The following is a 72,089-nucleotide window of genomic DNA, read 5'->3' as shown; positions in this document are numbered from 1 at the left end:
TCATATAAAGAGCAAAAGCAAATCCTCCAGTTGTACTGCACATGCACAGACTACAAACACACAAGTCTATCACTTTCTGGAATGCCCGTCCACTGATCTATGGTTGTATGTTCTCTCTTTTTTTGAAGCAGATCGTGCACCGTCCTATTCCCCGTGACTATGGCATGCTTTTATTGGGTGATCAGCGAGTGTTGGAGTGTTTCTCGGGTCCTCAGCAGAAATTTCTTTATTTAGCCATCCTCATGGTGAAAAAACTCCTTTTGCAATATTGGGTGTCTGATCAGGCGGCATCCTTTACTCATTGGTTTCATCGGGTTGCTCAAGTAGCCCGCTTTGAAATCCACCGAACTCCCAAGGGGGGGGAGGATTGATCATCGCTGCTATGTGGGGCTCTGGAAAGCGGCTTTGTCCCTATGCCCTGGGGACTCGATGGCACAGCTGGACAATCCCTCTTGATTATACTTTCTCTATTTTTTCTCTTAATTCCTAACATTTTATTTGCTTTCTTAGCCACCACAGCATACTGAGCTGTGGGTTTCAACATATCATCAATGATGACACCTTAATCCTAATCCTGGCTGGTAATTCCTACTGTGGACCTTGCATCATATAGCTATATGAAGGAGTACTGAAAAGTTCTCAGTCTAACCACCAGCTTCCTAAAGTCTGAGTGTTATTTTGCCACTGCAGCTTATTTCATTAAGTGTCAATTTGCAGAAACAAAATTCTGTATTTTGACATTGTTTCAGATCATTGATTGAACCATATCCACGTCATTCTTTTCTTGGTTGGGCTGAGAACTTTTCAGAACCCCCTTGTAGTTTGGGTTCCTCTTTCCCACACGTATCACTTTGCACTTGCTCACATTAAACATCATCTGCCATTTTGATGCCCAGTTTCCCAGTCTCACAAAGTCCTTTTTGTAATTTTTTACAGTCTTCATACTGGCACCCCTTACGTCCCAATGGCTTGTTTTATGTATTTTTCATTTGGACATTATGTTTGCTTCTAGTGCCTCTATCTTTTTTGACCATTTTCGATAAACAAATCTATAAAGGTTATTTTTTTTTTAAAAAAAGTTTTGCAGTTTCAAAAATGATCATTTTCTCTATCCGATATTTGGATGTTTACTTTGCCCTCCAAATTCATGGGTTTAGGACTCGTGACTTTGCAATCTTGACACACCCGACCGATCTCCCGCCTCCCGGACCTCTTCACACCTTACTTTTAAAGCCTAGTAGTCTAGTGGTGACGCAGGGCAGGAGCAATCTTCCTACGCTCCTGCCCCGTGCACAGCCGTGAACAAAAATGGCTGCTGTGAGTTCCTGTGGTCTCAAGAGACTACAGCAGGAACTCACGGCAGCCATTTTTGCTCAAGGCTCTGCATGAGGCAGGAGCGTAGAAAAATTGTTCCTGCCCCGCTTCACTGCTAGACCACCAGGTAAGGTATGGAGAGATCTGGGAGGTGGGAAATGGGGATGGGTCAGAATCAGCCCTAAAGATATTTGCAATTTTTCCATACTCATGGGCTGGCTCTACCCCTAACCCCCTGCAAATTTGGAGGGGGAAGTGTACTTCCAAAAACATCTAAACTCAGACTTAGACGTCATATCGAAAATACTCCTCCATGTATTTTATTATATTTGTTTAGCTGTAACAGCCGTGATCATTGGATACAGTGGGCTATAAATTTTAATAAAGACACACAAAAAATTTTTGCACCAGGTATGTGCCGACTCCTTCATTTTGCTTGTTCATGCACATAGTCAGTGGCAAACCAAGGGCGGGACGTGGGGTGGACCGCCCCTGGTGCACGCCCTAGGGGAGTGCACAGCCGGCCGGGTCCGGAACCTCCTGGGACCTGCACTTCAGCACGGCTGCCGGTCTACCCCCGCCACCAAGAAAAAGGCTAAGAAGCCGGCAGGAGCAGCGAAAACGTCCTTTAAGGAACGCCCTCCCGATCTGGCTCTATCCTGCCCCCTTCGTGACGCCACCGGACAGTGTTCTCAGCCATTGGTCGACCCAGGCAAGGGTATTTTGACAATTAAGATTCCCTTTTACAAAGCAGCGTTAGGCCTTTTTATCGCCGACTCAGCAGTATTAGCTCCGACGCTCAGAGAATTCCTATGAGCATCAGAGCTAATACCATTGCAGCCAGGTGGTAAAAAAAAGCCTAACGTGGCTTCATAAAATGAGAGGGGGGTAAGTTAGGCGCCCTTTATAAAGTAAGTCCCTTACTGCATCAGTGAATAAAACTTTGGCATTGTATTTGCCTTAAAAGTTGTGGATTCAGCCATCAGTGCCCAGCTGTAACTCAAACCCTTCTGCATCCGCCCCTTAGATTGCAAGCCCTCTGGAGACAGGGAAAAACCTACTGTACCTTGACTAGAACTTGCCTTGAGCTAGAACTGAAAAAAACTAAACACAACCCCTTCTCCTCCCCCCTCCATTCAGACAGCACTTATTCCTGCAAGCACTGCCAGTGAAAATGTATCTGGGACTGTGTCCAAATGCAAAAAGAATGTTTAATTTTTGAGTTCCCCTGGATATCTCATTGCATGTGTTAACAGGTATTATTACCATTAGACAGTGAGCACAGCACGATAAATGGCAAGAAACACCACACACATTTGAGAAGAAATGTGCTTTCACTGCAGTGTGCACTGAAAAGGCTCAAATAGCCTACAGCAAAGAAAAGTGTTGTTTCCAATGACAGACAGGTGGGAGAAAGGACCTTGTGCTTCAGAACCAGCAGAGCAAAAAGCGTGCACCATTCACCACTCATGTGCTACTCTTCTACAAGAAAAACAATAGCCTGGAGGGCCCCATACAGAAGAAGATTGGAGACAAGCTCCAGCAGATGATTGTCCATCAGGTGGCAGAACTTCCTGAGTTAAATAATATTTTTTTATACTGTGTTGTCGGAATTGTGCATCCTGCCCACACGGAGACAATTTTGTCCCCATCACTGCAGGGACTCAGTTTCCACCGTCCCCACAAGTTTTGTCGCTGTCCCTGCCCTATTCCTGTAAGTTCTGCCTTAACCACACAAGCCTCGAACACATGATTTTAAAGTGTTTGAGACTTGTGCAGGTGAAGACAGCGCTTTCAGGGATGGGGCAGGGACAGTGAAAGAACTTGCCAGGACAGGATAGGAAAATGAGTTCCCTCAGGTTACAGGAAAAAATATATCCCCATGTCATTCTCTAACATATATTCCATTCTGTGCCATCATGGGGACATGTTTACTAAAGTGTGGCATGAATTTGAGCTTTCCACACCTTAAGCACAAAACTTTAAGGCATGGTAAGTGCAAAGCAGTACTATCTCCTCTGCGTTTACCACACGGTACACACTTGCTGCAAGGTTCATCAGCAGATAGTGGGGGTGCATCTATGCTACCTATCGATACACTTAGGGCCTAATGCACAAAACTCTCCAATCGTATACTAATGGTCACTAAACCAGTTTGTCTGGTTTAGCGACCAACAGAATATGCTGACCCAATTTTCAAAACAGCTCACCATATGGTTTTCCATACAGTCGTACATTCTCTGATTCTAGCATGCAAATAATCTCATTACTATTAAAATGAGGTCATTAATATTAAAACGAGCCATCCAATTGATGGCCTTACATTGCATGCCATAATTGGTTCACTAATGCCAACCCCAAAAAACCTATGTTACTGACAGGTCTGATATGTTTTTTCTTTTTTTTTTTTCTATGGGCACAGATGTTGTGTGTGTATAGCTTTGGTCTTCCTTCTCCTTCCCTCCCTCTCCCCAATCGGATGCAGATTTTCTCTCCCCCTCCCCTCCCTCCCTTTGTCATCCTGCAGTCAGCAGCTCAGTGTTCACAATTCTCTGCTCTCGCCAGCGTCGGGCCTTCCTCTCTGCCAGGTCCTGCCTGTTTCTGTGAAAGCAGAACCCGGCTGAGAGAAAGACCCGATGCCGACAAGAGCAGCGAATTGTGAACGCTGCTGTTGCTGCCAAGAAGAAGTTCTTGGTGCTGGCCCTCAGAGGACTTGTCGGAGCACCCCTTTATAGGCTGCACCCAAGGCAGACTGCCCCCCCAATCCCCTCTTTGGTACGCCACCGGAGAGAAGGCTCAGAAGTCCCTAGGAGAGAAGGGAAGATAAATATGAAGGAACCGTGAAGCAATTTTTGGCAACATGTCGGTACTGAGTATTGGCACATACCAATGGAAAAATAGTCCTGCATGCAAAATAGGCAGGTATAAATGTTTATAATTTTTTCCTGAGCAAAAATGAAAGCAAATCTACCAAAATAGCTTTGCTGTGATTATAGGTATAAACCCCCTAGGAAAAAAGTATTCACAGTATTTTCCCCAAGATGCCCAATTTAGATAGACAGATATAGACTGCTCTTAATGATTGTGGAGAAATGTAATTTTGTCCAAATTCATTTCAAGACAGAAAATGTTATGTTATGTTAATCAGATTTTCTATTCTGCATTTACCTATTCAGTTCAAGGTAGGATTACATTGCAAGAGATTGAGTCAGTTACCCAAGAAGTTACAATGGACAGTTTGACACGGACATTCGATAGAATTGCTAATACACTAATATAGGTAGATCAGTTATTAATACAGTTAGGTCAGAGTTACAAATATATAGAGGGGCATTTTCAATAGGACATCTGAGTCTGAGTTTAGATGTTTTGGGAAAGATGTTCATTTTCAAAACTGCAAGATGTCTATCTTTTTTGTTTGAAAATAAATTAGCTAGACGTTTGGGCCCTTACTATGTCTTTCTTTTTTGGCCATTCTTGAATATTTATAGTCCACATGAAAAACACACAAAATCAAGTTTTCTGGCATCCAAGCAGCCAGCATTCTTAGCAAACTGTCGTAGACAGCTGAGCATTCCTGAGCACAGCAAAGGAGCACTCTAAGGATTATTGCAGTGAATGTCTAAACTAAACTAAACTAAACCTTAGGTTTGTATACCGCACCATCTCCGCATGCGCAGAGCTCGGCACAGTTTACAGATGTTGAGAGGAAAGGAACTACAAAGAAGAGATATAGGAGAGGGACTGAGAAGATAGAGAGGGACAGGGTACTAGAGAACGGGAGGTGATTAGATTTTTGAGAAGAGCCAAGTTTTCAAGTGTTTACGGAAGGATTGGTAGGAGCTAGAATTTCTGAGCGGGGATGAGAGGTTGTTCCAGAGTTCTGTGGTTCTAAAGGGGAGGGATGTTCCAAGTTTTCCTGCGCGGGATATACCTCTTATAGATGGGAAAGATAGTTTCAGTTTTTGGGAGGGTCTAGAAGAGAGCGGGTTTGAGGAGTTCCAGAAGAGTGGGATAACGGGAGGAAGGACGTCATGTAGAATCTTGAAGGCTATGCAGGCACATATTAAAAGTCCCAGGTACAGATGTCATTATAACTTGCTTATATTGTATGGTGAGCCGTCCAAAACCCACCCAAAACTTACTGTATAACAATAGCCCTTATGCCTGTAGGTGTCATCTTTATGTAGGTACAATAGGTTTTAGAGGGCTCACCACACAGTAAAAGCAAGTTATAATGACATCTGTACCTGGGACTTTTAATATGACATTCACTGCAGTAATCCTTAGAGTGTCCCTCTACTTTGCCGATGTATGTGAGCCATGTGAATCTGTCATGTAGGCTGGACAGTACCACTGGGGGTGTAAGGGGGGGTCATGCCTTAATCCCTCCAGTGGTCATCTGGTCAGTTTGGACACCTTTTAGCATTTAGATGATTTTAAAACAGGTCTAGCTCCAAATGTCTGAAAAAAAAAATCCCTGGAAGTTTTTTAAAAAGGTTTGATAATCCCCATAGAGCGTTCATGTCCTAAGCCCACCCAAAGCATGCCTCTAATATGCCCCCTTAAGCTTTAGATGCACTGGAGACAAAACAACCAGAAAGACATCTAGAAAGTCTGTTTTAGATTGGCCACTTGGATGTTTTGACTAGTTTACTGGTTTATGCTGCCTTTGTACGTCTATCTTTTTTGAAAATGAGCCCCATAGTTACAGGTTTAAGTAGGCCATCTTTGGCTCATCGTTATGTCCCAGGAATTGCATTGGACAGTTTAGAAATGAGCTTTTACAATTGCCATTTCATATACTTCAGAGTTGGCTCTCTATCTTGGTACAGAAATGCTTGTTGAAGTTTGCTGAACCTGAGATATTGGTCACAAGATTGTCGTGTAAGTGGTAGTTGGTTCCAGCATTTTGCTAATTTATTACAACATATTCTTCAAATCATAAGCAGCAGAACACTTTAGTGTTTCGGGGGAGACCCAAAAGCTCCACTCTAGGCCCCGCCCAAGCTCCGCCTCATACCATGCCCCCATAATGACAGTATTAGCGTAGATACTCAAATATAAGCCAACTCAAATATAAACTGAGGTAACCTTTCCCCCCCCCCAAAAAAAAAAAAAAGAGGAGAAACGGTTGACTTAAATATAAACCAGGGGGTTAATATTCAAGTACCCTGCACTGTTCAGTGTTGCACTCAGCCCCACTCCCTCACTCCCTCCCCTGCCAGGCTCTACACCCAACCCCCCTCCCTCCCTGGCTCTTCACCCTGTCCCTCCTACCTTCCTGCCCTGCCTTGACCTGCCAGGCTCTGCATTCTGACTCCCTCCTTCCCTCCCTACCCTGTGCCCTTTCCCTCCCTTCTTCCTCATGTCTTGCAGGCCTCTGCCGGGTCTGCTGTAAGACCTGGTCGGCCAGTGGTGAACCGGGACAGGAGAAATCCCAGCCAACTTGAAAAACTTTTATCCAGCCTCCCACCTCCTTCATAGAAACATAGAAAGATGATGGCAGAAAAGGGCCAAGGCCCATCAAGTCTGCCCACTATAGACCCTCCCCTTAAGATTAGCTAGTGTTTTGCCCTGACCCTCTTAGGGATCCCACATGGGCGTCCCATTTATTCTTAAAATCTGGCACGCTGCTGGCCTCGATCACCTGCACTGGAAGCCCGTTCCACCGATCAATCACTCGCTCCGTGAAGAAATACTTCCTGGTGTCGCCGTGAAATTTTCCGCCCCTGAGTTTGAGCGGGTGCCCTCTTGTGGTTGAGGGGCCTCTAAGAAGGAAGATGTCATCTTCCACTTCTATACGTCCGGTGGTCCAGAAGTGGTCCGGGACAGGAGGGATCCCTCCACCTCCTGTCCCGGTCGACTGTGCCTTCCTTTACCTCCCTCCCACTTCTTCCGCATACCTTTTATAATTCCCAGTAGTCCAGTGGTGAACCGGAGCAGGAGCAGCATTCCTGCACTCCTGCCCTGTAGAGAGCTACTAATGATTGGCTGCTGCAAGTTCTCGATTTTGGATCAGTCAATATACATCACTTGGACAGACATGATAAGTATTGTTTCATGTAGCTATGTTTCCATGCATTACATTAAAAAAAAAAAAATCAAGTGAATGAAAAGACTCTTCTTCTTGTTTATGTCTCAGCATCTGTCAAAAGAAATTCACATATTAAACTGAAGAAATACTGAAAAGTTTTTGTTTTTTTTTTCTTTTTTTAAAAAGCTGTGCATATAAGGTGGCATTGTCAAGTGTCTGTGGTCAGCTAAAAAAAAAAAAAGGACATTACAGTGTCAGAAAGTGACCTGCCAGCTGCTGAGATGATTAATGGCTGCAGTAAAGTTTAGCTTTTCGCCTACAATTCACTAGGCTTTTTTTTCAAAATGGATTTTACATTCTGTGCCTAGGAAGAGAATCTTCTTAAATAAAAGCCACTGCTAGAACAGAGGAGATTGAGAGGGGACATGATCGAAACATTCAAGGTACTGAAGGGGATAGACTTAGTAGATAAAGACAGGTTGTTCACCCTCTCCAAGGTAGGGAGAACAAGTGGGCACTCTCTAAAGTTAAAAGGGGATAGATTCCATACAAACGTAAGGAAGTTCTTCTTCACCCAGAGAGTGGTAGAAAATTGGAACGCTCTTCCAGAGTCTGTCATAGGGGAAAACTCCCTCCAAGGATTCAAGACAAAGTTAGACAAGTTCCTGCTGAACAAGAATGTGTGCTGGTAGGGCTAGTCTTAGTTAGGGCGCTGGTCTTTGACCAAAGGGCTGCCGCATGAGTGGACTGCTGGGCATGATGGACCACTGGTCTGACCCAGCAGTGGCAATTCTTATGTTCTTATGTTGATAGTTAAGTTCCACTGGTGAAAGCACTAGTAACAAGATGAAACAGCACACAAAAATCCAGCACTCCGTTTAACAAGCATATTTCAATTTGTTACTTATAAGCAGTCTCTTTTCTCTCTTCATTAGAAAGTAAAATAGTAAATGATATAATCAGTCAAAAGTAAAAGGAGAAGAAGAAGGAAAAAGGCAGAGAAAGGGAAATGACACTCTCTAGAAACCTTGCACCTCAGATTCTGCAAACAGATGTACCATATTCTGTGATTGGTAACCCAGGAGCTGTCAACTGCTTGAGAGGAACTACTACAGATTTCTTAAGTGGCTTGCAGAGTTACTTTGGGAAAGCAAGATTCATTTTGTATAACCCCCACATTGAGGGGAAAGTCCCTTCCAAAAAATACTTCAGTATTTGGTTGTACTATTGGGGAGCAAGGGCTTGCTGGATCAACACGAATGGGTTGCCTAGCAACATATAAATCCACAGGGGTTAGAAAATTCTTGACTCTCACATCACTAGGGGGCAGGAACTTTCCTGAAAGGGGTGGAGTAACTGAACTGGTTAAAATCCGGGGTCAGTGGCATAGCGAGAGTAGGAGGCACCCTCTTGCTCCTTCCACGCCAACCCCCCGCGCCCTCTCCGCACCCCCTTCCCACCCCAGTACCTCTTTAAGAACATAAGAATAGCCTTACTAGGTTAGACCAATGGTCCATCAAGCCCAGTAGCCCGTTCTCACAGTGGCCAATCCCGGTCACTAGTACCTGGCCAAAACCCATGGAGTAGCAATATTCCATGCTACTGATACAGTGGCTTACCCCATGTCTTTCTCAATAACAGACTATGAACTTTTCCTTCAGGAAGTTGTCCAAACCTTTCTTAAAACCAGCTACACTATCTGCTCTTACCACATAAGAACATAAGAAGTTGCCTCCGCTGAGTCAGACCAGAGGTCCATCGCGCCCAGCAGTCCGCTTCCTCGGCGGCCCATCAGGTCCATGACCTGTAAGGTGATCCTTTGTCTAAAACCCTTTCATAATCCTATCTCTACCTCTACCTATATCCCTCAATCCCCGCATCCTTCAGGAATTTATCCAATCCTTCTTTGAATCCCCGTAATGTACTTTGTCCTATCACAACCTCCGGAAGCGCATTCCAGGTGCCCACCACCCTCTGAGTGAAAAAGAATTTCCTAGCATTGGTTCTAAACCTGTCCCCTTTCAATTTCTCTGAGTGTCTCCTTGTTCTTGTGGTTCCCAATAGGCTGAAGAATCTGTCCCTCTCTACATTCTCTATGCACTTCATGATCTTGTAAGTCTCTATCATTTCTCCTCTGAGTCTCTGCTTCTCCAGGGAAAAGAGCCCCAGCCTTTCTAACCTGTCTGCATATGAAAGGTTTTCCATACCTTTTATTATTTTTGTCGCTCTTCTCTGAACCCTCTCAAGTATCGCCATGTCCTTCTTAAGGTACAGTGACCAATATTGGACACTGTACTCCAGATGCGGGCGCACCATCGCATGATACAACGGCATGATGACTTCCTTTGTTCTGGTTGTAATACCCTTCTTAATAATACCCAACATTCTGTTTGCTTTCGTTGAGGCCTCTGCGCATTGTGCCGTTGACGGAGTGAAAAATCAATCCACTTGTACCTCCTTCTACTCCACTCAGGATTTTGTAGACATCAATCATATCTCCCCTCAGCTGTCTCTTTTCCAAGCTGAAGAGCCCTAACCGTTGTAGTCTTTCCTCATACAAGAGGAGTTCAATCCCCTTTACAATCTTGGTAGCTCTTCTTTGAACCTTTTCTAGCGCCACTATATGTTTCTTGAGATACGGAGACCAGAAATGAGCACAATACTCCAGATGAGATCGCACCATGAAGCAATACAGGGGCATTATAATATTCTTAGTCTTGTTAACCATCCCTTTAAAAAAAAAAAAATGTATTTATTTATAATTTTCAAATACAATTCACAAGAACATCTTGCTACATGAAACACAGAGAAGGAAAATATTCCAAAAGGAAAAAAAATAAAAAATTCTTATAATATAACCAAATCTTAATCCCCTTTCTTAGACCACAATTTCAATAAAGGTAGTCAAAGCATATTAAGGGAGAAATTAGTTACATATCATTTGCTGAAAAGTTTAGTGTGAATCAACAACTAAAGTATTCAAAAAAAATCCCCTTTTTCACTCATTCCTTAATGATTTTCTTAATATCTAGAAACTGCTTCAAATGTTCTGGAGAATAAAATGTATATTTGACACCCAAGTACCTAACCAGGCACTTACAGGGATAGGCAAGAAGGAATGTAGCACCTAACTTAATTGTCTCTTGACGCTGAGAGAGGAAATCCTAACCATCCCTTTTTTTATAATTCCCAGCACCCTGTTTGCTTTTTTGGCCGCCGTCGCACATTGAGTAGAAGATTTCATCGTATTGTCTACAATGATACCCAGATCCTTTTCTTGGGCACTTACCCCCAAGATGGACCCTAGCATCCGGTAACTGTGATTCAGGTTATTCTTCCCAATGTGCATCACTTTGCATTTGTCCACATTAAATTTCATCTGCCATTTAGATGCCCAGTCTTCCAATTTCCTAAGGTCCGCCTGCAATTTTTCACAATTCACATGCGTTTTAACAACTTTGAACAGTTTAGTGTCATCTGCAAATTTAATCACCTCACTCGTCATTCCAATTTCCAGATCATTTATAAATAAGTTAAATAGCACCAGTCCTAGTACAGACCCCTGCGGCACTCCACTGTTTACTCTCCTCCATTGAGAAAAATGACCATTTAACCCTACCCTCTGTTTTCTATCTGATAACCAATTCCTAATCCACAACTGAACTTTAATTTTCTCAGGAGCCTCTCATGAGGAACTTTATCAAAAGCTTTCTGAAAATCTAGATACACTGCATCAACCGGCTCACCTTTATCCACATGTTTATTCACACCGTCAAAGAAGTCAAGCAAATTTGTGAGGCAAGATCTCCCTCAGCTGAACCTATGCTGACTCCGTTTCATTAAATCATGTTTGTCTATGTATTCCACAATTTTATAATTGTTTGTACCATTTTGCCCGGCACTGAAGTGAGGCTTACTGTTCTGTAATTTCCCAGATCGTCCCTGGAGCCCTTTTAAAAAATCGTCATAACATTGGTCACCCTCCAATCTTCAGGTACTACAGACGATTTTAGTGACAGGTTACAGATCACTAACGGCAGGTCAGCAATTTCATGTTTGAGTTCTTTTAGTACCCTGGGATGTATACCATCTGTTCCTGGCAATTTATCACTTTTTAACTTATCGATTTGGCTTAGTACATCTTCCAGATTCACCGAAATTTCTTTCAGTTCCTCCGCATCATCACCCTTAAAAACCATATCTGGTTCAGGTAGATCTTTTACATCTTCTTCTGTAAACACAGAAGCAAAGAATTCATTCAGTCTTTCTGCTATAGCCTTATCCTCCTTGAGCGCCCCTTTTGCTCCTTGATGAGCCAACGGTCTCACAGATTCCCTCACATGTTTTCTGCTTCTGATGTACCTAAAAAAATTGCTGAGTTTTTGCCTCTTTTGCAAGTTTCTCTTCATATTATTTCTTAGCTGTCTTTATCAATGCTTTGCATCTAACTTGCCAGTGCTTGTGTTTCTTCTTATTCTCCTCATTCGGATCCTTTTTCCATTCTTTAAAGGATTTTTTTTGGCTCTAATAGCCTCTTTCACTTCACCTTTTAACCACGCCAACTCTCATTTCCTCTTCTTTCCACCTTTGCTGATACGTGGACTGGTTAAATGTTACATTAACTGGTTAAATGAGCAGCTTCTCCGGCCTGCTATTTGTACTGGCATTGGCTTTCCCTCTGATGTCACTTCCTGGCCCTGTGACCCAGAAGTGATTTCAGAGGGAGCCAGGCCAGTGTGAGCAGCAGGCTAGAGTAATTGCTCGTGCTGGCAAAGATTTTAAAGAGGTATGAAGAGGCAGGGAAGGGGGGGGGGGCACATGCATGACTTTGGGGGTGGAGAGGTGCCATCACCCCTACCAAGATGGTGCCCGGGGTGTTTGGTTCCCCCCCCCCTCTTACTACACCACTGTCCAGGGCCACACACTGGGAGTTTGAGGCAGAGGTTGAGGCAGGGAACAAAGGAAGCTTCAGTCCCTCTTTCCTGGTTCTGAGAGGGAAATAGTAGGCAGAACCCTTTGGGATTTTTATGGGAAACCAGGTCAGTTCAGGCATTATACCCCAGCAAGAATAGCGGAGTGTAAATGCTGAACTGAAACCTGTGTTGGAGGCAGAATGCAACACAGCTGTTGCTCATATTAATGAAATTACAGGGCAAGGGAACAGTCTTGCCATCAAGTTGCCTGAAGGATACGGGGATTGAAGGATATAGATAGAGGTAGAGATAGGTTCATAAAGGGTATAGATGGAAGAATAATGAGAATTGAAGAATAATGAGGATTGAAATGTTTTAGTCAAAGGATCACTTACAGGTCATGGACCTGATGGGCCGCTGCGGGAGTGGACTGCTTGGCGTGATGGACCCCTGGTCTGACCCACAGAGGCAATTTCTTATGTTCTTATGTGCCTGCTAGTTTGGAAATGGGTAAAAAGAACCCAGCAGTTTTGGAGTTTTGCAATTTTGTAAGAAAAGAGGGACTTGGATGGGGTAACTTGAAAGATAACATTTGTGATACAATTTGAGAAAGAAGTTTGCTTCAGTGTTTTTATTTGCTTTAAAGCAGTCTCTCTCAAACTTTTTTAGCTCTGGCTCACTAAACGGAGCAAATGTTTTTCGTGACACATTATAATTGAAATGATAAAACTGCAAAACCAATAAAAAGTTAAATTTGAGAGTTATTTATTTAAAGTTCTTTAAGCTATGTATCGGTAATTATAACAATGGTGAAACTAAAGTAGATAAAATAGAATTGCTAATCAATGGGTGGATGAGCTTGGTTTTGAGTGCAAATTAACTCAAAACGCAGTTTGATAGTTGACAAGCAAACATGCATTTCATCACCCACCATCTGCAGTTGTTCTCTTTTTTTCAATTTAATTTCTGTCAGAGTTGAAAATCCAAGTTTGCAAAGATAAGGTGATCCAAACGGTAACAAAGCCTTGATTGCTTTGTTGCTCTTGTTAGGATAGCCACTGCATAAAAAACACAAATAAAATTACTTGCTGTTAGTTTTAAAGGACCAATCACGTCAAAGAATGGTGCTTGTCTGGGCAGTTCTATTCTTATGCACATAGACGCTCATAGCATTAACAGCCTCTTGTGTATGTGACATACATGCCATCTATTCTAGTGTATACTTATGAAGGGAATTTTAAAAAATAAAGTAAAAATTCTAGAATCTCTTGTGGCACACACAGAATCTCTTTGGAGCACAATACTGTGCCATGTCACACAGTTTGAGAGACACTGCTTTAAAGAATGAAAATCTTTTTATTGTACACCTAAGTTTTGTGATACTCAACTATGAGTCAGGCACCCAGAGGAGGGAATGTTTGTAATCTCATATAGCCTAAATATAAGAGATAAGAGAAAGGAAGGAGTGTTGCAGTTTTTCTTCCTCAGATCAATTTGTTTCTTGGCTTGGTTGGGGCTTTTTTTTTTTGAAGTGGCTGTATGAGGAACCTGGCCCTTCTCCTAGTTTTTAGAGGGAGAGGGAAAGAGAAGTAAAGCCCTCCAAGGGGGGGGCACTATTTATACTTGTAGGACAGGCTAGTACATCCCAACATAGGCCAGTACATGACAATCCACAGAATCTTTTTCTAGTGTAGGTGCCAATGTGGGTGCTTGAGTACCCTAATGAGAAAATTCCTTGACTGCATCCAGGACGGGTGATTTCTATATTATTTAACATCCCCACTCATAAAAGTTGGCTCCTATGCACCCTAGCATTGGGTACTGAGCAGAATTATTTTAATTTATTCCTGTAGACTTGATTCCACACGTCACCCATTTGGCCTCGAGCGAGTTGAAATGTTCAACACAAAACATATAAATTGAGAAGAAACATTTTCCTCCGTACTGCTCAGCATACAGCCAGCACCACTGATCTGGGAGAGTCTGAACTTGTTCGATCTCTGAAGCTAAGTAGCAGGATCAAGTCTGGCCAGTACTTGTAGGAACCTCTTTCACCCCCGTCAGGGTGTGACAGAGAGCTGGCAGGAAGGGGAAATCAGTGTATGAAGAACACAGCACAATCTGAAGAAGTATTAGGCATCCAGGGGTCTTAAAATGGTGAGAAAATATGGCACTTCCAGACTCTCCTACTCCCCAGAAGCCAAGAAGATTTCAGGTTTAGTAAGCTTGATAAACCACTTTTCATTCAACACATCAAAGCAGTATACAAAATAAAATTTTAACGGATGAACACACAACACACACACACAAAAGAAACCAACACCAAAGAAAAGCTACAAGCAATAACTAATAATTACAAATGAAGATTTTAGAAGCATTATTCGGGTTTTAGACAGGCATAAACTGGCATTTAAACATTTACCCCCCCCCCCTTTTACAAAACCGCGCAAGAGGATTTTAGCGCCGGCTGGCATGCTGAATGCTCTGCGCTGCTCCAACAGTCAAAGAGTTCCTATGAGGTCAGCACAAGCAGCAGGTTAGAGATGCTGTCCGCTGCTGGCAATCATTTAAACAGGTAGGTGGGTGGGCAGAGAGGTGGAAAGGTGCCAGGACCCATGCCTAGATGGTGCTCGGGGCAGCCCGCACCTCCACCCACCTCTTGCTATGCTGCTGTGTGGGTCCTTGTTGATATTCAGCTGGGACCCACCTAAGACAATTTGGTAAGCCCTGCCTAAATATTGGCCAGGACCTGCATAACAAGAGTTGCCTCAGCCTGTACGTTTCTCCCTCCTTCTGCCCCTGTCCTGGTCCCCATTCCCCTCTCACCCCCAGAAGAAAATCAAGACTGGGCTCGAATGCCTCCCCCAACCCCACACTCATAGGTCCCCCTGGCCTACCTAGCAATTCCCTGGTAGTCTAGTGGGCGAAACAGGCAGGAGCACTGTCTATTCACTCCTACCTGGCATGACTTACTCTTCAAAATGTCTGTTGCAAACTCTAGCGGCAGCCTCATGGTACTACCAAGTTAAATCACTTTGAATATCAGGCAGTAAATGTTTTGGCCAGCCAAGACAAAACCAGCTAAGCCAGTGGTTCTTAAACCTGTCCTAGGGGACCCCCAGTCAGTCGGGTTTTCAAGATACCCTTAATGAATATGCGTGAATGAGATTTGGCTATAAAGTAGGTAGGCATGCAAATTTCACTCATGCATATTCATTAGGGATATCTTGAAAACCCAACTGACTGGGATCCCCCAGGACAGATTTATGAACCACTGGGCTAATCCAATATTCATCAACTGGCCGGCTAAGTCCTAGCAGCCAAAGATAGACCTAACTTAACTAACCAACCGCTGAGTATATGTTGCACAACAAAGTCACTTATGAGCCAATCTGCCAAACAGGATATTCTGTGGGAGATAGCTGGCCATCTTCCGCTTAATATCGGCAGATATCCAGAATGCTAAATAGCACCAAATATCAGCCCCATAAGCTTTAGCAGCCAATCTAAAACTGGATATTCAATTCTGGTGCCCAGAACATGGCCTGGCATTGAATATAAGGGAACATAGCTGGCTGTTGACATAAAAACACTGACCACTGCCAGCTGAATATCAGCTGGCTACTTTAAAAAATCTTCTGGATTTGAGTTTGACTGAGTCTGAGGCCAAGATTTTCAAAAACCCATGTTAAAGAGTGACGGTCTGCTATCGAATCTAAAAACCCGAGACATTCTTAAAAAATTGTGCATGCAAATAAGATCAGCGGACAGCAGCAAAGATTTCCTACATTTGCATGTGCCCATCGCTGATGGGCGCAGAAAAATGCCGTAAAAAAACAAAAACACACTCTCCTGCTGCACTATTGAACGAATGGAAGGGAGAGGAGGGGAGAAGCAATGTCGACTTTTTTCAATCGCACATAAAACATGCCTTTCTCTCCAAAAAAAAACTACTATAATTTGGGTAAATCTTGTAATTTGTTTTTAATGTAAAATTTAATCAAGACCCACAGCCAGAAACACACAAAACAAGTGTATCATACACATGCTCAAGAAGAAACATTGACTTTTAAATAGTGCGAATGAAACATGTCTCTCTCTCCCAAAAACTCAAAAGAAGCGTGATTTTACTACCCTCCACTAAAAATATATAGATACACCTTTTTTTTTCATTAGCCACAGTCAAAACACAAGTGCTGGCACTGTAATGGCACCCCTGGACCAATCACTGCTTTTTGTCACCAAAAGCCAGTGCCACTCTTCGAAAGTGCCTCGGCGATTTTTAAGAATCCACTGGAGGGCTCATTTCAGTGTTAATGAACACATTTGCATTCCATTGTCGGAGACTGCTAGAAACCTCGCGAAAGACAGAGATAACCCTTTTTGATAATCTGCCGCTAACATGCGTGCAGACTAAACTACCAGAAAACAGTTTAGCGATGGCATTAAAGTTTTGAGAATGTTGCCCTGAGCCTGAGCTCACGCATACTTATCAGAAGAGGGAATATCCCTCAACAACTTTAGCTGGCTTCTGAGATAGGTGTGAAAAGTCTTTGCAAAGCATATGCATAACATCGTGCTGCAGAAAAATTATTATGACGGATTCAATCAGCAAGGAAATAGAGAGGAGATCAGCAATGTCTTTCTCTCTCTCTCTTTAGCACACCCATGTGTCCAGGCTTACTAATAGGCCAGAGTGGTTTCTCTCATTATGTGGGTAGGAGTGTTGGCCATAGGCCAAAGAAAAAGAGGATATTTTCCTAAAAATTTAAAAACCTGGAGGATATATCTGAATAAGTCCATAAGGACATACGCTTTTAAAAGTGAATATCTGGTACCCCTAGACTGGGTGATGCTAGAGAGAAGAGGAGGGATGCTGGGGAAGATTAGGAGGAAGAGAGGACATATTGTACAGCAAGTAGGGGAGTGGAGAAATGCTAGAGGGAAGATGGAGTACAGAAAATGGAAATGCTAGGGAAAGAGGATTTGTGGGATAGAGAACAGAGATGCTAGAAAAGAGGAAGATAGAGAGGAGGCATGCTGGATGGGAAGAAGGAAAAGAGAAGGGAGATGCTGGACTGGAGGAGGGAAGAAAGAGAGGGGGAGTATTTGGTGAAAGACTAAGGAATGAGGATGCAGAAGCAGAGAGAAACAAGGAATGAGGAGTTGGGGCTAGGATAAGAAAGTAAGGAATAGGCTGGAAAGCAGGTAAGAGAAAGAAATGGATAGCTATTAGGTAGATGTGGTTAAAAAAAAAAAAAAGAAATCCTCAAAGGAGTTTAAAAACTATTATAGTAAAGATGATATATCAAGTCTCCATAAATCATAAAGAGGGAGGGAGAAAAGGGGTGGAGAATGTGGAATAAAACTGGCTATTCACTATATACTAATTGTCTGGTGGTAGAAATTCTCCTGGGACACAAAGATAACACTAAGAGCCTGAAAGGGAGACAGAAGATAAGCCCCAGAAATTATATATAATGTGTGAGAAATCTGTGCCAATAGAGTGCCTAGCGCAAAAGCTTCCAGGCCTAGAATACACTAATCCACATGACAAAGTGAAACCGTCTGGAGCTCTGTTTTCAAAGGATGCAAGGAAAAGTCTCTCACAGTTTGCCAGATTGTGTAGTGTTTGTGGCAAAATACATGAGCTCTTCTGTTAAGGACACAATCCCTCAAAGCAATTGTACAATGTTCCATGTATGAGACAAAGGAAAAGGGAGAAGCCAGTGGTATTGCCAGATAAAGAGGACAGCTGAACATGTTTTAGCTAATGGTGAACTATTTGGCTCAAAAAAATTCCAAAAACGTGCGCCCTTATGGAAAATACCTTAATATGCATTTTCCATGTTCATGCACAAACCAGAAAAGGATTTTCAGACTAGAAGAAACATATGCCCTGAATAAACTGAAGAGACAGAAATCATATCTCTGTGAGAGGGATCCACTAAGGTTTTCTAATTTGTTAAATTTAGAATACTACAAAAGAAAAAGAGCATATTTATTCAATTTTCTATACTGTTCTCCCAGGAGAGCCCAGAACAGTTTTACATGAATTTATGCAGTTACTCAAGTATTTTTCCTTGTCTGTCCTGGTGGGCTCACAATCTATCTAATATACCTGGAGCAATGGGGGGATTAGGTGACTTGCCCAGGGTCACAAAAAGTAGCATGGGTTTGAACCCACAACCTCAGGGTGCTGAGGCTATAACTTTAACTACTGCACCACACTCTCCAGTGTATCCAGCTCTGAAATCCTTTCCTCTCCGTGTCAAAAACCATCAGTCAAGGACCATATTCTCACCAGATTGCCACCCTTCTCCATGCTTCAAAATGCCCTAAGGTTTTTAAGTGCCAATTGCATCCTGAGAGATATCAGGAAATGAAAAGCAATGTCTTATTTGGGAGCTGTGACTGTAAACTCCATGGAGCAGGGAGTCAGGGACCATTTCTTATGTGGCTCTGTGTAGAACCATGGGAATAACTGATAGCAGGAATAGTAGTTTATTTCAGAGCTTGATTACATCTTCCTCAGGTACTGGACAAAGATAATGCCATTGCCCATAATTAATGTTGCACAGACCTGGCTGCACCTTTATTGCTGAATAACTAACCTCCCCTCCCCCCTTTTTACTGAACTGCGATAGCAGTTTTTAGTGCAGGGAGCCACGCTGAATGCTGTGCGCTGCTCCCGATGCTCATAGAGTTCCTCTTTCATGCAAAAACGTTCTTCGCCTCCTAAACTGTACCACTCCCTCAGGTTTTTGCAGCCCAAATGTGTGATTTAGCATTTCTTAGCATTAAGTCTTAGCTGCCAAATTTCAGGCCATTCTTTAAGCTTCACTAGGTCCTTCCTCATGTTGTTCACACTGTCAATTCTAATGCAGATTTTGGTATCATCCGCAAAGAAGCAAATCTTACCTGACAGCCCTTCAGTAAATTGCTTACAAAAATGTTAAAAAAAAAACAGGCCCAAGAACCAAACCTTGAGGCACACCACAGGTAACATCCCTTTCCTCCAAGCGATCTCCATTGACCACTACCCTCTGTTGTCTTCCATTCAACCAGCTCCTGACCCAGTCCATCACTTTGGGGCCCATAGTGAACGCACTCTGTTTATTTATTAGATGCCTGTGTTTTTCTAAAATCTAAATACACCACATCTAGTACACTCTCTCTATCCAATTCTCTGGTCACCATCTGACGAGACCTGCCTCTAGTGAATCCATGTTGCCTCAGGTCCTCTAATCCACAGGATTCCAGAAACATCACTATTCTCTATTTAAAAAGTGTTTTAATTCATTTACTTACCACAGAAGTTAGACTTACCAGCCTGTAATTCACTACTTCTTCCTTACTTCCACTTTTATGGAGCGGGACCACATCTGCCTTTCTCCAGACCTTTGGTACCATTCCCAATTCTAAAGAAGCATTGAAAAGGTCAGCCACCAGCCGCTAGAACTTCCCTATGATCCCTTCAGTACCCTCGGATGTACACCATCCGGCCCCATTGCTTTGTCTACCTTTAGTTTAGCTAGCTCCTCACAAATACAATCCTCTGAAAATTGATCAGGATCTACCTCAGCTCCATCCCTACTTGCATTTGTCTTCTGCAGTCCTGCTCCAGGTGCTTCAGCTGTGAACACAGAACAGAACTATTTGTTAAGCAATTCAGCCTTATCTTTATCAGCTTCTACATATTTCTCCCCTTCACCTTTGAGTCTCCCAATGTCACTTTTGCACTTCTTCCTATTACTAATATACCTAAAAAATATATTTCCCCCCCCCCATTTTTCCATTTTTTTTCTTCCATTTGCATCTTTGCTTTCCTGACTACTTGACCAGCCTCTCTTAATTTTTCCAGATATTTTTGCCTGTCTTCCTCTTTCTGCAATCTTTTCTGCTTTATGAAGGCTAACCTCTTTTTCAGCTACTACTTTTGAGAACCAAAGAGGCCTTCTTTTCCTCTTCTTACTGTTACTGTACTTACTTTCCTTACAAAATGGTTTGTTGCCCTTACAATAGTGCCTTTCAGTTTTGCCCATCTGAACAAAGTTAGTTTCTTTAATGTCTAGAACCTTTACTTTTGAATGAGCCCTTTCTACACCTGTCTTAATATTAAACCACACCATGCAGTGATCTCTGGATGCCAGATGATCATCCATTGTAATATCAGAAACACTTTCCCCATTTGTAAGCACTAAGTCCAGATGGCCCTGTCCTGCATGGGTTCCATTACCAACAGCTGGAGCAGTTCTCCTTGTAGAGAATACAGAATCTCCCACAATAAGGATACCCCAATCAACATCTGGCATGTTAAAATCACCTATTGGCAATACTTCTTTTTTTTTTTTTTCTCTCGCAATTGCGACATACTTCTGGACCGTAGTCATATCGGCACTTGTTTCTCCTGTTTACTGCTGTTAGTCTCAATACCTTATTTACCACGGACCCCTGAGGAAGGTGTGTTGTCCAAAACATGGACAGTGTCAGGTCCTCTGGTTGGTAATAAGGTTATATACCATTGATGTTGCAATAAACAGTGCCTGCATCTTGTACATTGCCTGCAGTTTTTGTATTGTTTTTTGCTTGCTGCTTGTCCTACTGCAGTTTTTGTTGGATTCTCTTTTTGAATGCTTCCCCTTTTACAGCTATATTCTGAATGTCTACTATTAAATCTCTGTCCACTTCTGTCTTTGAAGGAGACCTGTATATTACACCAATGTAAATACATTTTCCATTCCCTCTTTCCAAACTGACCCACAGTGCCTCTTCCTTACTCTGCAGATCCTGCAATTGTGTGGCATCAATATGATCTTTAACATATAACACCATTCCCCCTCCTGTCTTTCCTGAACAGATTATATAGCCCAGTATTACTATATCCCAGTCATGATTCTCTGTGAATCATTTCGCTGTAATCACCACTAATTTCAGATCAGTCTCTAGATCCAGAACTTTGTTTCCCATACTTCGAGCATTAGTACTGCCTTTCAGACATTGTCCCCTTTGCCCATTTGTGTAGAGGTATTTAGTATCATAGAAAAAATAACATTAAAAAACTGGAAACTCGCTGGACTAAGTATATAGCCCTCGATGTTGTTTAACTTGGTGGGTTTTGTTGTTTTTGTTTTTTACCAAACTTTTCAAACCACCCTCGTATAGACATAAAGATGAGGTGGTGCTGATACCAGAGGATGAGAAGGAAGGGGGAATGATGTCAGAGGTTAAAGTGTGGGAGGGAAGCAAATGGAAGGGAAGGTGATGATGCCAGGAGGAGGGAATAGGGAAGGCGATGGTGTATCATGACATAAAATTGCATAAGTTACAGAAACTGCTACCGTGCACTGCTTTCATTATTGGTTATCTGGCCTGCACAGACAGAAGAAGCACTGTAAGTGCATCAGTTTCATTTGCTGCAGAAAGCAAGTGAGACCCTGTATGCTTTTTCCCAGTTCCCCTTATTCTTTCCTCTATCCTCTCGCCCAGATCAATTCTTCCCTTCTACACTGTATTCCTTCTCTCAGCTCCTTCTCACTCTCCCCTCCCTGCTTCTACGACTAATCATTTCTATGGCACTATTAGATGTATGCAGCAATGAACACATTATAGGCAGGTACTTTTCTATCCCTAGTGGGTTCACCATGTAAGTTTTCTACCTGGGGCAATGGAGGGTTAAATGACTTGCCCAAGGAGCAGCAGTCCACTTCAGCAGTGAGAAGTGAACCCAATTTGCTAGGATCAAAGCCCATAGCACTACTAACCATTAGGCTAGTCCTCCATACGTGCATACTATACCTCATCACACGGATAGAGATCTATCTCCTCATCCCCTGAATTTCCATCTACCCCTCTGCCTTCTATCTCTTCCCTCTGTGCTGCATCTTCTCTGTCATTCCCAGGTCCGCTTGCCCTTCTCATTTTTCCCATGCCTTATGTCCCATCACTTAGCTCCTCCCTCTCACCTGTATCTTGTACTAGGACGGTTATACCCCAGATTCCTTCTGTTCCTCTTAATCTCCCCTTTAGGTTGTGTTGTGTTTCAGTTCCTTTCTGCAATTTATGTCTACTTTTACTTTTACTCTTTGTGTTTCCCAGTTCTCTGGCTCAATTTTTGTCATAATATCAACTGATATTAAGGATAACTGCATTGTCTACATTCTGTTCTTCTTCAGGAGCCTTTATAAAACTGATAATGATAAATATGCTGTTGTTTTATCCACCCTGTCAGGAACATCATCTGCGAACAGCACCTGACAGGATGGATGAAACATTACAATGTCATCTGCTTCTCCTTGAACAATGTCCAGTGATTCTGTTCTGGACATCCTCTCCTCCTGCCTTGTCATTGCTGTAGCATCAGAAAGTAAACTGGGTAGAGTGGAATGGTTAACAAGCTGAATTTGAAACGACTAAAGAACACATATATGAGGAGAAAGAAGAAAAACAAAGTGTTAAAGTATTTGATGTAGAAGGAAAACAAATGGAAAAGGCAGAACTGGAAAAGAAAAGTAACGAGGAAAGAAGACATATGCGAGACAGAACACTTTATCGAATGCAGTTATATACCCTAGCTATCTCATCCCCCCCTGCTTGGGCAGGGGTACTCGATTGATATTTGTTAGACTTAGGGGGCACTGGGCTTGAATAAGTTGAGAAACTCTGCTGTATAGGATGCCCACTCTCAGCAGCCGCCTAAGCGACTTTTCAGAATCACACATGGGCGTCCTATATAGAATTGCATCTGTCCCAGCAGACTAACACCTAACCCCTCCTAACCACCCCGATTCTCTAACTGGCATCCATGTCACAGACGCCATTTAGAGAATCGCGTTGCCGCTGAGCTGATCGCAGCAAGGGAATTTCCCTGCCATGATCAACTGAGTGGCAGTGGCAGGGAACTCCCGAACCCCACTGCAAGTCAGTTGGCAGGAGGGATGCCCACTCTTTTCCACTTCCACCCCCAAACCCCCCCACACTGTCCATGTCAGGAGGGATGCCCACTCCCTCCTGTTGACACTCCCCGAACCCCCACTCCCCCAAAACCCACCTGGAACCTCCAGGACCTTTAACAGGAAGGCCAGCCAGAGGGATGCCTACTCCCTCCCTCCAGCCAGCAGGCCTGCCTCTTCAGAATGGCAGGCCTTCCCCTTCCCTGAGGGGCTTTAGGTGCCTGGGATGCAATGGGAGAGGCCTAACACTCAGGCCAGATTCCTAAAGCCACTCCCATGTTCTTTCCAAAGGAGCCAAGGGTGCAAATATTTTTCTATTTTTTCCCCCATGGAGCAGTGAATGGCCTTGTCCCCGCAGTTAAGGATCTGCCACGAGTTGCATCTCTTCTCACCCCTCCCAGTCAACAGCCCCCTCCCTCTCTTTCTCCCTATCAAGTGTCCAACAGCCCCACCCTTTCACCCTCCCTCTCGATCATGGCCGAAAGTTACATTAGGAGGGACTTGGCGGCAAAAAGCTTCTGGAGCAGCCCTGCATGCAGGAAGCTTCTAAGAGGCTGGTAGGTCAACCTCAGGAGGCATGAAGGAGCCAACCTAGGAGTGTCACAGGTTTGTTGTTGGTGGGGGGTGGGGTTGCTGCTTGCAATCAAAAGGGAGGGTGTGAGGGGGCTGTTGCACCCAGGATAGGGAGGGAGGGAGAGGGGCTGCTGGATTTGTGAGGGGGAAGCTGCTGCTGCACCCGCAAAGGGAGGAGGGAGTTGCTTGGGCTGCTGGACTGGCTGGAGCTGAAGGGAGAGAGTTGCTGGATCTGGTCTGGGGATTGGGGGGAAGGGAAACAGGAAGAACCCTAATTTAGTTATATAGCTATACTTGAAATGGTATTTATGTAATGTATAGAGAGAGGGAGACACAATACCTAACAGATACACAACTATACTTGCATATAGAAAGCATACAGCATATTTTATGTTTTATCTAAGGTTAATTTCAATGGTTTTTCAACACTTACTTGGATCTTCTTAGCACCTAACATTCCAAGAGATAAACTTGAAATCTGTTGTTCAGTATCTTGGTGCTTTGATTAATCTTTGTTAATATAGTGGTAAATACCCAATTCTAAATAAAGCACCAAGACTTACTGTAGTGCAATGGTTATCATGCATATCACTGACTCTAATGATTTGGCTTTAAATGTATTAATTCCATGATTTTAGCCCCTGGTGAGTTCTCTATTGAGGCGACAATAAGCCAAACAGATCAGGAGAGCATTTGTCTATTGAAGTGTAGAAATGAAAACACATTAACAAAATTGGGCTATAATTAAAGTGCAAAAATGCTCTGCGTAGTTTTAAATAAATAAATCTGGCTCCTCGTTGCAGGTCCTGAGATAAACTGTAAGTTGACTGCTCTTCCACCAGCATTCCAGTGTTTTAGTTAATTCTCATTAGCATAGAGGTAAGTATCACTCTTTAAATTAAGTACTCAGTGTTTCCATAGTGTAACTGTTATCACATTCTACAATGAGTCTAATGATATGAGTTTATACCAAGCATTTACCTGGCTCCTGCTGCAAAAAATGAACTGGAAGTTTTCTGCTCTTCCACCAGTATTCTGATGTTATGGTTCATAGGCGTCGGAACAGGAGAGGCCACAGGGGCCATGGCCTCTCCCCAAACCCTTGCCCTCCCATGTCCCTGCATTCTACCTTAAATCTTCGGGCAGCTGTCGCACAGCGCCAATGAGCAGGCCTGCCACGGAACTCTTCATTCTACTGTTGGGGGCAGGCCTGCTCCTTGAAGCTGCACAGTGTCTGGCCAAAGATTTAAAACTACAGCGCTGGGAGGAGGTGGATGGGCGAATCAGGAGAGATGCCGCTGGATTTTGCTGGGGTCAGGGTGAAACTCCTGCCCCCCACCCCTACAGGACAGTGTTCCGCTGCCCATGTTATGGTTTATCCTTCTTAGCAGAGTGGTATATATTCCATAGTGCCAAGTTCCATAGTGTAATGGTTAGCACTCTCGACAATGAACCCGATGGTATAAGCTCACATAATTTAACACTTACCTGGCTCCTTGTAACAGCTCTTCCACAGGTATGCCGGTATTATGCTAATTCTCATTAGTATAGTGGTAAGTATCCTACTCTAAAATAAATCCCTGGTAGTCTAGTGGCTAGGATTCAACCCAGAATCAATTCTCGGCCAGTGAAACCTGGCTTGAAAGGAAATCTAAATTTGCAGTAGGTTCACACACTATGCCTATTTCTGTGGTTAGAATTTTGCACAGATTTGAAAATGTTATCTGTGTATATTTTTCATTCTCCAATCTAAACATGTCTCTCCAGGACTGGCTTCTCTAAATATGACTAAAATTATGCACATTGTGGGAAGAAAAATCATTAACACTTTTAGAGGGTAAAATGTTCAGACAAGCAATTAACTCAGCGTAAATGTTTGAAAAATGTGCTTAAAATAAAATTTGTGGCACAAGTGCAGATGCATAAAACGGAAAAAAGCACCTCATACACAAGCATTTGGATTTAAAAACGGTCCCCTCCATATTCCCAGAGCTGTTGCATTATGTAAGGACTGGAAACTCATACTATTAGCTGCCACTGGCAACAGTCATTTCTTGACACAAGGATTCAGTGCCTACTAGTGGCAAGCACCAGGGTGTCTGCTCAGAATTGATACAGCAGACAATGAATATGGTACCCATTGGCTCTGTTTAATTAGGATAGGATGGTCCAGTGTTGGACTAGCATTTCTGCTTTCTTTGAGGGATCAGTGAAGTAGAGATAGGACTGGATCAACCTGTTTTAAAATATGAAGTCAGTTGGTGACACACATCCTCCACAGTACCACCTTCCCCCAGGTTGTCCAACTCAGAATTAAGGCTGACACTGTGTGTAATTTCTGGTTTCCAAGCAACAACCTCTATTACAAAGGACAGTATAGGTCAGGAACACCTCCTTTCCCACTGTGACATCATCACATCTAGTCACCATAGCAACACTGGAAAAAATAATACATATGTGCATAGAAGCCAATTTTGTGGGTGCTTGAGCACCCCCAGTATTAAGCAAACTCTTTGATTGTCCAGGGAGGGGTAATTTCTATGGGCTTTAGTACCTCCAATCTCTTGGAAAAGTTGGCTCCTATGCCTATGTGCTTATATTAGATGCATGCTAAAGACACAAAAAGAAGCCAAATTAGCAGAAGTTAAAAATTTCTGAGCAATGGTGTCATTTTGTAAGTGTTTTAGCCATACCCAGTCTCCATTTGTATATCTTTCATAATTTAATAGGTTTAAAGAGCAGAGAAAGATTATTGGAGAAGAGAAAGATTATTGGAGAAGAACATCATTTATGGGAAGATCGAAGGAACCAGGCGAAGAGGGCGACCTGCAACCACACTGAAAACAACCATGCGGATGATGCTGGAGGACCTTACCAGACTAGCACAAAACCAATTTCTCTTTAGATCTGTAATTCATCAAGTTGCTAGGCTCGAGCATGAGTCGATGGCACCTAATGAACTACAAAAATATAAAGTGGACTATATCTTACATTCACCTAGCTCAGGGGTGGGCATTGAAAGCCGTGCATGCAAATAGATCTCATGCATATTCATTGGGGAAATCCTGAAAACTTAACTGGATTTCGGCCCTCGAGGACCGGAGTTGCCCACCCCTGACCTAGCTCATGCTAGATTTGAAATGGCTAGGAACATACCCCCCCCCCCCTGCAGTAACTGCCCTAAAGCCCCTCTAAGGGTATGCGTACCACATGTTGAGAAGCTATGCTATACAGAATCAGGCCCTTAATCTTCTCTAGAAAGTAGTTTGCTAGTTCTTGGACACTGGGTTGGGCGTTAATGATGGCTAGACCAGTTGTTGCATGCATTAATTGAAATAGTTTCTTGATGTCAAATGTATGGTTGTCTATTTCTGATGCATAGTACATTTTCTTGGCTTCAGCGATATGGTGTTTTTAGGATTTGATAGCTGATTTCCATGTATATTTGTGATCATTGGAGCAGGTTTTCAGCCATGGCCTCTTGATATGGTGGCAAGTTTGCTTTTCTGCTTTTAGATCATTGTTGTACCATGGGGAATATTTGGAGATTCTTACATTACGAGTACGTAAAGGTGTGATAGTGTCTAGTGTTTGCAGGATTGCATTGTCCCATTTGCTCAGTTGTTCTGTATCTTCTGCGGTAGACCAATTTAGCTGGTCGGATACTTTGGATCAAAATTGATCGTGATCAGCTTTGTCTCTGTTTAATGCCTTCTGTTTGGCCAGTGTGGGGGTAGTGCTGCCCTTGTAGAGGGGAAGTGTGAAGGATAATAGAGAGTGATCTGACCAGGAGACTGCGGACCAGATATTACTTCTTAACCTGATCAGTAATATTTTCTGGTATAAATCTTAGTCCACTTGAGCTTTGTCAGTGTTTTGATTTTTTACTTTTTTATATCATGCATGCATGTATAAGTTTGCAGTTGTCCAAACCCAGATCTAATCTTTATTAAAATGAAGGTGGAGTTCTCCAGTTCTGTCATCACTAGAGAAAATAACCCATTTCATCATATAATTGCTGTGTCCTAAGACACTCAGTATTAATGCTAGATAAATAGAATTAATATCAGCCCACAGGATTATGTTTCTGTGTTTTCAGTTTTAATTCAGATGGTACTGAGAAGTGGGAGTGCCCTGTAGTTGATAGCATATGACCTGAGGTGTTTTCTGCCTCACCTAAAGATATTGTCTTGCTTTTTAAACTTCCATAGAGAAAAATCAATTCTGAAAATGTATGAGTTAGAACTCTTAGAATCTGAGCCTGAAAAGAGAAATTGGTTGGCTATATGCTTTAGCTGAATTAGACAACAGTAGCCATAATGTTTACCATCTTTACAGTTCTACGGAGTCACAGAGACAATAAGAACAGAGCAGGCCAATAGTTCCCAAACCTCTCCTGGGGTTTCAGAAGACCTACAATGAATATGCATGAGATTAATTTGCGTACAATGGAAGCCCAATCGATGCAAATTTTGTCATATGTATATTCATTGTGAATATCCTGAAAATCCAGTGGCTATGGAGGCACCAGGAGAGGACTTACAGCTGTAGGCCTCTTTGAAACTGAATGTGACATGTTTTATTTAAGCCCTTAAATCTTTTATAGTAACATAGTAGATGACGGCAGATAAAGACCCGAATGGTCCATCTATCATAGCTTTCATTCCCCCCTCCCCCTTCCCCAAGCCATTTGAGATTTCCTTAGTGTACTATAAGGCAGAAAGAGCAAGCAAAGGATAGTGTTGCTCCAGAATCAATTCCTAGCTGGTTGAATAAAAAGACCACATGTGACATCTAATCTCAAATGTCCTGTGGAGCAGCATAGCTCTTAAATGCTGGTCTTATAGCAGCAAATTTCAGCTTTGTACATTTGAGGGGGGTGGGCACTGAGGGAGGTACAGGATGATTCTAGGAATATGATATATTCTATAGCAAGCTATAAATTCCACAGCTGTACAAATGTAAAACATAATTTATTCTCTTTAGTCTAGAGTAAGATGATTCCTTTTGTTTTATATTAATGCAACTAGCACATTTCACATTCATGGGAAAGAGTTTAAGAAGATTTGATGAGATAATTGTGTCTGTCAAAGATTACAATCCTTCTTTTTTTAATTGGATCCCAGCCAAATACATCCTCTCGTATAACATCCTAGTAAAAGTTGGAGGTTGAGAAAACCCTGTAAACACTCTTGTTGGAGATTACTGCGCAGCGATTCCATATTGATAGTATCAACCTTGTGCTGAAGCTGAGGTATATTCATTGTATGGACTGCAGTGAAGGAGAATACTGTTTGGTATACTAAGGGGTCCTTTTACTACGTTGCGATAGCATTTATAGCACGCGCAAAATTGTAGCGCGCACTACGCGGCTAGAACTAATGCCAGCTCAATGCTGGCTTTAGCGTCTAGCGCATGCGGCAATTCTGCACACACTAAGTGCACGCTAAAACCACTATCGCAGCTTAGTAAAATGAGCCCTAAATCTAGAACAGCAATGATGTCCGTGGCGGGAGTAAAATTGTGGAATTATCTCCCTGGCATCCTGAGGACCTGTTCTGACCGGTTACAGTTTAGGGAAATGTTAAAGATCCAACTGTATGTGGAGGCTTTTGTCTAAAATGTTGCTGTAGAGATATATAAAGAAACTTGAATTGTGATTATTGTACTATATTTAGTGAAGATCGACAACATATAATTTCCTCCAGTTTTTGACGCTACCTATAGGGCTCCTTTCACAAAGGTGCGATAGCGTTTTTAGTGCATGCACCGGATTAGCGTGCGCTATAGCACACGCTAGCCAAAAATCTACCACCTGCTCAAAAGGAGGCGGTAGCGGCTAGCACGTGTGGCAATGTAGCGTGCGCTATTCTGCACGTTAAGGCCCTAGCGTGCCTTTGTAAAAGGAGCCCTAATTGGGTTAAGTTATTATGTGATTGTATCGTAACTGAAAGTATTTTCCATTTATGCTGTCTTTGAGCTATTGTGAATGTCTCATTTGTTAACCGCTTAGTTATAGGCGGTCTAGAATTTTTAGAAAGAAATAAATTTCACTGAACAATTTTTAGTTAGAATATTTCGTACCTGCACATCCTGCAATTCTGAGCAGGTTGCAGAACACGTGCAAAATGCAGCCGTAGACAATTACAATCAATAACATCTCAGCAGACGTACAACCATTATGATATAACAACTAATCCTAAAATCAGTTTCATACATTAAAACCAGCATTACCTCAAGTTCATCATTCCCATTTACACGAGTAGTGCAATGACTTCTCTAACACGGCTGACTGCTACACTGACACCAATGGGGATCAAAAACGTTTATTCTGACTAAAATCCAGCCGGTGAAGCTGATATTTATAGTAATTAAAAAAAAAAAATAAATCACCCAACAAGCTAAATATAAATGTCTTACAAAAAAACTGAAGAATCTTTAACCTGAATAAACTAACCCAAGTGGTGTATATAGTCAAATATTATACTCAGAAAAGTATTACTCCCACTATTCTCGAGAAGCGCATTAACTCTATGACTTTTTTCTGTACGGGAATTAGTTGACGGAATAACACAGTGCAGAATTTTGGAATGCCCAGAACTCGGCCCTGAAGCAGCCGGTTTCAGTCATTTCCGCGAAACGCCGGCCGCATTAGCATTTGTGCAGAGGCATTCATGAGACCGAACACTGTGTTGAAGCTAAGTAACAAATGAGTCACTCTTTACAGTGTAAATAGAGTTGTGCATGAAAGAAATGATAAACTATGAAATTAGAAAAATGAAGTAGTATGTGATAAAAAGTAAAAAGTACCCAAAAAAATATAAAAAATATATTCTTGAGTAATATAAGGTTACAAGTTTTTATAAAATTTAAACATTCTAAGTTAATTAAAGATTTAAAAGACAACGGGTTTTTATGGCCGATGACTGGAGCAAGGAGTGTGGTAACTACGCCGATCAATCCAGTCTATGACTGTGCGTAGGCTCCATATCTGAGGCCTTTTCCCGTATAGAAAAAAGTCATAGAGTTAATGCGCTTCTCGAGAATAGTGAGAATAATACTTTTCTGAGTATAATATTTTACAAAAAAACTGATCTGCAATGTGCAAGCAGGGACCAAAAGCTGCTGTCCACCATTTAAAACTGTCTCAGCAATACTGTTAATATCTTGTAATATAGTCCTTTAACATGCCAAGCTGCCAGTTCTTTTTTTCAAAAGGATTGATGAATTCTACTAGAAATTGCAGTAATGTCTTTCCCCTGTAAGAGTCATTGAGTGGCCACAGGATGGAAGCATTAAGATGGCCTCTTGGAGTCATGTGACCGTCTTGAGATATAAGATTCACTATTCACTCGAGACTACATGCACTAGATGTTATCTATACTGTAATTATAGTATAAAGTTTCCAGTAAATGTTTTCAGAGGATCCTGACATCAGTTGCAGAATTGTTCAATTAAAGGCATGCGCCAATGGTCACAGGTCTTTGCATAGAAAATCTGTGCATTCACTTGATTAACTTCCATTCTATGAAGACTGAATGTACTAAAAACAGCAGCTGGTGGCAGAAGTGATTGTTAGTTTCTTAGGAGCCAGATAAATTAGTGTGGCAATTTTATTTTAGTCCACTTAAAGGTTAATACATAAAAAGAAAACGACAAATGGAAAATAAATCAAAAAGTATTGTTAGTCCAACAGAAAGGTATCATCTTATTTTCCATTTCATTTTTATTTATTAACCTTTGGAGGCAATCTTTGGTATTCCAGTAACATGTCATTCATGTAGATACGAGTCTAAACCTGACCTATCATTATAGAGGTAAATCTTTTTGAACTATGTACTGTATTTTTCCTTCTCTCAAATGGTAAAGGTTATGGCTAGGGGGAGGGGCAATAATTTTAGGTTTAGGTCATACCTCTATTGGAGTAGCTGAAGGGGAGTTACATTCAGGTACAGTAGACATTTTCCTGTCCCTGGAGGGCTTATAATCTAGGTGTCCATCTGAGGCAATGGAGGATTAAATCACTTGTCCAAAAAGCAACAGTGATATTGAACCCTGGCTTCCCTGGTTCAGAGCCAATTGCTTTAACCCAGAGGTCTCAAACTCAAACCCTTTGCAGGGCCACATTTTGGATTTGTAGGTACTTGGAGGGCCTCTGAGAAAATAGTTAATGTCTTATTAAAGACATGACAATTTTGCATGAGGTAAAAACTCTTTATAATTTATAAATCTTTCCTTTTAGCCAAGTCTTAATAATAATATTGTAATTTATAGCTAAAGAGACATATGATCAAGAAACTGTTTTATTTTACTTTTGTGATTATGATAAACATACCGAGGGCCTCAAAATAGTACCTGGCGGGCCACATGTGCAGTACAACCTGGCCTTCAAATAACTTAAAAATAATATAACTTAAAAACAATTCACAAAAGGGTGTATATAGTCACAAGACACATTGGAGTCTTGTGAGCTGTACTGTTTGCTTGTAGCCTCTTAACTACTTGGATTTTTTGTGATTTTTATGTTTTTATATTTAAGACAGCCAAGATAGATTGTGAGCCCACAGGGACAGATAAGGAAAATGCTTTAGTACCTGATTGTACAACTGCTTAGATAACCTTGATAGGCAGTATATAAAAACCTAATAAACTTGGAACTTGACCCTATAAGACCCATGAGGAAGGCATTTTTATTTTGCCGAAACATGGCCCGTGTTGGGTCATTTTTATTTTATATATTATTTGATTTCTATTCTGTGGGTCACTTGTGACTGTATATGGTATATGATTTTTAAGTTATTTGGACGCTTATTAAATGACAAACTGGTATATCAAATCTTTTGTTCCACAATCTTTTTGTTGTTTTGCTGCTTCATTTCCTTTGTGGAACCTTTTAGTGCTATTTGGAATTTGTTGTTTTAGTGTAATAACGTAACATTCATCTACAAAAAAACTGAGCAATTGAACAATCCAAGAGAGTCCTATGTAGGCCTTGGGAGCAATTTTATAAAATAGCCACTAATGCTTACATGTGTTTAAGCACTATTCTGTGAATATGTACATTTCTTGGATGGCACATATTTGCAAGAGGGAGCATATAAAAGGTGCAAAGCATGGATGGGGCCAGTGGCGAAGCGAGGGTGTGAGGTGCCCGGGGTGATGGTGTCCCCCTTGTCTCTGCCCTCCCCCCCACTTCTTCCCTGACCCCTCTGCCACATGTGTGCACCCCCTTCCCTTCTTCCATACCTCTAATTCACCGCTGCGACCAACAACTTCAACATGCTCCTCCCAACCGTATCCTCTCCCTCTGATGTCACTTCCTATGCGCAGCACCCGAAGTGACATCAGTGGTAACCGACGTGATCACGAGGAGCACATTGAAGTTGTTCCTCGTGGCAGTGAACAACTAGGGGAAAGGGAAAGGGGTGCACTTGTGGGAGGAGGAGGAGTGGGAGGAGGATGGGGCGGAGAGGAGGAGGGGTACCAGCACCCCCGTAGTACGCCACTGGGCGGGGCTCCGACTTACATGTGTAACTTATAGAATAATATAAATTATGAGCAAATCTGTGGCATATAAGTGCAAGCATTTACACCAGCTCTATAGTTGGTGAAAGTGGTCACTTCTAAATGCCACTCTTGTACATACGAGGGGCCGCTGAAAAGTTCTCAGTCCAATCAAAATAAAAATTATTTGGAGCCATGAAGCTTACAAGTTATTCCACACTTTTCATTTCAGTGATATGAAATGAAATGAAAAGTGTAAGAAAAGTGTGGAATAACTTGTAAGTTTCCTGGATCCACATCATTCTCTTCTTGGTTGGGCTGGGATCTTTTCAGCGGCCCCTCATATCCATTTCATCCAGTATTCTAGAAAGGAAAGAAGGTGCCTACTTTCCTTCACAGAATAGGCTGCCTTCTGAGCTCCTTACTCTAGATGCCTTGTTATAAAATTGCCTGTAGCTAAGTGTAACTGTGACCTACCCTTATTTGTTCCCTTCTTTTCTGCTAATGCATGTTCTGTGCAGGGGGCTCAAGTTGAAGGGTGACCTTGGTTCACTGACTAAATGGGAAGATGATGATCACAGGAATTTCATGCTTTAAGTTGCTGGTATAACGTGTTAGATTAACAAAGGCTAGCTTTCTAACTTGAAAGAGCCTATGTTTGCGGTTGCTGTGTTAGTTATTTGATAGTGTTGAAAGAAGGGTCAATAAACAAGTCATAGCCGATACCTATTTTATTGGACCAACTTAAAGAATCTGTCCATTAGAAATGTATCTTCTACAACAAGATCCCACAGCCAGTTGAGTTTTCAGTATACAAAGAATATGCATAACATAAATTTGCAGACACTGGAGACTGAGTATATACAAATTCATCTCATGAATATTCATCATGAATTTTCTGAAAATGTAACTGGCTAAGGACCTAGATATGGAAAGTCCTGATTTGCAACTTTGTTCTTGAACCTTTATTTATTTGCATTTCAAAATCTTACTTGTTCAAGTAATACAGAACCTAAAGAAAACTTTTAATGTTCTTCCTTAGACTATAATAAAGGGGGAGGAGATAATAAATGACAAGGAGGTAGGATTACCAGAAATCTGTATGTTAATCTAGGAAAAGATTTTTTAAAACACTCATGCATCTATAAGTAAATCTATAGCATGTTGAAAAATACATCTTCCAGACTCCAGGTCAGCTTATAAAAATGTATTACATCTTGCATAAAATCACTCGATTATAATCAGAAACAAAAATAGCCGAGAAAAAAGGCCCCCAAAGAAAGAAAATTAATATTATTTGTCACTAGCTAGATTACAGCCATTAATTAAAAACAAACACCTTGAATCTGTAGGGAAACAGGAACATATGGCATATGGAGCCACAGAGTCACTTGTGAAAGATTGCTCTGTATGTCACTTGTTTTGATGCATCATTTCTACTAGGGCCACGTCTACTTATGAGCTAATAAGTACCCCTTGCCCCCCCCCCCCCAAAAAAAAAAAAAACAAAGCCTGCTATTGGACACCTGTAGATCAGGTTCTTCTGTATCCTAAGATATTTAATAGGAGAAAGCAAAACCTTTACAAATTATTATGCCTTGGGAGGTGGATCAGCATTTACTGGTAAGGGAGGACTGTTGTTTGCAGCGAAATGTGTTTGTCAACTACAGTGCACACTCTTTTTAAAGAATGTACACTATGGGGCAAATTCTGTAAAGGTCGTTTAAAAATTAGGAATTGTTTATATGTCCCGTAGTAGAATGCTGAGCGTGATTCTATAATGCATAGACGCACTAAAGAGAATCGCGCTCCGCATTGCTGAGCGAATCTAAGTGCATCTATATTGTTAGACGTCCTTTGCAGAATCGCCTTTTAGGTGTTACATAGACGTCCTAATAATGTCTATAACATTATCATGTGTTAGCATTATGATGTCATTAGAATGGCGATTTTATGTTGTTTTTTTTTACATTAAAATTGTATGCAGTAAAATGCTGGCACCCCTATTATATTATAGTTATTTATCTTTTAATTATTTATATACCCCGTATATCCTTTGTGGTATTTAAATTTGGCTCCTTTATCATATTTCTCTTCTGTTCCGGTCGCCCAGGGTCACAAGGAGCAGTGGGGGATTTGAACCAACAACGTCAGGGTGTTAAGGCTGTAGCTCTAACCATTGCACCCAAACAGGAGATGCTACCTCGTCACAGTAGAACAAAAAGAAACAGAGAAGGTGACCTGTGGTGCTCGACGTCTTTATTTTCAATCAACACCCAAAACGTATGTGTTTCGGCCGTGTAATTTATATCATACTAAAACCTCTATTTTTTGCTGTAAAGAGAACTTCTTGCAAAAGCAGGATTATTTTTGAGTGTGGGCTGTGTGCTAGATAGGCTTAAGTTAGGTTTTTACCATGTGAGATGGTATCTTGCAATTTAAGAGGAAAAAAAGGAAGGAGGAAAGTCTTCCCCCTCATCCCCTCCATTGTAGAGACAATGGCACCAAATTACCCTTGCCTTTCTGTAAACTGCAATACTGTAAATAAGACTTCTCAATATATATGGAACTGAAAGTATTATACTTTCAGTTCCATATATATTGAGAAGTCTTATTTACAGTATTGCTAGTCCACAATTTTGACCTCTCTATCCTTCAACTATTTTGTAAGTCCTCTCCACCCAGCACATTTGACTTTTTCTGTAAACTGCAGCCAAAGGATTTCTAGTCCCATCAGCTTCATCTTTTTAAAGGTGTAGAGTGGAAGAGGCAGCAATTCTTCAGTGCTCTGAATGCTGCTGGCCCACTTTCTGTCTGTAAGGGGGTTGAACTTTGCCCTATTTTGTGCATGATTACTGGTATATCTCTTTCTTTTGCTTGTCTATAATTTTTATGGTGTTCTTTTCTAACCCTATCATTGATTTTATTGTTGTGTACTGCATAGCTATGTATACATAGTACTGTATATCAAATTGTTAATAAACTTGGAAACTTGGTATGCTTCTCCTCAGGCTGAGAGACATCTAGAAGAAATTGTCACCTGGACACAAGAGGAGGTTTCTACTGAGAAATCTAGGCTTGAAAAGAGGCCTTTTGTTTTCTGGATATGGCATGAGTAGTTGAGAACTACAGGTTCTGTGTAGAACCAAGTAAAGTTAGGGATTGCCAAGGTTTTACTGAGCTCACTGAACTTGCAGGGGAATCTTTAAGCAACCTTGGAAGGTTTGCTCATTTTCTTTCCTTTCTAATCTCTTTAAGAATATGTTGAATACAAAATTTGCCTTTTGAGCAGTGGTTAGACATGTGAACCTGCATATTGGCCATACGCAATGCAGCATCAGTAAGAAGCCAACTCTCTTTTGTGGTTTGAAAATTAGGAGGTGAAGACTTTATTTTTATTGCCTCCATGCTGGAATTCTCCCCTTTCACTTTTGAACTGAACACTAATCCATCATGTCTGTGGCTCAGTCTTCCCTTCCCAGACCTTCTCCTCTTCCTGTCTTCTCTATTTCTTCAGGTAACATTATCATCCGCTAAGTCCCTTCAGCCCTTTCTCTCTTTTTCTACACTATCAAATACATTGTTTTTTTCTCTCAAATGTCACTTGAACACTCTATCAAAACCTTTATCCACTCCGTCATTACCTGTCATTTAGACTACTGCAACCTGCTCCAATTAACCAATTTACTACCGTATAATCTCTTCAAGATTCAGCTACACCCATATAATCTTTCAAGCCACACACTAGCTCCCTATCTACTCTCACATACAGTCTGAACTTCTCTTATATACCTACTCTACAAGTACATCTCCTTTAATCTGTCTATAGCGCTCCTCCTGAGCGCTAATCAGTAAGCAAGTCACTTACATGCACCTTCTCTTCCACTGTGTGCAACAGTGTTATAGGTGTATTCCTCTAGATATCATTCATTGTAGTTAGGAATACTATTGTGAACTGCTTTGATTTAGTCTATGCCTAGAATGGTGGTATATCAAGTACTGCTGGTGTGACATTTTTCCTTTTTAGTAAAATTATCTTTCTCATCAAGTTTATAGCTTTCTTTTCCTGGCTTTGATAATTTATTCAAAAATGCAATAGGGCAGCCAAAAAAAAAAAAAGGAGCAGCAGATCAGATGGAAAAGTCCTTTCATAAGATGCTATATTTATTAAGAAACCACTGTCTATTTTAAGTGTAGTTTCTTAATAAATATATGTTGAAATAATTTTTCCATCTGATCTACTGCTTCTTTTTTTATTTTTTTTAACCACATTTTATAATTTACTGGTCAATATTTAAAATGAATTAACCAACCAGAAATGGCCACTGACCAGTTAAATTGCTTGTTCAGGCCAGGGATATCTGCTAATTTTCAGCAGCATTTATCTAGGTATTGCTGCTGAAAATTAGAGATTAGTGCCTAAGTGAAATCAGGCTATTTTGGGGGTGTTCCGGGGTGGATTCGACACTTGGCCAGTTAAGTCAGCATTTAAATGGCCAGGGTAACCACATAAGAGTCCTATCTTTCTGCAGCAACCTATGGTGTTTAAGTTCTGAATATCAACTTAAGTGACCATGGGGCTCATTTTCAAAAAGAAAAACATCCAAAATGTGGCATAAAAGGGCAAATAGATGTTTTTCTCACCAAACCCTTCTAGTTCGCTATTTTCAAAACTCATTTTGTAGATGAATTTCTGTGGTGGTTGCCCACAGTGCGTCTAAATCTCAGTAGGTTTTGGGTGGGATTTGGAAGGCTCATTATACCCTTAACCTTGTTCAAATCAAATCTAAAAATCACACTAGTTTTTATGTTGCATTTAAATCTTAACCTAATCACAGCCTTGCTAGATTTAATTGTTTTCTTAATAAATACAATTCTCATAAGTCTTTTTTGGCCTCTTTGTTGTCATGGCTAGAATGTAAGCTCTACAGCAAAGGAACTGACCATTTGTTTGTACATCAGAACATATATCTAGTAGCACTATAGAAATGATAAGATAAATGGTAAGGTCTCTTACGGCCCCAGTCAAATGTGAGAAAAGCGCTGACTTACTGCCAGCTTTGTGTGGCTCATTTATTAATGAAAGAAGTGCTTTCTACATAATTAAGATCCATGCTTGCTCTCATTTGCTCACTTCCTTCCTTCAAATTCACTCTCCACTTGATTATCTCAAGTGGAAGACACGGGGTAGGAGTGTAAACGAGGTGGACTGCTTTCAGAAGATCACTTAACTCCCTACTGCTGAAATATTAATTGTAAGCTTTTGATAATAAAGATTTTCTTCCTATGGGAATGATTCTGCCCTGTGTGTTTAAAGCTCCATATAAATGCTAAAAAAAAAACAAAAACTGATAGTATCTTGAAGAAATCTTTGTTTCTGACATTTACTGACTCCCTGAGCAGTGAAAACTGATGGAACATTTTTTGGCATTATGGGCCATAAGATTGTCAGTCTATCCAGGAACAGCAGAATACTATTTTAATTGAGAGCAGGGGCAAATAAACTAACCTCTGTCCACCCCACCTGGAAAGTAAAACCCGGATGTCTCAATCTGTCCTTTTTCTGGAGCCATATGGTAACCCTAACCCCATCCCCAACCTCTCTCGCTGCTGATGTTGTGTTAGGCAAAAATCTGATTGGGCCATAGCCCTGATTGGCACCCCATTCATTCATTTCTTCATTTCATACAAATTAAAGACCACATTTCCAGTTAAAATTGATCAGTACAGTGAACATAAAAGTGTAATAGGTACAGAACCCAGAAGTGACGTCTGAAAGAGCCAACACTGACGCAGGCAGCAAGTTTGTGATACTGCTCATGCTGGGAAAATTAAAGAGGTGCAAGGGAAGGGGTGCATGCATGCGGCAGGAGTAGGTGGGAAGGAATGGGGGATGGAGAGGAGGATGGGTACCGGTGCCCCCACTAAGATGGCGCCCGGGACGGACTGCCCACCCCTTACTAAGACACTCATCAATAAGTCGCACTACAGAATCTAGTACCAGTCACAGTGTGTGAATCCAGTGGTGTACCAAGGGAGAGGGGGGCAAGGGGGGCGGTTCACCCCGAGTGCATGCCCCAAGGGGGTGCACAGCTGGCCACCCACCAGGGAATAGGCTGCCACTGCCACCATCAGGAACAAGCCGGCGCTGAGTTCTCCCTCCCTGCTTTTCTTCCCCGTGGGGCCGACCAACTCTCGCCTGGCTGGCCCGGAACGTCCTCTCCGACGTTAGAATTGACATCGGGCAGCGAGAGTTGGTCGGCTCTGCGGGGAAGAAAAGCAGGGAGGGAGAACTCGGCGCCGGCTTGTTCCCGATGGCAGCAGTGGCAGCCTTTCCCCAGCGGCGGTGGCAGCAGCATGTTTCCCAATGGCGGTGGCATGGGGGAGGGCAGGGAGAAAGAAAGAAATAAAGGGAGCAGTATGAAACAAAGAAAGAAAGAAATGGGGCACGGAGAGAGAGAGAAAGACAGACATACAGAAAGAAAGGGGGCAGGGTGAAAGAAAAAAAATGGGGCACGGAGAGAGAGAGAGAGAGAGAGAGAAAGACAGACATACAGAAAGAAAGGGGGCATGGAGAGAGAAAGAAAGAAGGAGGCAGGATAAAACAAAGAAAGTTGGGGGAGGAAATGAGGTCTGGAGGAAAGGAAGCATACAGGAGGCTGAAAAAAGGGAAGAAATATTGAATGCACAGTCAGAAGAATAAAGTGCAACCAGAGACTGATGAAATTACCAAACAAAGGTAGGAAAAATGATTTTATTTTCAATTTAGTGATCAAAATGTGTCCGTTTTGAGAATTTATATATGCTGTCTATATTTTGCACTATGGCCCCCTTTTACTAAACCGCAATAGCAGTTTTTAGCGCAGGGAGCCTATGAGCGTCAAGAGCAGCGTGGGGCATTCAGAGCAGCTCCCTGTGCTAAAAACCACTATCGTGGTTTATAAAAAGGGAGGGGGTATATTTGTCTATTTTTGTATAATTGTTACTGAGGTGACATTGCATAAAGTCATCTGCCTTGACCTCTTTGAAAACCCGCGGAATATAAATGATAATTAACGTTTTCTCTGTGTACAGTGTGCTTTGTGTTTTTAAAATTTTATTGTTGGTAGATCATTTTGACTTGGCTACAAAGGTAAGGGAGAGGGGGGGAGGGAGGGAGGGGAGCTGCCGGAAACATCTAGTAATCCTTGCAGGCTTGACTGCAGGGAATTATTTTTGTAAAATCATGTTTTGTTATGTGACTGGCATTATTTAGACTTTAATTTCTATGAATTAATAGAATGAAAATGATATAAAATTACTTGCTTGTTTTTATGTGCGTGCGCTGAAGAAAAGTGGAGAGAGAGAGGGCTGAGGATGCTGAAGGGAAATGGGGAAGAGAGAGTAGGGAGAAGACGCTGATTTGTAAATTGGCAATTGTACAGAATATTGTTTCTTTTTATACTTTAATATAATAAGTTCAGTATAGAAGAATTCAAGGCTTGTGTGGATGGAATCAAGTGGTTTGTGGGGATGGGGACCGAGCTTACGGTATTTTCTTATTTCTCATTATTTGTTTTATTTTTATTTGATAATTTGTAAAGTGGCGATTGTTATGTATCATTTTTTTCAAATTTACGTCTACTGTCTTTATATTTTGCACAGTATTAGAGGACATGTGTTACTGTTTTTGTGGTGTTGTGGTGTTGCATTGTATGCAGAGTCTGGTTTATTGGCGGTTCAGTTTAACTTTTGTCTACATATTTCTATTTTTAGTTTGTGATTATTCCATATTGGGCGAAGGAGTATCTCTGTTCTGTGTGTATGAAAAGAACATAGTTTTCAGTTGGCATTGACTGCAAGATCTGGCTTGTTTAGTTTTACAATGTATGTGTTGGTGTTCTAGTGCTCACTGCAGTGTTTAAGATGCCTTTCGCTAGGTATACTCTTGATGTGCGATATGTGGATTGTTACTAAAAATCATATTTTTCATATAGATGGGGGGTGCCAAAAAATGATGGGCCCCGGGTGTCACATATGCTAGGTACGCCACTGTGTGAATCAAATAAGCATGGAAAGCTAAATAAGATTATTGCAATAATTGCTGCAACTACAAAACTAGTGACTAATGCATGAGTCGAAAATCTAATGGTGATAACACCAAAGCTGATGAACAAAGTACAGTTTAAAATCCTTGGTGGCAAACACAGGTATCGATATTCAACCAGCGACGGTAAGTGATTTTTTTTTTAGCTGCTGCTGGTGCTATTCCTGGTTATTCAATGCAAGGCCATGTCCAGGCACTAGCACTAAATACAGTAAAACCTTGGATTACAAGTAATTTAGTTTGCAAATGTTTTGCAAGACAAGCAAAACAATGTCTTGCAATAGAAGTACATACAGTATACACGCGTCACATCATCACAACTGAGCCGATGGTTCTTCTCTCTCTGACACTGTGGGAGTGTAGTGACTGTTCTAAACGAGCAAGGTCTTGCAATACAAGTACATACAGTATACACACATCAAATCATCACGACTGAGCCGATGGTTCCTCTCTCTCTGACGCTGCGAGAGTGTAGTGACTGTTCTAAACAAGCGAGGTCTTGCAATACAAGTATATACAGTATACACACATCACAACTGAGCCGATGGTTCTTCTCTCTGACGCTGCAAGAGTGTAGTGACTGTTCTAAACAAGCAAAGTCTTGCAATACGAGTACATACAGTATACACACATCACAACTGAGCCGATGGTTCTTCTCTCTCTGACGCTGCAAGAGTGTAGTGACTGTTCTAAATGAGCAAGGCCTTGCAATACAAGTACGTATAGTATTTTGTATTAAAGTTTTCGGGTTGTGGAACGAATCGTCTGAGTTTCCATTATTTCTTATGGGGAAATTTGCTTTGATATACGAGTGCTTTGGATTACAAGCAGGCTTCTGGAACAAATTATGCTCACAAACCATGGTTTGACTGTATTTGGGTTTATGTGGCCAGCTATCTCTTATACAGGTAAGTGTGATATTCAGCAAATATCCACCTAAATGACACTGCATAAAAGTCAATTCTGGTCACTGTATCTCAAAAAAGATATAGTGGAAATAGAAACGGTTCAAAGAAGAGCAACTAACACCCCCTCTTTTACTAAGGCGCGCCAGCTGCTTTAGGCCCGCCGGACTCCTCCCCCAATCAGGTTAGCGCATGTGCTACTTAATAGGACCCTTTGCGGTGCACGCCTTGATTGCTGCACCTCTACTCACCTCACCTCCAGACTGCACGAAGTTCTTATCTTATTGTTTTAAAGATTTTTTTAACTGTTTTAAGTTATATTCATTGTTCTTACTTTATTTTGTAGTCTATTTGCTGTCCTTTCCTCTGCCGCCGCAAAGCGGCAGCCCGCCGGACTCCTCCCCCAATCAGGTTAGCGCATGTGCTACTTAATAGGACCCTTTGCGGCGCACGCCGAAGGAGCGCACAAAAGGAGCAGGACCTGCTCCTTAGTTCACTCCTTCGTTCGCCTTCCGAGGGCGCCTCTATTCATCACCACTTCAACATTTTTTCAATGCTTAATACACCCAATTTTACACGAGCTATTTACACACTTATGACACTTTTTTCTCTCTTTCTATGCTCCCAAGATACACTCATTAAGAAAAACGTAATCATGGCCTTGAACCATCAAAACATCCCAGTACAATTAAATAATAGACCTACTTTTTATAGATCCCCTAGATTAACATCAAGCATACTTTTACCAATACCTACGCTTACCTCTCATTCTAGCGATCCATTACCAAAAACACCCATACCACTTCAAACATTCTGCACTTCTAAATCTTCCAATTTAAAATTGGGCCTAATCAACTCAAGATCCCTCAAAAACAAATATCACCTGTTAAAAGACGCTATTCTCCAACAAAACTTACATATCCTTTGTATCACTGAAACCTGGCTCGCTGATGGCGAGGAAGCATATCTTTCTTTTTGCCTTCCCCCCAATTATGATTTTATATGGAATCACCACCATAACCGCAAAGGTGGAGGATTAGCCATAATTTTTCTCAAAAATTTAATTAGACCTCAAGATCAATCCATTAATAACTCCATAATTGAATATCTTCACATTAAAATTAACCTTAAACAAAAAATAGATCTTCTCCTATTATACATTCCCCCCCCCCAATAGACCACTCAAAACTAACACTATTTCATAATCTGCTTTTCGACTTTTGTTCAACTGCTAACCACCCAATCATTATGGGAGACTTCAATATTAATTTCGATAATCTTAATAACCCATACACCTCAGATACTATAAAGCTTTTTAATGACTTAGAACTGAAAACATTGATTCATGAACCCACTCATCAAGCTCAGCATATACTTGATATGATTTTGATACCCACTTCCCAAACAATCTCTCACTCAGTTCCAAACATTCTGTCAGTTCCATGGTCAGATCATAATCTAATCTCTCTAAACCTTTATCTTACAGAATCTTTTATCCCAATTCATTTCTCTGAAATTAAAACATTCTCATACAGAGACTTTTCCAAATTGGAGACTTCAGATATCTCACCATACTTCAGCCCTTCCATAACCATTCCAAAATTCACAACTATTGAAGAACAACTTCAACACTGGAATTCATCTCTAGAATCTATTGTAAATTCTAAATTACCACTAATCACTAAAACAGTATCCATTCAAAAATTTAAAAACCCCTGGTATTCTAAAGAATTATCTCAACTAAAAACACAACTTCGTGCCTCAGAAAGGAAGTGGCGTTCTTCCAAAACTCTTATTAATCTCCAAAAGTTCAAAGATAACGCTTCTTATTATAAAAGCAAACTTACCCAGGCAAAAAAATCTTATTACAACAACAAAATTCAAAAAGCTAAAAACACTTCGGTATTATTTAATATTTTAAAATCTATTAATCCAGAAAAAAAAAACGAAAAATCTAATCCAAAATCAATCCTAAGAACACAAAAACTAGCAGACTATTTCTGCCAAAAAATCGCCATGATCAGACAAAACTTTACAAAAAATACAACAACTTCATCTGCATTGGAAAACACAAACTCAAATAACCTCATTCCTACTGCCAAATGCTCAAACCTCAGGACACCATCCCTAAAAGAAATAGAAGGACATCTCAAATCAATCAACTTAAAAGGCTCTCCACTAGATCTTTTTCCACCATTTTACCTGAAGAAATTTTTTCATAGCTTTGGCCCTTTTATTCTTTCCCTTATCCAAACCAGCTTCGTTTCTGCAACCGTACCTACCTCTTGGAAAACCTCTATCGTCACACCAATAATAAAAAATTCCAAAACCAGCCAAGACGACATAGCTAACTACCGCCCCATTTCTAACTTACCTTTCTTAATGAAACTTTCTGAAAAACTAGTCTTTGAACAACTTTCAGAATTCATAGAATCCTCGAACGCATTACATCCCAACCAAACTGGCTTCAGAAAACATCACAGTACGGAATACTCAATGATCGGTCTCGTAACAAATATCCACTATTATCTTGACCAGCACAAATCTGTAGCTCTCATCTCATTAGACTTAACTGCAGCATTCGATACAATTGACCACGAACTTCTACTAAATCGAATGCATTCATTAGGCATAGAAGGCCAAATCCTTAATTGGTTAACTTCTTTTTTATCAAACCGTACATCTCAAGTTAAATTTAATGACGTTTATTCTGCAAATTTCTCCTCTACTTATGGGGTACCTCAAGGATCAATACTATCGCCTCTTTTATTTAATATATTTCTATCACCTCTCATTACTATTTCACAATCACTAGGCTTTACAGCCTTCTCTTACGCAGACGACATCCAGCTCATTCACCCCCTCAATCCAGAAAAAGAAGAAGAAATAAAAAGCATCAATGATAAATTAGAAGTAATAAAAAACTGGCTAAACAATAACAAACTAGCATTGAATACTCAAAAATCAAAAACTATGCTATTTACTTGGAAAGGAAACATAACTTCAAAAATACCATTCTTACTGGATAACACTCCTCTAGAATCTGTATTTCAACTGAAAATTCTTGGGGTAATAATAGATGTAGATCTATCATTTCACAGCCATATTAGCCAAATAGTTAAATCATGTTTTTACAGACTTCGGCTTCTTCGTTCAATTTCTACCTTTTTAGACCCTAAATCAATCAACATTTTGGTTCACTCTTTAATCATCTCAAAATTAGACTATTGTAATTCCCTCTTAATTAACATAACCCAGAAAGAAAAAAGACGGCTTCAAATGATCCAAAACACAGCAATTAAATTAATTTACAAAGCAAAAAAATATGATCACGTGACCCCATTATTTATCAAATCTCATTGGCTTCCCATTTCTCACCGAATCACTTTCAAAATTTTATTTCTGGTTTTCAAAACACTAATTTCCAACGAACCTTCATTTATATCAAAAATGATTATTCCATATAATTCTGCACGTACTCTAAGATCATCCTCATCGAACTTACTTTCAATCCCCTCACTGAAAATTATCGGTACTAGACGGAATGATATTTTCTCCGTTATGGCTCCTACATTGTGGAACTCCCTTCCTAATTTTATTAAAAGCGAAAAAGATCTAGTCTCTTTTAAGAAAATTTTAAAAACATATCTATTTCAAGATGCATTTGATACATGATACGATATACTTAAATTTGATTCACGACACGATATACTCAAAATTTTTACATTTTACAATAATTAAAAAATTTTTTTACCTTACCCCTTTAATTCCTATTGTCTTTTCCCTTCTATGTAATTTCTAACAAACAACAAAATTGTAACTTTCCCCTTTCTCCCTACTCATTCATGTCTGTCTAAAAATCGTCTGTCTAATGTCTGACTTATTTAAATTTTATGTAATACCAACTTCTGATGGTTTTTAAATTGTACATCGCTTAGATATTGTAATAAGCGATTCATCAAATGTGATTAAACTTGAACTTGAAACTTAATATTTAGCACGCGCTAAATCGGCTAGTGTGCTTTAGTAAAAGGACCCCATAGTAAATGACGGCAGATAAAGATCTGAACAGTCTATCCAGTCTGCCCATAAGTTATACCCATTAAAAAATACATGATTAGATTAACTTGTCTCTTCTTTGATATTTCTGGTCCATAGACTGTAAAGATGCTAAAGGGGAAGGAACTCATCTCCTATGTGGAAAGACTAAGGAGGTTTGGGTTCTTCAGCTTGGAAAAGAGATGGCTGAGGGGAGATAGGAGTGAAGTCTACAAAATCCTGAGCGGTGTACAACGGGTAAAAGTGAATCAATTTTTTACTCTTATCAACAATTACAAAGACTATGGGCTCCTTTTACGAAGGTGCGCTAGCTAGCATGCACCGGATTAGCGCACGCTATAGTGCGTTCTACCACCTGCTCAAAAGGAGGCGGTAGAGGCTAGCGCATGCAGCGATTTAGCGTGCGCTATTCCGCACGTTAAGCCCCTTGCGCACCTTCGTAAAAGAAGCCCTAGGGGACACTCAATGAAGTTACAGGGAAATAATTTTAAATCCACTCCAGAAACGTCGGTCTCACTTCGTACTCTAAAGGATCTGCCCCTAAGATACGATGCGTACTATTGCAAATCCTCCTCGACTTTGCCCAATCATTCCAACTTCAATAACAATATGTCCAGATAGACAGTGTCAAAAGCCCTGAAATATCAAGTGACACTAGGCAATATCTCGTATTCTTATCCAATTCCTCCCGTAAAGTATCCAACACAGAAATCAGAAGCAATTCCACACTATGAACTTGTCTAAATCCAAATTGAAATGGATCAAGGCAGTCAATCCAATCTACGCAATCATTATTTGGGGCTAGAACGTCCACTGTGCATCTAATCTTACCCCAGGATTCTGGACCACAGCAGATGCAGCAGAGTCAACATCACCTCATTGTATATAACCTTCTGATCCATCAGAAAAGGTGGCCAACTTTTTGCAGCCATCCAAGCACCGACATTCTTCACCTACTCATTTAGACATGCTGAAATATCAGCAGTTGACTCACCAGAGATAATTAGCTGCATGTCATTCGCATAAATACAGAATTGAACTCCCAAAGATCTCAACTCAAGTGCTGGTGGCTGGAAAGAGATGTTGAATAAAGCATCTATCTGCCAGGGCAGATCTTATGGAACACCAGAATGAATAATCCACCCAGAAGACACGGTGGCTTCTGACGCCACCTGAACCTACTGCCCAACTCCAAACAGAAATGAGCAAAACAAGACATTTAAACCCAGCAACCCATGCTCCAGGTAGACAAGCCCAACAGAACACCATAATCTGCTGTGTTGCGATGCTATTGTGCTTGAGGGCACAGAAGCACTGCAGAGCACAGTTTTGTAAAGTTGCCAAAATATTTGTATTTTTCTTTCTTTGTAGAAGTTAAGATGTTGGCATTAGCAATTATTTTAAAGCTCAGAAACCCTGTGTCTGATGCACTGGAAATACAGTAAAACTTTGGATTGCAAGTAACTTGGTTTGCAAGACAAGCAAAACATTTTATTAAATTTTAACTTGATATACAAGCAATACAAGTACATAGAGTATACACACATCACAACTGAGCCGATGATTCTTCTCTCTCTGACGCTGCAGGAATGTAGTGACTGTTCCAAATAAGCGAGGTCTTGCAATACAAGTACGTATAGTATTTTGTATTAAAGTTTTTGGGTTGCGGAACGAATCGTCTGAGTTTCCATTATTTCTTATGGGGAAATTTGCTTTGATATATGAATGTTTTGGATTATAAGCATGTTTTTGGAACGAATTATACTCTTAAACCATGGTTTGACTGTAATATGTTCTCGGATATGTGGTGCCTCAGTCATTATAACCCCCCCCCCACACACACACACACACACACATGTATTATTAGGATAACAGTGCCTGGTTTGTGCCAGTTTCTGGATTCCCACTTATATCCATGGTCCTTTCTCTCACTCTCATCCATGGGTTCTTTCTTCATCTCCCTATACCCAACAGCCAGCTTCTCTTCCTATACTTCCATCCTTACTCCTTTCTCCCTCAGCCTTCCTCTACTCGGGATATATTTTCCCCTGCCCTTCACCATTCCCCATCCCTGGTCCTCTGACCATCTGTCTCTTAACTTCTCTCTTTTCTTCTTCTTGCACCTCTTGACTTCCATTTGGGTCCTGACTCCCCTCCCTTTGTCCCCTGCCCTTGTTTCTCTGCCCAGGGGTAGCACCCTTCATGTTTATTAATGTTTCATGTTTATTTAAATTTGATAGACCGCTTTAACAGAAATCAAAGTGGTTTTACACAGTTAATAATTACAGCAGACCCTCAATATTCACGGGGGTTAGGCAGAGCCAGCCCGCAAATAGGGAAAATCGTGAATAATTTTTTGGGCCTGCTCTGACCCACCCCTGCCTCCCTCGTGCCTCCCTCCTGCGTCCCCGACCTTACCTGGTGGTCTAGCGGTGACACGGGGCAGGAGCTATCTTCCTACACTCCTGCCCCGTGCAGAGCCAGCATCAAAATGGCTGCCGTGAGTTCCCATTGTAGTCTATAACGGGAACTCATGGCAGTCATTTTGATGACGGCTCTGCATGGGGCAGAAGCGTAGGAAGACCTCTCCTGCCCTGCGTCACCACTAGACCACCAGGTAAGGTCTGGGGGATGTCCGGGGCAGTGTTTCTGAATTAAAAACAAGGGGCAAAAAAATCACGAATGACCAAATTCACGAGTGGGGAAACCATGAATCAGGAGGGGGAGCTGTATTAAAATTAAAAAAAAAAGGGGACAACAAAACAACACCAAAAGCGAAAGATAGCATACCAACAGACAGTGACCAACTGGAACGAAAGAAGATGGGGAGGAACTACAATATTTGTATAGAAAAGATCAAAGAAAGGTCAAAAACATAAGGAGGGTGAAACAATGAGCTTAATCAAAAATGCTGGATTACTGTAGACTTATAAAATCCTTAAAAGGACAATTATGATTCAAACGCATCTTTAAAGAGAAATGTTTTTAAACTGGATTTAAACTTATCGAGGACCGTGATTTCTCTTAAGTGGCTTGGAGCCGCATTCCAAAGCAAGGGGGCTATGACAGAAAAGATGCTGGTTCTCATAGTATTGATGTGCCTGTTAAGGGATAGAAAGTAAATTTTGGTTAGCGGATCGGAGGGAATGTTGAGAAGAATGAAAGATCAGGAGCCTGTTAATAAAATCTGGCTGACCTGCGATCTTAGTTTTAAAAGTCAACAACAATCTTGTAAGTAATTTGATATTCAATAGGCAACCCTCCCCCTCCCCAAGCTCTCTAGTTGATGAAGCTGTGTAGGGAAAAATATTGGTGCCGCCATGACCTTGATGACCCACTCACAGCCTATGCCTCTGTTCTCCATCCTAGGTTTGATAGTGTGGTGCAATAGTTAGAGCTACAGCATCAGCACCCTGAGGTTGTGGGTTCAAATCCCTCACTGCTCCTTGTGATCCCGGGCAAGTCACTTAATCCCCCCCACCCCACCCTATTTCCCCATGTATACTAGATAGAGTTTGAGCCTGCTGGGACAGATAGGGAAATATGATAAACTACCTGAATGTAAAACCACGTAGGATATAAGTAGTATATAAATAAATAAAATTTTAAAAAATATCCCTTCCTTTAATCTACTATAGAGGGTTATTGCTCCAGAAAACAGCAAGGCCCCGTCCCCTAGGGACCTCTGAGGGACAGAAGTGTTGCCCAGACCAGCGTCATCAGATACTGCCAGTGTCACTTCAAAAACGCTGAGGTTGCCAAACACTTCATCAAATGCTCATACAAAGTGAAAATGAAGTACATTATGGTGCTCATTTTGGAAGGGCTATTCACATTTGAGATGCACATAAACTGGTACTTAAATGTTTATCTTGCATAAACTTCCAAGTTCCCATTTTACAAAGCCAGAATGTGCATGTCAAAAACCCAAGTGCATGCAAATGAAAGGGGGCATGGCCTGAGCATGTTATGGGTGGGACTAGGCATGGTTAGTTGATACATGTTTATTCTCCATTTCAGGAGTATAAATGTCAATGTCTTAACAGGTTGATATCAGGATTTATACCTGTTACCAAACACTTTGAGGTTTTGGCACACTGCTCCTATTAAGCAGCAATCTATTGGAGGGGATTAGGGAAAGTTGTCCCCTTAATCCCCCAGTGTTTTTTGTCCTTCTCCCTCTCAAAAATAACATCAAAATGGCAAGGGATACTGTGACAAAGTCAGGAAAATATATGTTTATATTTCTAAACTGGTACAGATAAACACGTATGTGCTGGTTTTCAACCTGTTGAAATTGTTTATGGTTTTTTTCCAGGGCAGAGTTTGGGTGGAGCTGGGAGTTATGCAGACATGTGAAAAATTCAGTTCCAGTGCCCACATAGCTAACCAGTGTTACGCAAACAGCAGTCCTATCTTTGCCCAGTTAGCCATGTGGTTATGGCACTGTATATCCTCGTAACTTCCAGGTACTGCTACTGACCCAGACATTCAGTGCTGGTATCCATGTATAGCTCAACACTGAATATCCGGCTGTAAATTAATAAGTGGATGTTAGTTTTAGTGTTCATTAAAAAAAATTGACCACTGCCGGCTCAATATTGACCTTTTAAGTTTATTGTGGTTATGGTTTATTAAACTGAAGCTGACTCCATTGAGCTGACTGGTTCAGTGTATGATGCTGTCCTGGGCAGGTGCCAGGGAATCAAGAATCCTTGCAACACAAGAAAAACTCTCAGGAGATCCTATCAGCATGTCCTAAACTCTCTCTGGTAGACTGCTAAGGGGTCCAGGAAACAGAGAATTCAAAGACTTTCTTAGGCCTTGCTATACATACCTTTTATATATGCTACATAAGAACATAAGAAGTTGCCACCATTGGGTCAGACCAGAGGTCCATCGCGCCCAGCGGTCCGCTCCCGCGGCGGCCCATCAGGTCTGTGACCTGTGAAGTGGTTCCTGACCATTTCTGTAACCTACCTCTACATCTATCTGTAACCCTCAATCCCCTCATCCTTTAGGAACCTATCTAAACCGTCCTTGAAACCCTGTAGTGTGCTCTGGCCTATCACAACCTCCGGAAGCGCGTTCCATGTGTCCACCACCCTCTGGGTAAAAAAGAACTTCCTCGCATTTGTTCTAAACCTGTCCCCTCTCAATTTCTCCGAGTGACCCCTTGTACTTGGGTTCCCCACAGTCTGAAGAATCTGTCCCTATCCACCTTCTCTATGCCCCTCAGGATTTTGAAGGTTTCTATCATGTCTCCTCTAAGTCTCCGCTTTTCCAGGGAGAACAGCCCCAGCATTTTCAACCTGTCAGCGTATGAAAAGTTTTCCATACCATTTACCAGTTTAGTTGCTCTCCTCTGGACCCCCTCAAGTACTGCCATGTCCTTCTTGAGGTACGGCGACCAGTACTGGACACAGTACTCCAGATGTGGGTGCACCATTGCACGATATAGTGGCATGATGACTTCCTTCGTCCTGGTCGTGATACCCTTTTTAATGATACTCAACATTCTGTTCGCTTTCTTTGAGGCTGTCGCACATTGTGATGATGCTTTCAATGTTGTGTCCACCATCACCCCCAGGTCTCTTTCAAGGTTGCTCACCCCTAGCAGTGATCCTCCCATTTTGTAGCTGAACATTGGGTTCTTTTTCCCTACATGCATGACCTTGCATTTCTCTATGTTAAAACTCATCTGCCACTTTTTTGCCCACTCTTCCAGTCTCATTAGGTCTCTTCGCAGTCTTCCGTGTTTCTAACCCTGCTGCAGAGTTTGGTGTCATCAGCAAATTTAATAACCTCACATTTTGTCCCCATCTCCAGGTCGTTGATAAATATATTGAACAGGAGCGGTCCCAGCACCAACCCCTGTGGAACTCCACTCGTGACCCATTGCCAGTCTGAGTAATGGCCCTTTACTCCAACCCTCTGTTTCCTGCCTGCCAGCCAGTGTTTGATCCATCGGTTGACATGTGTCAATTTAATGTATATGCTATATGTGTTATATATTTTTAAATAAATTGTTGATTCTCAAAGTTAGTTGATTGTGGGCATGTGTGATTTTCAAACTCCTTTATGGAATATTGGACTCTTTGATTCCCCTTAGTGGGAATTTCTTTAGATCCTGATATTCAAGAATTACAACAATTCACAAATTAGCATTTCCTTCTCTGAAAGGTATTAAATGCACTGGGAAGCTTAGTAAATCTTTTACTTTTAAATTGGTGAGAATTTGGAATAGACTTCCAGATTCTCTAAAACTGGTAGATCAGTTATTTCAATTTCGAAAAAGTTTAAAAAATTGGTTGTTTTCACAATAGTTCATTTGATTTTAGCTGTCGTACAAGTAATTTTATGCAATTCAACATTCTTTTTTCTAACTTTTTCCATCCATCTAATCTAACCAATTTCTGTTTTTATCCCACAGTTTTTACTTGTTTCTGTTTCATTTTTTTAAGGAGTAGATTCGGTATATAAAATGAAGATTAGATTAGTTTAGATTAGTGTCCCTTCCCCACTCTTTCTTTTGATGAGACTGCTGAGGACAGCAGAGTTGGCTTCCATATAGATTGATAAATGATGATCAATAATAGCAGTTTTCTTGTTATTGTTCATCAGCATTTTAGTTAACATGTCCACGCAAGCTCATTCCAAAGGTTATTCTGAAGCAAAGTGCACAAGATTCCTTTTAAATTGAAAGGTTGACAGTGGCTGTGATAAAAACCTAAAGTACTGCCTACTTAAAAGGGTAGTTCTATAAACTTGATGCTTGCATTTGCATGCATGAGTTTTGCATAAATTAGTACTTCCCAAACTGTGGGTCATGACCTCCAATGGTGTCACCCATGCCATGTTTCGGGTCCCAACCTGGGTGAGCACTACACGGTGTCCAGAAAAACACATAGGGCCGGCTCAATCTATGACACAGGTAAGGCACTGGCCCAGAGCACCAGTGATAAAGGGAGCCAAAATCCTGGTTTAGAATTTCTTCCTCCCTATTCTCTTCCCTCTATCCCTCTGCCTGTAGTTCAGTATCCAAATATATATTCAGGAATAATTGATTGCCCCAAGTGCACTAAACTACAAACAGATATGAACTAATGTGCACACATGTGATTATAACATGCACCTTCTAACATTTCTCAGTGCTCAGAGAACCGTTTTTAGCTTATGAGACTGCAGGGTGAAGCAAAATTTTAGCCCGTATCAGTAGTGGGCTAAAATTTTGCTTCACCCAGCAGTCTCATAAGCTAAAAACGGTTCTCTGAGCACTGAGAAGTGTTAGAAGGTGCGTGTTATAATCACATTAGTTCATATCTGTTTGCAGTTCAGTATCAACAGGATATGAGGGAGGAAAGAGAGAAGGAGAGATGCTGAACTGGGATTTTAATACCCTTTAGCATCAGTGGGGTGAGGAGGAGGGAGAATTGAGAGGAGGAGATACTGGTCACTAGCAAGGGTAGGGGGAGAGAAGAGAGTAAAAGGAGAGGTACCAGAAAGTGGGCAGGGGTGGGAGATGCCAGTGCAATGGTTGGCTCAGGATGTCACAGTCCCTTGATCAAGTCCAGAAAAAAATGGAACCACTTACATAGTTTCAAACATTTAGTGTGGCCTTTGAAAATACATTAGTATAATGGGTTTTTCTTAGTTCATTCATAATTTGTGTTCAAAAGTGCCCTTCTTCAGCTTTGAAACATTCATGAAGTCTTCAACTGAACTGTTCCGTTAATTAAGAGCTCATATGAACATATAGTAAGAACATAAGCATTGCTATACTGGGACAGACTGAAGGTCCGTCAAGCCCAATAATCTTGGGCCAATCAGGTCACAGTGACCAATCCAGGTTACAGGTACCTGGCAAGATCCCAAAACAGCAAGCTAAACAACGTAATCTCCATAGAGAGTTATAGACTTAGTCCAGTGAGTTTCCAGTTTTTCCATAAGCTATTTTTCCTATGATATGAAAAAATGGAAAACTTGCTGGACTAGGTGTATAACCCTTGATAAAGACTACGTTGCTTTTTTTTTTTTTTTACCAAACCTTTCAAACCACCTCGTATATGCCAGCATTCTGCCTAAGAGCTATTCTCCACATAATATATGTAAACCACTTTGACTGTACCCACAGACTCTTTACCCTTCACTCCTTAACTTACATAGTATGTATTTATGAGAGAGTTGTACAAAAGATACTGGGCTAGATGGACCATCAGTCTGACCCAATATAGATACTAATGTATAGATACTATGTATCCTTACATTCTTATCTAATATAAAAAAATGGTAGGACGCGCATGCGCACTAAAAAAATCGTGTTCCCTGATCCCGTCGCGGAAACACGATTGCGCATGCGCGGGTTTTACGTCACCGCACTCTGTTCCTCCTCCACCATGCCAAGCCAGCCATGCCCGCCGCCGGCCTCGAGCTCCTGGGGGCCCCATGTCCGGCACCGGCCTCGAGCTCCTCGGGGCCGGCGGCACGAGCCGCCCGGCCGGTGCTGAGGCCCCGCCTCCCGCTTCCGCCCTATACGCTCTTCAATTCCTCCAGGCAGTGGCAGACCAAACAGGACCCGATCGGACACCAGGGTTCTACACACTCGCGGAACCCAAACTAATGTTCACAAAGAATTAATTTTTAAGTTCAGCAGACCCCAAGGTAATGTTGTGGCCGAAGTTATTTTTTAAGTTCTAAGCCGCTGTGCAAACCCCCCCCCAACTGGAGATCGCCGCTCTCCCCCCCCCAACTGGAGATCGCCGCTCCCACCCGCTCCCACTGTGCAAACCCCCCCAACTGGAGATCGCCGCTCTCACCCCCCTCCCCCCCAACTGGAGATCGCCGCTCTCCCCCCCCTTCCCCCCCAACTGGAGATCGCCGCTCACACCCGCTCCCACTGTGCAAACTCCCCCCCCCAACTGGAGATCGCCGCTCTCACCCCCCTCCCCCCCCAACTGGAGATCGCCGCTCTCACCCCCCTCCCCCCCAACTGGAGATCGCCGCTCTCACCCCCCCCCCCCCCAACTGGAGATCGCCGCTCTCACCCCCCTCCCCCCCCAACTGGAGATCGCCGCTCCACCCGCTCCCACTGTGCAAACCCCCCCCCCCATGGGAGGATGCGCTGCAGCAAAGTGCTGCACAGGTACTGGAGGAGGAGAGACATATCGCTTCTGCACCGGTACAAACATCCCTCCAGCGTTGGCACTCTCTGCACGTTAAACAGGCTGCTTCGGGCTTTCTCCTGCAGTTGAGTCCCTTTGCCGCGTCACTGATTACATCATCAATGACGCAACAGAGAGCCTCAACGGCAGAAGAAAGCCGAAGCAGCCTGTTTAACGTGCAGCGAGTGCCAACGCAGGAGGGAGGTTTGATATTAAAGTCTTGCTAGGAGGGTCGCAGAGTCAGCGGGGGTTGGGCTGGGAGGGGAGAGAAGCGTCTGCCTCGGGTGCTTCAGGCAGCAGCAGCGTTTACAATTCGCTGCTGTTGCTGGCTTCAGGCCTTCCTCTCTGGCCGGTCCTGCCTACTTCCTGTTTTCATGAGCACAGGACCGGCCAGAGAGAAAGACCTGAAGCCAGCAACAGCAATGAATTGTGAATGCTGCTGCTGACCAATGAAGTAGTTAAATGAGGAAAGGGAGCAGAGGGGGAGAGAATGGCTTGGAGGGAAGGAGGAAGGTATGCCAGACCAAGGCAAAAGGAAGGAGGAGATGGAGAGAGGCCATATGGGACAGAGAGAGAGAGATGGAAAGAGAACAGAGGGCAGTGAATGGAAGGGGCAACATAGAGGGTGAACAGTATTCTAGCACCCATTAATGTAATGGGCTTAAAGACTAGTGCCTACATATTATACAATGCCAGTTTTTCGCAAACTTTTCCAAGCTGCGGCACACTATACTTGGGGCCGCAGGTGGAGGGTCTCCGCACATGCGCAGATGTCAACGTGATGATGTCACACGCATGTGTGACATCATCACATCGACGTCCATGCATGAGGCCCTCCAGATGGGGCCCTGAGCTTGTTAACCCTGAAATGACTATGCTGGTGGGGAGGTACGGAGAGAAGGAGAGGCACCTACGAGGAGCAGAGGCGCCGGCTGACTCATCTACATGACGTACCTCTTGCGGCACACCAGAAATCTCACTGTGGCACACTACTGTGCCATGACACACAGTTTGCGATACGCTGCACTACTATTCTAAAGTGGAATCTACGTGCTTTGGTTTTGTTATAGAATATGCTTCTACTGTGTGGCTTTGGGATGCCTAGATGGAAGCACCCACTTCTAGAACTATCCCTAAATTTAAAATGCCTTTTAAGCAGCCAGTGGCATAGTGAGGGGAAGAGGCGCCCGGGGTAGGCGGCGGCCAAAAAAGCAAACAGGATGCTAGGAATTATTTTAAAAAGGGATGGTTAAACAAGACCAAGAATATTATAATGCCCCTGTATCGCTCCATGGTGCAACCTCATCTGGAGTATTGTGTTCAATTCTAATCTCCTTATCTCAAGAAAGATATAGTAGCGCTAGAAAAGGTTCAAGAAGAGCAACCAAGATGGTAAAGGGGATGGAACTCCTCTCGTATGAGGAAAGACTAAAAAGGTTAGGGTTCTTCAGCTTGGAAAAGAGGCGGCTGAGGGGGAGATATGATTGAAGTCTACAAAATCCTGAGTGGAAAAAAAACGGGTACAAGTGGATTGATTTTTCACTCCATCGAAAATTACGAAGAATAGGGGACATTCGATGAAGTTACAGGGAAATACTTCTAAAACCAATAGGAGGAAATATTTTTTTCACTCAGAGAATAGTTAAGCTCCAGAATGCGTTGCCAGAAGATGTGGTAAGAGCTGATAGCGTAGCTGGTTTTAAGAAAGGTTTGGACAAGTTCCTGGAGGAAAAGTCCATAGTCTGTTATTGAGAAAGACACGGAGGAAGCCACTGCTTGCCCTGGATCAGCAGCATGGAATGTTGCTACTCCTTGGGTTTTGGCCAGGTACTAGGGACCTGGATTGGCCACCGTGAGAATGGACTACTGAGCTTGATGGACCATTGGTCTGACCCAGTAAGGCTATTCTTATGTTCTTATGTACCTTTTTAATGTTCCTGGCATGAGCAGCAATCCCAACCTGCTGCTTGCGCCAGCATTGGCTCTTCCTCTGATGTCACTTCCTAAGGTGCAGGTCCAGGTCAGAGAAAGAGCCAACACTGGCACAAGCAGCAGGTTGGGATTGCTGATCATGCTGAGAACATTAAAGAAGTATGGGGGATGGGAAGAGGTACGCACGCCCAATAGTGGGGGGGGGGGATGGAGAGGAGAATGGGTGCCGGCGCCTGGGGTGGACTGCCCTCCTCCCCCCTTATTACACCACTGTAAGTAGCATAATACTTGCAATATTTTGTTTTTGATTCTTAGGAGCTTAGGTGAACTAATAGTGACGGAAACGAAGGCGGACGGTTCTCTGAAAGAGGTCACAGGAAAAGGTTAGCAAAGTGCTTTCCCTGAGGCCAGAAGAATGAACCTAATACCTGGACAACTGGTACAGAGGCTGTGCAGACAAATTTCTGTTCCCTGAAGGAAAGAGCTGTTGCCATAGGGACTCGTTTATAAAAGGCTCCAGAAGAACCACATAGCTCAGATTTAGTATCATGGAGTCTATGGCACTGGCAATAATTTGATTGGTTTCTGATTAAAGGATTCATTAGGAACAGCTGGCCAGAGAAGAGACTCACTCTGTGACAGACTTTTTGCTTTCTGAAATGTATCTTTCATTTACGCGTTAGCTTGCTGTAATATTGGTGTTGCAGTTATAAATGTTCTGTTTCCTTGTTTGATCACAATTATGAGAAACCATTTAAGGCTCTTTTCCATTCAGTGCTTATTTAGGGTTACCATATGGCTCCAGAAAAAGGAGGATGGATTGAGGGATCCGGGTTTTACTTCCATTACTTTCAATGGAGGTAAAAACTAGATGTCTCAATTAGAGAATGACACGGTGGCGGTTTACCCGCGGCCACCGCATTTTAGCCGCGGGTCACCCGCCGAAAACGGGGAAGAAAACTAGCAGTCGCTGCGGCGACGGGGACAAGGCCATTCACCGCCCACGGGGCGGTGAATGGTCTTGTCCCCGCAGTGAGGCATGAAGGATCGCGCAGTCCCCGCAGCTCACACCCGCCTGCCCAATCGATTCTAGTGTTTAGCCAGCTCTCTCCCTTCTCCTCACCTTAGTTTGTAGATTTTCTTTTTCGGCGACCCGCACGCTATCAGAGAGCCGCGCACGCGCGGCTGCTCAGTGTTCAATCTTCTGCTCTGACGCAACCGGAAACAGGAAGTTGCAGCAGAGCAGAAGATTGAACACTGAGCAGCCGCGAGTGCGCGGCTCTCTGATAGTGTGCGGGTCGCCGAAAAAGAAAATCTACAAACTAAGGTGAGGAGAAGGGAGAGAGCTGGCTAAACACTAGAATCGATTGGCAGGCGGGTGTGAGCTGCGGGGACCGTGCGATCGCTAGTGTTCCCGGCTCAAATTGGAAGGAGGGAGTGAAAGGGAAAGGGGATGAAGTCGGAAAGAAAAACCCACAGCAGGAAAGAAAGGGAAGGACTGGCAGGTGAGCCAGATGCTAGAAGCAGGGGGGGGGGAAAGAAAGAGGGGAAAAAGCTAGATGGGGTTGAAAAGAAGAGACACACTGGTATGGAAGAGGAAGATAGGGGAAATCTGGACACAGGAAGGTAACAGAAAGAGGGGAAATTATGTGCATGGGGCATAGGGACAGAGACATAAAGGGGACATGCCATGGGGATGGTATATGGACACAGGGGGGGGCAATGGCAGATACATATGGGAGATATTAGAAATGGGGAAAATAGGAACACAGAAGCGAGATGGTTTGTGGGGATGGGACAGGGACCGAGCTCGCAGGCTCCAGTGGCTTGCACAAATTACATTGTAACGTGCCATGAAAATAAGAGGGAGGAAGGTAGATAGATAGGCCACGCGAGAGAAGCTGAAGGGTGGTAGAAAGGAACAGATGGTAAAGGAGGGAGGGAAGGGTGGTGGTGGAAAGGAATAGGACAGACATTGAAGGAGGGTGGAGAGGAACAGACCCCGAAGGGAAATGTGGAAGACAGAATGGGAAGAAGACAGATGCCAGACTATGGGGGACGGAGGGAAGAAGATGGGTGCTAGACCAATTGGGGGGGGGGGGTTAAGGGAGAGGCACAGAAACAGCAAATGGAAGACGCAGAGAGAAGACACACAGTGGATGGAAGGAATTCAATGAGAAGATGTGGAAAGCAGAAACCAGACAACAAAGGTAGAAAAAAAAATTATATTTATTTATTTATTTTTTGCTTTAGGATAAAATAGTATATTAGTTGTGTTGATAAAAATTTATAAACAAAGCCCTGCCAGCTGAACATCTCTTTCTCTAGTTCAGCAGCAGGAACTTTGATTTATAAGAAAGGAATAAGCTAAATATTACAGTACTAAGGCTTATATGGATGCAGCGGGGACGGTGACGGGGCGGTGAATGGGATGGCAGTGGCGGTGACGGGGCGGTGAAAGGGATGGCGGTGACGGTGACGGGGCGGTGAAGGGAACGGCGGTGACGGGGCGGTGCAGAGGATGGTCGGCCGGTGACGGGGCGGTGACGGGGACAGATTTTTTCCCCGTGTCATTCTCTAGTCTCAATGTGTCCTCCTTATTTCCCTTGCAAAAATTTCATTGGAAGCCCAGATATCTCAGTCTGTCCTCCTTTTTCTGCAGCCATATTGTAACCTTATGCTTACTGGCAACATTTCTAACGTTTTTCAGCCAATAACCTTAAAAACCATTTGTTTTCACTTCAAAGGCTGCTCCCCTATTATCTGAAATCCTCCTAGACAGCACCATTTCTGCTCCGCTGTAGGATAGAACTCACCTCGAAGTACTGCTGAAATATTCACAAGCAATGTCACGGGAAAGCTTCCCTCTGTAACAGACACAGTTTAAGGTTTAAAATAATACTTTTTGTGCCTTACCTTACTTATATAAGAAGAAATATCTGATAGATTTTCTCAATGTCAAGTATAGCAGAGGCCTGCCAATTTTTCACCTGTACTAATGATGTCATCCATCAAGTCTTTAGATTTCAATATAGAAAATATTCCCCCATTCCACTTACGCTGTTGGAGACAAAATTCATCACTGTTAAAGAACTGATGATCTCAACATTCACACCCGCTAACAGGTATTTCATACAATTTTGCAGCCCTTATGGAAACCTGTAATTTGATCCTTCTACTGTAGGTTTTTTGTTTTTTTTAAATAGATATTAGAGTAGCTGGAATTACTTTTTTTCCTAAACTATTCATGTTCGTAGAGATGCCTTTTCAGCTAAGATATAAATGTGATAAAACGTGATGTCTGCACACAAAGCTCTACGCTGAACTGAGGTCACCTCTGATACATGTTCACAATACAACCATAAGTTTATCATGCACACAGGAATAAAACTAGGGCGTCCTTTAACAAAGCTGTGGCAGAAAGTAGCTTTAAGAACACCCTTGCACAGGTCTTTCCCATGAGCTAAGGCCATTTCTATCGCAGCCAGAAAATGGCCGATTTTCCAATTTCCAAATTAATGGACGTGCACTATGTTGAATATAATATAAAGCACTACTTCAGAAAAAATCATGATACACATATCCACAAAAGCAATCGAGATCATAATTTAGATATTTATTTATTTTTAAAATTTCTATACCGTCTGAATCCTGGGCGGTTTAGAATATATCCACATACATAATACTTAAAAACAGTACAAAAGAGAGACAAAACATCAGAATTTAAATTCACAATTAATTTTCAATCAAGACAACTTATTCTAGCAGGACCGCCTAGGGTGATGTTCTCAAATGATGTTTTGAAAGCAGTACGAGAAAATTTAGAGCAAGCAAGAGAAAATTTAGAAGACTATGGACTGATGAAGATATGCGGTGAATCTTGTTTCTCATTGATGATTCCTTGAGAACGTCCGATGGAGAGCAAATACAGACTGTGGATAAGATATTCTGAAGATGATTTATTCACAATAAAATCATAAAAATGCAATTACAAATACAAATATAATAGTCCAACTGGACCCTACACGGTCTGTGTTTTGGCGAACACGCCTTCCTCAGGGGTCCAGGTTGATGTAAAAACACAAAACATAAAAATAAAAAGGACTAAAAGCAAAGAACTTGTCTTTGTGCAGATAGCCGAAAGTAACTGAAGACAAGCAGCTCTTTGCTTTTAGTCCTTTTTATTTTTATGTTTTTGCATCAACTGGACCCCTGAGGAAGGCGTGTTCGTCAAAACACGGACCGTATAGGGTCCAGTTGGACTATCATATTTGTATTTGTAATTGCATTTTAATGATTTTATTGTGAACTAGTTTTTTAGCCCGTTACATTAACGGGTGCTAGTAAAGCCTCCTTCCCTCACATGTCCCCTATGGAATTGGCAGTGGAGGAGAAGGGTAAATGTAAGAGTAGCTTATCTGAAGAACGGAATATGCTCCGTGCGCTGGCGAACATTTAAAGAGGTATGCAGAGAGGAGAAGAGGTGCTTGCGCCCCCCCACGAAGACCCCCCTGCCTGCTCTTTGTCTGGCTCTTTGTTTTGATTTGTGCAAAGGTTTCAAGCCAGTCACTTTTTCAGTGGGTAGAATAAAGTCGAAGTTGGTGACCTGATGTAGCCATTTTGACATTTATAGATGGTTCCTGCTCCAAATAGCTTACAATCTAACTTAGAAATACAGACGCCAGATGCATACTTGTAGCACCTCATCTCCATATGCAGCTTCCCCATCCAGCTAGCTACTTTCCACCTGATAGCTCTCATTAGCCAGGAAGAGGGAGGTAGTTATTCCCCAATCCCTGCCCCTACTCTTATGTAGGCATAAAAATACACGATATCTTCATTAACAGAGGAGCACAGATGAAAGAACTGGAAACTGGCCTTGAATATTTATCTAAAAATGACTCTCATTGGAGGCTTATTTAGTAAGGATCTGTTTAACCCCCTTCCCCTCCCCTACCATTTTTCTTACTCAATCGTCCTTGTCTTCCCCTCCCCCACAACAAAATCCACCGCAAAACACTAATTTGTGTGGTCTCCCTCCGCGCCGAACTACCTGCTTCTGCTGGTTCTCCGCAGTCAGGTTGGTGTTATAATCCCAGCTGGCGGACACGCTCTTGAACATGATAATACCCGGATGTGATGCCACGTTTGCTTTATGTTTAAGCTCGTTCGTGTACCGTAACTATATCTTAAGTGTGAGAGAGCTAGTTCCCGTGCAGGTTTGCTGGTTTATGTTTAATTAGTCAAAGGTTTCCCTGGGGAGAGCTGCACCCCTCCCTTTCTGGAGTGTGGGGATTAGAAAAAAACGGGGGAGCTGACCTAAAGGTACTCTCCCTCTACAGATCAGAAGATGGGGGTTGGAAATCTTAGTTTTCCCGATTGAGGAGAGCTCTTCCGTCAAAGTTCATGTTTTAGTACAAAGCCGACGCTGCGACTCCTCTCTTGATCCCCGCCTGAGTCGGAAGTCTTCTCCAATGCTGGTGAGGTTCGAGAGAGGAGCCGCCGCGGCGACTTTGAATTGCAAGTGTTCCCGAGCCGGTTTATCTTTACTTCCTGGAAGGTTTCCCTGGGCAGGGGCCATTTCGACGGCAGGACTCTGCGATCGCTCCCTCCGCCGCCATCCGCGTCTTCTTCAGTCCGTCCTGGCCCGGCGTCTGCCCTCCGCCGACAGCCGCCTCTCCTCGAAGCCTGGCAACCGCCGCCAGCACTGCTCCTTTAAGCCTTCCTCCTGTAGCGCATGCGCACTCTTGCCGCCACATCCCGACAGAGCAGGGATCAGGGGGTGGCGGCGGGTGTGCAGTGGCACTGCTGTTGGTGTCAGAGCTCGCCGCCTTCTCTGACCTTTACCGGGCCCTTTGAAAGCAGCGCTAGGTGGAGAGCAGGGAGGCTGTTGTGAGGTAATACTCGCGCATGCGCACTCGTGCGGCCACATCCCGACAGAAAAGGGATCAGGGAACACACGTCGCGAGTGCGCATGCGCGGGCTAGCATTTTATTATTTAAGATAAATCATCTTCAGAACATCTTATCCACAGTCTGGTTTTGCTCTCCGTTGGATCGATTTTATTGTGCATTGTTGGGTCTTCCTTGTGTTTTTTGTTGTCCTTCAGAACATCACCTCTGACGGCCCTGCTAGAATAAAATATTTTCGTGCACTAGGATTGCCATTATAGCACGGCGGTTCATAAAAATTAGTGTGTGATCATTTACCACCACCTAATTTGCAGGCAATAAGGGTCTGATTCTATAAATGGCACCTAGAGGCGTTTTAACTCCTAGGTACTGTTCAGTTCTGTTGGCACCTAACTCGACTTAGACGTTGATAGGCATCATAATGCTAGGTGCTAGTATATTAGACCAGAGTTTTCCTGACCTAATTTACCAGCACCGAAAACAAACACCTAACAGCGCCTAAGTCGTGCCATGCCTATTCTCTGCCCTTAACCATGCCTGCTTTGTGGGTAGGCGCAGGCAGGTGCTTGAATGTAGGGGCTCCTTTTACGAAGCCGCAGAGCAGCTTTATCGCATGCACCTTTTTAGTGCATGCTAACTCCCGCGCTAGCCAAAAAAACTACCGCCTGCTCAAGAAGAGGCGGTAGTGGCTAGCGCGGCTGGCAAATTAGCGTGTGCTATTACGCGCATTAAGCCACTAATGCAGCTTCGTAAAAGGAGCCCTAGGTATTGGTAGGCACCGTGCTGAATTCCACATGCAACTTTAATTAATTTTTTTAATTAGCTTTTAATGGTGTTTTCAATTAAAATGCCAATTCAGCACATTAAACACTTTTGAATTTGCACGTGGCATTTGGCTAAGCACCTCTAGGTGCCTAGTGGCGGCTAACCTATGTGTCATTTATAGAATCAGACCATAAGGGCCCATGCGCTAATCCTGAGCTAATCAGTCAGCATGTGGTAATGCCGATGCACTAACCGAATAACACAGAAACAACCACTCTCCGCTCCCAGACTTGCCCCCTCAGCCCAAAATTGAAAATATATATTTTAGCATGCGTGTACATTTTTCTACATTTCTATGTTACCACGGGACACCTCGGCTTGCCCCATGGTAAGCCCTTTTAAGCTGTGGTAAGCAAGTGTTAGTGCAATGTCTCTCAAACCTTTTTAGCTCTGGCTTACAAAATAGAGCAAATGTTTTTTGCAGCACATTATAACTGAAATGATAAAATTGCAAAACCTACAAAAATTAAATTTGAGTGTTAAACTTAAGCTATGTATGAGTAACTGTAATAACAGTGAAACTAAAGTAGATAGAATTGCTAATCAATGTGATGGATGTGCTTGTTTTTGAGTGCAAATTAACTCAAAATGAGGCTCGATAGTCGACAAGCAAACACGCATTTCATCATCCACCATCTGCAGCCATTCTCTTTTTTTAAAATTTAATTTCTATCAGAGCTGAAAATCCAAGTTCGCAAAGATAAGAAGATCCAAACGGTAATAAAGGCTTGACTGCTTTGTTGCTCAAGTTAGGATTACTACTGCATAAAAATGAAAACTAAAATGACTTGCCATTAGCCTTTAAGGACCAATCATGTCCAAGAATAATGCTTGTCTGGGCAGTTGTATCCTTACACACTCAGACGCTCATAACATTGACAGACTCTTGCGTACACAACGTTCATGTCCTCTATTCTAATGTAGATTTATGAAGGGAACTATTGAAAATAAAGTAAAATTCTGGAATCTCGTGGCACACCTGGAATCTCTTGTGATATGGCACACAGTTTGAGAGACACTGTGTTAGTGTTTACAACAGCTTACTAAAAGAACCCCTATAACTTTAAGGGGGTAACTTTATACAGCTCTGTCCATGTACAAAGCCTGTTTTACACACAAAACAGCACAGGGCTTTCATAAGACTGCATGCTTGCATATACAGTATGTGTGAAAAGTAGGCGCCTGAAAAGAATGCATCTACTTATAAGTGGTCTGTGCTCCAGACTCTGAGACAGACTTGCAATGTACACATAGAGGTGCACCAAAGGTTAGATGCCAAAAAGTTGGGTGCTGAGCCCCAATTCTCTAATGGCAATTACAAAGAACCGCTGAAAAGTTCTCAGCCCAGCCAACAAAGTTGGGGCAGTCTCCATTGAGAGCTATACATTTAATCCAGTAATTTTCCACTTTTTTTTGTACCATCGGAAAAATATGAGACGGAAAAAGTGGAAAATCACTAGACTAAGTGTATAGCCCTTGATGGAGACTGCCCCAAACTTTGTTGGTTGGGCTGAGAACTTTTCGGTGGCCCCTTGTATATAGGCAATTGCCATTATAGAATACTAGCATACATCAGTAACTTTGCGCCCAACTGTAGGCATGAGCACTTACGCCAGCCAAATGGTGCACCTAAATACTGGAGATGCGTGTGCACCTGCAAGACATGCCCCAGATCTGCCTATATATCCGCCCCCTTTGCAGTTAGGTGCTAAGGAACTTAGGTACTAAGTTTCTAGAATTAGGGATGGGGTAGGCGATGGGACACAATGTACCGCCTTTCTGTGTCTACAATCAAAGCAGTTTACATATTTTATACAAGTAAATTAGTGGTACATAATGCCGATTAGCACTTAATTTAATAATTGTATTAGGCACATAATAGGCACAATTCTATAACTTGCATGAGCTAAGTGCATACAATCCAAAGAGGGTGCATGTACACATTTTCATATTTTGGAGGGGGTAGGTTTAAATTTGTGTGGGGGCATTTGCACACTGTTGAAGCTGATTCCAGAATCCTACTTTATAAAGCAGAGCTTCCCAAACTGAGTCAGGAATCCAGATGGGGGGTCACAAAACTCAAGTTTGGGGTTTTGACCTGAGTAAGCTCTCCATAGATGCAGCATTATTCTGCATTCGGGGGGGGGGGGGGGGGGGGTTTCACACAATTTTATTTGGCCACATTCATAGTGTTACAGCAGCAAAAAGATTCATAAGCACTGTTATAAATACACATAGATGCCTATGTTGAATTTTTAAATAGTCTAAAAATTGGAGTCCTGGTTTAAAATTATCCCCCACCATCAGTGGTATTGTAAGGAGGGTGCAGGGGGAGTGGTCCGCCCTGGCCACGGTCTTCCTAAGGGCCAGCTCTCCTCCTCTCCGTCTCCCCTCCCCCCCTCCTCCCATTCCTCTCCTTGATGCCCCTTGCCATCCCCCATACCTTTTTTACTTCCCCGGCACAACGTTTCTCCCCGCATTGGCATCGGCGCTCTCTCTGATGTCACTTCCAGGACCCAAGCCACGTTAGGATTTTTTTATCGCAGGCCACTGCGGTAGAATTCATATGAGCATCGAGTCTTTTACTGCAGTGGCCGGCGATAAAAAAAACAAAAAACCAATGTTGATAAAAGGGGGCCTTTAATATTATGTATTGATTTTAAAAAACCATAACGGTAGCTTCCTATTAGTCTATGGACAGTGCATCTGTGCTCAGAATACAAGAATGATCCCCTGCCAGATTTAATAAAGCTGTTGGGTTAATTGCATAGGCAGGTTGCCTTTTCATAGATTTTTAGACCATAGCAGTTGGTTTGAAACTGGATACCACTATGGACACTGAACTAAAAGAAGGGTACATATGTACATTAATTTAATCTGCTTTGGAATGACTTTCATGTGCTATTAGACCAGAGCTGAAACAGCAGTACCTTTTTTTCACAGTGTCTGGCTTTATGATAGCTTCGGGGCAAAAGGGAGGTGGGAGAAAGAGAAGGAAGGGAGGTAGACGGAGACATGAAAGAGTTTAAAAACGCCCTTTTGCTCTTTTGTAAAGAAAACAATGACAACAGACTGCTATCTTTTTCCATAGTAACCATTAGAAGGGGACTCTATACTGGTGCCTTGTTTTCCCGGACTAATTAGCAGGCCCTGGAACACCTGACCCAAGGATACCATACTCCCAGCTGTTCCCTTTACCAATCCCAAATCCTGAAAATTACGTGATTCCAGTCCTGAGTTTTCTGCCATAGCTTCTGCTAACTTCTTTGGCCCCCCGATTCACTAAAGTCAGCAATCGTCGCTAAACCTGTTTTTACAGGTTTAGCGACGATTACTGCTAACCAACCCGATTCACAAAATTGGGTTTTCCCCTCAATTGCCTATTTTCCGATCCGGCCATGCAAATTTGTAAAACCCCATGCAAAATAGCCAAGCGATTGATTCACTAACATTTACTTGGCTATTTTGCATCAGGTTTTATGATCTTAAAACCTGACTGCTATAGACCTGTCAGTCTGCCGGTGTTTTAACAGGTCTGCCTGGGGGGATTTTTCTTTTTTTTTTCGACAGATATTTTGCATGTATTGTACACACAAAATATCAGCCCCATTAAAAAAAGAACCCCCCTCCCCCAGGCAGACCTCTCAAAAAACCACCGCCTCGTCCCCGCACGCGGTGACCTACAAATGGCAGGATGGATGCCCACTCCCTCCTGCCATCGGCGCCATCAGCCTGCCTGGATTCACTATAAGATGTTACTGTGTTATGGCATATTAATTAGGGCTGTACTGGATATTTGTATTTGATTTCATTTGTCCCCAAATAGTGCCCCAAATATATTATTCATATTCGGCTAGGTAATGATTTATAGGGCTAGTTTGTGTTGCTCCCCTCCCATAGGCTTTGGAATGGGGGATACCACAGGGGCTATGGTCTCCCCCAAAATTGGCGGTCAGAGTCAGTAATGGCTCTACTCCCCCACTTCCTCCCGGCCGCTGTAATTTTAAATCTTCTGGCAGCTGCCACACAGCGTCGCTCTAGAACGAAGACTTCCAGGGCAGGCCTGCTAGTTTCCTATAGCTAAGTCCTTGTCTTCTGTTTTGGGTGTGTTGTTTTCATCTAGCACTTCTTTAAATGTGTTCGGTGCTATTCTTTGTTTCAGTTTGGCTGCTAGTAACATCTATTTTTGCATCTTGCACAGGGGTGTCAAAGACCCTCCTTGAGGGCCACAATCCAGTCGGGTTTTCAGAATTTCCACAGTGAATATTCATGAGATCTATTTGCATGCACTGCTTTCATTGGATGCTAATAGATCTCAAGCATATTCATTGGGGACATACTGAAAACCCGACTGGATTGTGGCCCTCACGGATGGACTTTGACACCCCTGATCTAGCATGTAATGTGTGCATCCTGTGTTTTTTGGCTATGTTCTGCTTCTGCTAGGTAATCGTTTAGTTCAGTGGTCCCCAACCCTGTCCTGAAGGATCACCAGGCCACTCGGGTTTTCAGGATAGCCCTAATGAATATGCATGAGAGAGATCTGCGTATAATGTAGGTGCCAGGCATGCAAATCTGCTCCATGCATATTCATTAGGGTTATCCTGAAAACCCGACTGGCCTGGTGGTTCAGAATGCCGCGGCCAAGCTCATCTTCGCTAAAAGTAAATTCGACCATGTCTCCCCGCTCCTGGCCAAGCTCCACTGGCTTCCGATAATCGCCAGGGTCCACTATAAATGTGCCTGTTTAGCTTTCAAAATCCTACACGGTATCCTCCCTCCCTTTATCCCTCTTTCTTGGAATTCCTCAAACCCTAATACCACCAGATCCTCCCACAAATTAAAACTATCCTTCCCCTAGCTAAAAGGCATTTCCCACACAGGAAAGCTAGGGACCTCCCTCCACTTCAAAATCACTGAGCTCTGGAACAACCTTACCTCCCTTCTTCGGAACTTGAGCTCTCTCCAAGTTTTCTGCAAACATCTGAAAACCTGGCTTTTCTCAAAAATGTAAGTCTCCCTCCAACTTAGGAATCAAGGAAACTCTTATATCTTGGCATCCCAAGTCCTCTAAATTTTCTTCACACTTCTACCTCTAACCCTCTGTTGTAGTTCCTTCCTATTTCTTCTACTGTAAACTGCGCCGAGCTCTATGAACGTGGAGATGATGCGATATACAAACCTAAGGATTAGATTAGATTATTAGGTATATTTTTTCCACTAATTTTTCTAACCGAGTGGTTTTGTGTTCTGCTTCTGCTGCTGTTCATCTTTTCTTAGTTTGTACCAGATGTGCCATTTTTCTTTTTCTCTTCAGGAACCTAGTTCAACGCGTATACCCCTTATGGTTTTTGGGAGTAGATGTTTGTTAGATTGAATTTCTTCCTTAGGTCTAGCGATGGTTTTTTTCTCTCTGGTTTCTTCCTTTTCTGTTCCATTTAAGTCTGATTGCATTGAGTTTCCAGCTAATATAATGGGTAGGGTTGTCCAGTTTCTGATATGATTAGTTGTAGATTGTAGATAGTCAAGTTGGTCCTTGTTTGGGGTGTAGATGTTGACCAGGCAGAGTAATTGTTTTCCTATTTTCACTTCCATAGCTATTGCTTTTCCTACTTTGTCCCTCCAAGTTCTTATGATATGTACCATATAGTTTTTCCTAATAAAAATTGCTACTCCAGTGCTATTTGTTGTGCCGTATGAGTAGTAGCTTTCAGTGTGCTTTTAGCTTCTTCCCATCTTCTCTCCTAAGGTGTGTTTCTTGAAGGAGATAAATATTTGCTTGTGTTTTCTCCAGTTTGATTAAGGTTTTGGTTCTTTTAATAGGGGATTATGTTTTGCTTGTTTAACAGCAAAAATTTAAAACATACTAAGGGCTCCTTTTACTAAGCTGCGATAGCGTTTTTAGCGTGTGCTAAACCCGCGCTACGCGGCTAGAACTAACGCCAGCTCAATGCTGGTGTTAGCGTCTAGCGCGCACTAAAACCGCTATCGCAGCTTAGTAAAAGAGCCCTAAGGGTAAAGACTGCATGATAATTGTTGGGAGGCATGCCCATCATGTCCTCTGCAGTGAGCGCACTGAAATATTATTTACCGTAGGTTAAGTCCATGTGCAATTAGCACAGATGCCTTTGAATGCCTTTTCCTGAGATACAGTATCATGCACCAACTGCAGTGTGCAGTTCACACCCTTTCTCTTCCCTTAGACCGCCTAGATACCACCCTCTAACACAGCATGAAGTTAACGTAGTAACATAGTAAATGATGGCAAATAAAGAGCAGAATGGTCCATCCAGTCTGCCCAACCATACACTCTATAACCAGAGCTCTGTGTTTAGGTTCCATCTTCTGGAGTCTTTCAACGTTCACTCCAGCCCATCTAAACCATCTTAGCCCTCCCCAGCCCATCCTCAGCTGAATGGCCATATATGGGACACAGACCATGTAAATCATAGAAACATAGAAATAGACGGCAGATAAGGGCCACGGTCCATCTAGTCTGCCCACCCCAATAACCCTCCCCTACCTTTCTCTGTGAATAGATCCCATGTGTCTATTCCATTTGGCCTTAAGATCAGGCATGCTGCTGGCCTCAATAACCTGAAGTGGAAGACTATTCCAGCGATCAACCACCCTTTCAGTGAAAAAGAATTGCCTGGTGTCCCCGTGCAGTTTCCCGCCCTGATTTTCCACGGATGCCCCCTTGTTGCCGCGGGACCCTTGAAAAAGAAGATATCTTCTTCTACCTTGATGCGGCCCGTGAGATACTTGAATATCTTGATCATGTCACCCCTCTCTCTGCGTTCCTCGAGTGAGTACAGCTGCAACTTATCCAGTACAGCTGCCTTAGTTCTTCAATATATACCATTATTTTTTGATTAGAGATCCTGTGTGTTCATCCCTTGCTTTTTTTTTTTAACTCTGTCACCATTTTCCTCTCCACCACCTCCCTCAGGAGCGCATTCCAGGTATCATCCATCCTCTCCATAAAGAAGAATTTCCTAACATTACTCTTGAGTTTACCACTCCTCAACCTCAAATTACGCTCTCTGGTTTTACCATTTTCCTTTCTCTGGAAAAGATTTTGTTCTATGTTAATACCTTTCAAGTATTTGAATGTCTGAATCATATCTCCCCTGTCCCTCCTTTCCTCTAGGACAGGGGAAGGGAACTCCAGTCCTCGAGAGCGCAGACATGAAAACTGCTGATCATTTGGAGAAGGCTTCATCTAAGGCAAGACAGTTGTTAGGTTGCATCCACAGGAGTTTCGTCAGCCGGAAGCCTGAAGTCATAATGCCATTATACAGAACCATGGTGAGACCTCATTTGGAATACTGTGTGCAATTCTGGAGGCCACACTACCGAAAAGATGTAATGAGAGTAGAGTCGGTGCAATGGATGGCCACCAGGATGGTCTCGGGGCACAAGGATCTATCGTATGAGGAAAGGCTGAAAAATTTGCGGCTGTACTCACTCGAGGAACGTAGGGAGAGAGGAGACATGATCGAGACGTTTAAGAATATTACCGGTCGTATCGAGATGGAAGAAGAGATTCTCTTTCTCAAAGGACCCTCAGCCACAAGAGGGCATCCGCTCAAACTCAGGGGCGGGAAATTTCATGGCGACACCAGGAAATATTTCTTCACCGAGAGAGTGGTTGATCCTTGGAATGAGCTCCCGGTGCAGGTGATCGAGGCAAACAGCGTGCAAGAATTTAAGAGCAAATGCGATGCCCATGTGGGATCCCTTAGAGGATTAAGCCAAGGGAACCTGTCACCAGGAGTGGGATCCCTAGGATAGTAGACTTGGGGGTGGGTCAGTAGAGTGGGCAGACCTGATGGGCTATGGCCCTTATCTGCCGTCATCTTCTATGTTTCTATGAGCCGTATTCCAGTCGGGTTTTCAGGATTTCCCCAATG

Source organism: Geotrypetes seraphini, chromosome 7 (genome assembly GCF_902459505.1).
Source record: "Geotrypetes seraphini chromosome 7, aGeoSer1.1, whole genome shotgun sequence".
Taxonomy (NCBI): Eukaryota; Metazoa; Chordata; class Amphibia; order Gymnophiona; family Dermophiidae; genus Geotrypetes; species Geotrypetes seraphini.
The sequence above is the reverse complement of the archived record's forward strand: the minus strand, read 5'-3'. Positions refer to the sequence as shown.